This window comes from Eupeodes corollae, chromosome 1 (assembly GCF_945859685.1).
Source record: "Eupeodes corollae chromosome 1, idEupCoro1.1, whole genome shotgun sequence".
Taxonomy (NCBI): Eukaryota; Metazoa; Arthropoda; class Insecta; order Diptera; family Syrphidae; genus Eupeodes; species Eupeodes corollae.
This window is the reverse complement of record NC_079147.1, coordinates 276339632-276400579: the sequence shown is the minus strand read 5'-3', so window position 1 is coordinate 276400579 and position 60948 is coordinate 276339632. Positions and strand designations below refer to the sequence as shown.

At 34.3% G+C, this 60948-nt stretch overlaps 2 protein-coding genes across 3 annotated transcripts; both read right to left on the bottom strand.

The window, feature by feature from the left end:
- Nucleotides 1–1181: 1181 nt before the first annotated feature.
- Nucleotides 1182–32826, bottom strand: LOC129940797 (organic cation transporter protein). Its single transcript, XM_056049279.1, has 11 exons — nucleotides 32197–32826; nucleotides 20084–20300; nucleotides 19751–20009; nucleotides 8338–8444; nucleotides 7662–8255; nucleotides 7484–7604; nucleotides 7325–7418; nucleotides 5887–5987; nucleotides 1677–1757; nucleotides 1495–1605; nucleotides 1182–1428 (listed from the first exon to the last, which is right to left on the bottom strand). The coding sequence occupies exons 2-11, from the start codon at nucleotides 20224–20226 to the stop codon at nucleotides 1384–1386; spliced, it is 1656 nt and encodes a 551-aa protein (XP_055905254.1). The 5' UTR covers nucleotides 20227–20300; nucleotides 32197–32826; the 3' UTR covers nucleotides 1182–1383.
- A 17189-nt stretch (nucleotides 32827–50015) lies between these two features.
- LOC129938888 (uncharacterized) lies at nucleotides 50016–51830 on the bottom strand. Of its 2 annotated transcripts, none has more exons than XM_056046705.1 (3): nucleotides 51500–51830; nucleotides 50344–50707; nucleotides 50016–50277 (listed from the first exon to the last, which is right to left on the bottom strand). In XM_056046705.1, exons 1-3 carry the CDS (start codon nucleotides 51651–51653, stop codon nucleotides 50169–50171), a joined length of 627 nt encoding a protein of 208 aa, XP_055902680.1. In that variant the 5' UTR covers nucleotides 51654–51830; the 3' UTR covers nucleotides 50016–50168. The 2 variants fall into 2 exon arrangements, with proteins under 2 accessions (XP_055902680.1, XP_055902681.1); XM_056046706.1 differs by having other exon boundaries at nucleotides 50344–50563.
- Between the last annotated feature and the right edge of the window lie 9118 nt (nucleotides 51831–60948).

The following is a 60948-nucleotide window of genomic DNA, read 5'->3' as shown; positions in this document are numbered from 1 at the left end:
GTTTGTTTTTTACTTTTTGGGCTTCATGAGAAGATATTTTTTCCACACTTGATATTGGATTGGATAGGTTTTTATTTGAATGCTCTTCTAATGATGTTGTGGCGACTTCGGGTTCCTTTTCACGAGCATTTTTTTGTATTGACGAATCAATTGTAGATGTTGTTATTTTTTGAAAATATCTATATTTCTTCACTAATGATATTGAACAAATAGTGTCAAAATAATATATTTTACCTTTCAATACTCATTTTAATTTTCTGTTTGGGATTTATTTATTTTTTAGCTTTAAATTATACACAAGGACACAAGACACAACTCAATGTAAATTTCACAAAAATAACAGTAAATAATTGTATGCTGGGCTGAGTCGATGAAGTTGAGACAGCTAGCATCTGCTAAAATCAGTCGATGTGATGTGTTGAATTTTTCAATGAATGCGTCCAGCAAAAATAGCATATGGATGATAGTAAATATCGATTACTTGGAAATTACAAATTTCTAAAATTTTTAAGTTATGATTTATTATTCTGTTTAAAATTAGTTTTTAGTTTGTAAATTTTACGATTCTTTTCGTGATGGTCCGGGCAGGGGGCCAAAATATAAATCTTGGGTCCAAATGGCCCAATTGGGCACTTTAGCACAACGCTGTTGATGAGTCTCTTCTTTATTGAGTTAGAAATTTCCTTTCGGACCGCTCAATTCAAGTAGCATTGGATGGGTTCAAATTGATGTACACAAAATAAGAGCTGGTGTGCCTCAGGGCTCCGTTTTGTCTCCGACATTCTTCCTTATTTTTATAAATGATGTTTTGTTTGAATTTTCTAACTCACATAATTATTTCGCTGATGATAGACATTCTATCTAATAAATAATTGGACATCATCATACGATTTACCTGGCAAAATATAAATCGTTGTTTTGACCCCACTGTGCGGCGCTGGCGGAGCTTCAAAAAGTTAAGCTTATTTTCGATTCCAAACCAATTTTTAACGTCTTATAATAATTTAAGTTTAAACATTTTTTTTTACTTTATTTTTAAATATGCTTTTAAATATTTTAAACAATATTTTTCATATCAATGAGATAATATAAATCTTTAATAATATACTCATAAAATTATCATTTTGTTCTAAATATTTCTTATAAGAAATATAAACACAAAATATATATCAGTATTATTTAATTTCGTCGATGAAACCTCGAAAAGAACTGAAATTAAAATTGCTTATTATTTTTTTAATATAAGTTACATGCATTTTTTAAATGAAAAAAGGAGGAATTTAAGTAAAAATGATATTTTCTGAGTATTCTAGTGTGTCAAGTATACTTTTTTAGTTTCATCGACAGTTATTGTATAATTTAATAAAATGGAATTATTTAATTTCATTGATCATCGACATCAGAAAGTAATGATTTAGCTTCTTTTACCTATGAAAATAATTAAGATACAATAAATTCGATACTTTTTAGTTCAGGACGAAATTTTTTTATTACCGTATCTGGAAGTTTTCTTTGAAATGTCTCAGGCAAGAATAAGCCCAAAAGACCTGCTGATAGAGATATACCACCAAATATCAACAGTGGAAGCGTCTCGTAATATATACCCTTTAAAAAAAAGACAATATTGAATTTAAATAGTTAATTGTAATCAGTTGTTATAGATTTTTTGTTCTTACCAACAATGGTACAAAGGGAGCCAACATTGCCCCAAAACGGGCAAACGTTGACATGCAACCAACTCCACCACTTCTTATGATCTAAAATATTAAACAAATTAATTTAATATGTATATATGTATGTATGCATGTACGAATAATCAAAAAATTTAATCATATTTGGAATTTTTCTTCAATCCCTTAAATGTCTTGATGGTGAATTTAATAAATCTATGCTTTCTTAAAAACAGGGCCGAATTTAGAGGTATAGAGGCCTCGGGACAATTAAGGAACAGAGGCCCCCTCACTCCAAATTATTTTCAAAATAAAGTAAATAATTTTTTTTGATCGAGTTTTTCAATATATAATTTATTGGGAAACCAAGTAGATTCCTTTAGTATTTAACAAACATGTATAAATATAAACGGATAAGAGAATTATCTGAAAATAAATTTTAGGGTTAACGAACCGAACCTTTCGAGCTTTTTTCGCCGAAAAATCGTTGGTGATTTCGTTGAAAATCTCGGAGTTAATCGCTTTCAATGCTCAGGAAAGCATTAAATAGACGGTTTTGTCCAATTGTGGTTCAAAACCTATATTAATTAACTTTTTTAATGTAGCACTGAAACTTTGACTTTCGAGAATTTGGTAGTAAAATAGTTTCGGCGATTGATCTGTTCCATAGTCCTTTTCCTTTTTGTATGGACACAAATTGAACCAACTCATTACCAAGACTAGGCTCTAAATCATCCGGATACACTTTCACCATTGCTTCCTCTGCAGGGTGTACATTTTCAGCATAAATCTTCTCGATGTGATTCAGGAATCCAAATATCAAACGTACAGCTTCATAGGCTTTCTTTCAGTAGTTGAAACAGATAGCTGGTCAAACACTGGGATGAAGGCGGATACTTTGTATTTTTCCTTGAGTGACAGATCTACGTCGTGTGCTTTCCCGTAATCGAGCGGATTCTGCCCCACATTTCTCGTTCTGGTGCGGGTGCGTGATTGTACTTAACATGTTCATCAGTATGGGATATTTTTTTGGCTGCTTCGTCGTATTTATCAAAATCATTTCGTTTGGATTCCACGAATGATTTCAATGATTCTAGTGCACGCATTGCCGATTCAAGAATCATTTCCGGGTCTTGCAACATCTTGTTTGTAGGCTTTAATCGCTCCAAGATATCGTTCCAAAATGTTGCATACAAAGCGGTTTCGAGACCACTCATCTTCTGTAGAAGGTGCGTTTCTTCATTACTCACGATGTCTTTTTGCTCTTTATTGGAAGGTTTTCTGGTTAGAGGTTATTCGATTTCAGTTTCAGATCGACAAGACCAACGAGTGTCTCTGAGCTTTTTCAAAACTAAGAACTGGCCACTTTTTTTCTCCGATAATTTCTCAATCAGAATTCGGTCCCGCTCTGTACTGCCTGTGAAAAACGTGTACAAAATTTTGCACGAAATCAAAGAATTGAACAACCGATGCACAAAAGTTAGCAACTGCCTTTCCCAGCAAAAAAAAAATATCAAAGGAAAAGATGTTTACATCCCCCCGTTTGTAGAAAATCAATCCGGCCCTGATTAAAAGTCTTATTTAGTTTTTCCACCGATACTTATAGAGTTTTAAGCGTACTTAATAACTTTTTAGAAACGTATTGTTTTTAAATGATAGCTTTGTATATAAAACCTTAAGTATTACCAAGTGGCTACGGCGCGCGTGCTTGGCGTTTGCAGTTTTGTTTGACTTAACTTTTTACATTAAACTTCCAAACAGTTCCATAATAATACTATAGATTTTACATACCACTAAGAGCATTTCTTGTCATAAAAACTGAATTCTTAAACTAGTCGTTCGGATTCGGCTTAAAACTGTAGGTCCCCTCCATCCCTGATAACAGTACTCGCACACAGGACTGGTTGAGAGTTGCAAGCCACTAGGACCAAGTTCTCAACGGACTGTTGCGCGACCTAATTTATTTATTTTATGAGAATGCTTATTTATTTTGCCCCATGGAATTCAAAAACAGGAGATCAACAAAAAATCGATTTATTTTAACCATTTAAAACCTCATAAGCTAGTGTCTACGTAGTCTAGGCAATCTTATGGGCTAAATTCATCTACAAAAAATGAGATCAAACTTCCCTTCTGACGTAGTGTACAAATTTCGTCTACAAAGTTAGTGGACACTGATTTTGACGTTTCACAATCGGCTGATTTCAAAATGAAATTGATTGTTAAGTATTTCAATATTAATATTCATAAATCACTGAAATTATGTTTTTTATTTGATTTTATTGAATTTAAAAACAAACAAGATAATTTAAATTTATCAAAGCAAAAATATTTCTTATTTTATTTATTTGCATCTGTCAATAATATGACAGTTTCGGGTTGATTGTAGTTAAATTTTGCATTCACAAAGCTTTATGAATACGCTCAATGTATTTTTCAGTAAATTCTTTCAAATCACCTTGAAAGATTTGCCCCATTGCCATTTAAATTTTAATCTGCCAGTTTGATGTACGTATATGAAAAGTTTATTGAATGCCATTCATTTGTAAAAAGTTTGTTCAAAATAATTAAAAAATAAGTATTCAAATTTGGATATAACTCCAGATAAATTTGTTCGTATTTTACTTTACATTTTTCTTATGGAATACATCAAGTAAAAACAACCTTTTAATACAAATTTGACAGTTTAACTGAAAAAAGACTATACAATAGGCGGGTTCAGACAATATACAATACAATATAAGGGACTTGATTGCCTTGCTAGTTCTGATTGGCCAGCTGCCAAAAACTTGTCTTCCAATTAAGTCGACTTTATTGGAAAGTTAGCCAAGAAAAATATTTCTTACTATCAAGTCAAGTCAGCTCTACTTAATATGTCAAAATGTAAGCTAAGGTTCAAAACTCGGTAATTTCATTTAAAGTTTTATGTAGGTTCCTTGTCAAATTGAAGAAGGAACAGTTAGTAATAGTTTTGTAAACAATTATGTTGTTGGTATAGTTTTTGCACGATCAACTGAATATAGAGGTTAGTGAAGTAAAGTTCTACTTTTGAAATGAATGACACTCTTAAAAGTAACAAGTAGCCTTGGATAAATAACGTTCAAAGAATTCAGTAAACTGTAAATGATAGCCTTTATGATGTCTGATAACCTGTCCAATGGCATTTTTTTAATTGTCTGATGGAATCTTGACACAAAAATGACAACTCTCGAGTTTGACACTTACATATACAAATGGCTGCGTTCAACCTCAGACATATAGGTTATCCGGATACCTTTCTGTTAGTGTTTTACGTGTAAAATAACAGCTGATCAAAAACAGCTGAAATGTCAAAAAAGGAATCCAAAGATATCCAAGAATTTATGGGGTATGTAGGTATCTAACAGAAGAGCTGAATCAATCAATACATGGTTGAATTTCAAGAAAATTGATCTCAGCTTTTTGTATTTGTTGGTCAACAAAAAGGTACAAAATGTTAATTGAAGTTGTATTTGAGGATGTTCTGAACATAATAGACGATGAAGAAGCTATTTGCCTCCGAATTTTAGAAATATGATCTATTTTTTTAAACTTCAAAATTGACTTACATACATATGTATGTATATTGTTCTTGTTTTGTAGATAACCGATTTGCTAGGTCTTACCCAAAAGTCTAGTGTTCAGCATTCTGAAGTTGAAGAACCTCATAGACTACAGATTAAGGTTATCTCTTATTTATTAAATTGTTACGCACCTATCAATTCATCATCGTCCGACGAATCAGTTGAATTATCCATTAAATGTTTTATCTTAGAACAATTTTGAGTTCGAAGCTTAAATGTTTCTCTGTTTTTTGTGAACAGCTGAAAGTTGTTTTTATTTTTTGGCAGGTATCTCAATACAGCTATTTAACTCGTTCAACAAGGTACATAGCTTAAAATCCACGTAACCAAGACACCCCATCTAACTCGAGATAGAACGCAGCCAATGTATGTGGATCAAATTTCTTTTGTTTTTAGAATGAGAACTAACTGTTTTTCGCTACAGTTTTTAAAATTACTTTTCATAATGATTTCTTAAACTAAACAAATTCAACATCTAGTAAAAACGGATTTAAAACCTGAAACCTTTGGTAGCTTTTTTTTTAAAATCAAAATAAAGAGTCTGAAGAACAATTTTAAATTTTCTGTTGGTTATAAAAATAAAAATAATAATAACAAATAATATAATATCTTACAGTTGGCATCATTTCCGCTGTGTATGTGTACAAAACTGCAAACGAGGATGTTATGCCTAATTTTCCTGTGAGAAATAAAGTGATTACTGCCCATTCACTACCTGTTGATTAAAAGATCAAAACAGTTTAAAATGTATAGGTAACTATATTTTAGCATTACTTATAACTTTTATATGAATATGTTATGTTATTTCAAAAAATATATTAGTTGTTAATTAAAGGAATTTGATAGATTGCTGAGTAATTATTCTATCATTGTTTTCCAATTGGATCAAGTTCCGAATGTAGTCCAGTTAATAAAGGTTTTCACCTAAAAAATCCAACAGTTTTGAAACTTGGCACACTTACTAAGGGATGTCTGGTTGATGACCCAAAAAAAAAGTCCCCAAGAAACTGACGTGAGCTCTAGCGGCAGTTAAGAGAAACAAGGAGTTTGCTTCAATTTTTCACGTTTATCTCGAAAACTATTATTTGTATCAAAAAATGTTGATTAACAAAATTAAAGCTCATTAAATTTTATAAAAAAAAGCATCAGTGAATTTTTTTGTATCTCTTATAGTTTATAAAATAACTCTAGCGGCAGTGAAGAGAAACATACGTTTTTTTTTCATTTTTCGGGTTTATCTTGAAAACTATTTGTCGTATCAAAAAATAATCTTCTACAAAATTAAAGGTTATAAATAACTCATTGATGGAAATCATTTTGTTTTCTGGTGAACAAAACATTAACATCTTTACTTATCACTGCAACGTTTGCAGTTTTCACAGATTTTTTTTATTGAAGTTTGAATAATTAATATGTCAGCATCTTCAGGTGCTTCTTTCACCTCTATTCCTTGGTTACAAAGTGAAGTGGATAGAAAAGGTATCAATCTTGACTTATTCTTTTCGTTGGAAAGTAAATCTATTTATTTCACGTTTATCACTGTTACATGATCAAATTGAATATCGACTGACTTCTTAAGTTTGAATGAATAGATGTTTATTTCGACTTAGTATACATTTGCAGTATCATATCCTCTTTATAAAATTTTACATGACCAATTATTAAAATTCCGGGGTTATAACTTTAACAACTGAAATGAATTCCATCTAGCGATTTATACGGTTTCAGTTTTTTATATTACTATTTTGTCTCAATAGCAAATATTTGTCCGTAAGTATCACCAATTTGAATAGAATTTTAATAATTTAAATGAGTTATTGAAACGTGTATCGTTCTGTTTTTAGTAGGACATAGATTTTAATTGTCAATAGTAAAAAGATGATAGCTGCCCAAAAAGCAAGCAAAATGAAACCTCTTATTGGAAAACCCTAAACATTGAAAACAATAAATTTTGTTGTTTTCAACTTTTAAATCTGAACCAACTAAATCTACATTGTTTTAAAATCTCATATTTTATAGGTTATAAGCTTTTCAAATGTAGATTTTTCTTACTTTTTGCAACGTATCCTCCCCCGACACAAGTAACTGCTGAAAGAAATAAAGATCCAGAGAGGGACCATCTTCTACCGAATTTATTTAGTATTACCTGAGGAAGAAAAATTAGTAAAAAACAAAATTCCGATAACCTAATAATGGTTCATTAAAACAAACCCATGCCAATGAATATCCAGGAATTTCGACAAGACAAACAAGGGCAAAATTAATATACTTATTGCCACTTAAGTTCGTAGCATTCAATGAAAGGCCATAAAATACCAATGAGTTAACTGCCCTGAAGGCAAAATTATGAGACTTTTGTGTTTTCTAAAAAAAAAAATGTAATACTAACCAGATATACAGCAACAGAGCATATCGAATACATAACGTCTTCGATTTAAAGACAGCTTTTACAGCTTCAAAAATTTCAGTCTTTTCGTCATCATCCATTTTAAGTTTGTCACTTGTTGAACTATTCGAATGGCTTTGATTGATATTAAATGAATTTAATAAAGACAAAGATAATTCTCGTTTATTAACTTTGGCAGCATTGGTTATGATTTTTCTAGCCTCCTCAAAGTCTTCACGTGCAATTAACCAACGAACTGATTCAGGAACTATCCAATAATAACCGATAAAAAATAATGGTGGTGCTGACAGAACAATCTGAAGTAATTGCCAATCGTGTATTAGCCAGGCTGCTAATCCAACTAAGGCTTCACCAACAGCGTAAAAATAATTTAATACAATCGATGACATTTCTCTGCGTTTGGGCCCGACCATTTCGACACCGATTATAAATGCCAATGGATAAACACCTGAAGTGCCAACTGCGTTTAGAAATGCAAATACGAGAAAACTTTCGTAGTCCCATGCAAGACCTTGTAGAACTCCAGTTATTGCCATGAAAACAATGCAAGCTACAAAAATAACTTTTCTTCCAAATCTTTATTTTTTTTTAAAGGAAATAAGCATTTTTAATTAAGATGAGAAGTGAGATTTGATTGTGAATGTGGAGAAAAACTCACCTGTCAGCAAAGAAACCAGAAGCTGCTGTTCCTGTCACTAGTCCAGCAAAGTGCATGGTTCCAACAAGGGCTAATTTCCAAGCATTCTCTGTACAGGTTAGTCCCCACTGAAAACATATAAACAAACAAAATATTAAATTCAGCTTTTTTTAATGAAAATTATTGAAAATCTATGAAATTGTAAATGCAAATTAAACTAATACTAAACTATGTACATATGTCGTAAAATCTACTTAAATGTAAACATTCAATGGCAACACTTAAACTCTTATACTTTTTATTTTACTTTACTATATAAAGGGTGATTTTTTGAGGTTAGGATTTTCATGCATTAGTATTTGATAGATCACGCGGGATTTCAGACATGGTGTCAAAGAGAAAGATGCTCAGTATGCTTCGACATTTCATCATGAATAGACTTACTGACGAGCAACGCTTGCAAATCATTGAATTTTATTACCAAAATCAGTGTTCGGTTCGAAATGTGTTTCGCGCTTTACGTCCGATTTATGGTCTACATAATCGACCAAGTGAGCAAACAATTAATGCGATTGTGACCAAGTTTCGCACTCAGTTTACTTTATTGGACATTAAACCAACCACACGAATGCGTACAGTGCGTACAGAAGAGAATATTGCGTCTGTTTCTGAGAGTGTTGCTGAAGACCGTGAAATGTCGATTCGTCGCCGTTCGCAGCAATTGGGTTTGTGTTATTCGACCACATGGAAGATTTTACGCAAAGATCTTGGTGTAAAACCGTATAAAATACAGCTCGTGCAAGAACTGAAGCCGAACGATCTGCCACAGCGTCGAATTTTCAGTGAATGGGCCCTAGAAAAGTTGGCAGAAAATCCGCTTTTTTATCGACTAATTTTGTTCAGCGATGAGGCTCATTTCTGGTTGAATGGCTACGTAAATAAGCAAAATTGCCGCATTTGGAGTGAAGAGCAACCAGAAGCCGTTCAAGAACTGCCCATGCATCCCGAAAAATGCACTGTTTGGTGTGGTTTGTACGCTGGTGGAATCAAATCAAATGGGGTGGCGCAACAGTCCGTTGTGAACCAGGGCCTAGTGACTTACATCTCTCAACCATTCCTGTGTGCGAGTACTGTTGTCAGGAATGGAAGGGACCTACAATTTTGGGCCGAATCCGAACGGCTAGTTTTGAGAAAGCACTTTTTCATGACAAGAGTTACTCTTGAAGGATTTGTCAATTCCTCGCAAGAGGCAGTACCCGCGAAAATTATTTTTTTTTTTTTTTTTTAATTAAGGTAGCAAAGGCAGGGATTGAACCCAGACCCTTTGCATGACAGTCCAACGCACTAACCATCATGCTACGGGTACTACACGCTGGTGGAATCATTGGACCGTATTTTTTCAAAGATGCTGTTGGACGCAACGTTACGGTGAATGGCGATCGCTATCGTTCAATGCTAACAAACTTTTTGTTCCCAAAAATGGAAGAACTGAACTTGGTTGACATGTGGTTTCAACAAGATGGCGCTACATGCCACACAGCTCGCGATTCTATGGCCATTTTGAGGGAAAACTTCGGAGAACAATTCATCTCAAGGAATGGACCGGTAAGTTGGCCACCAAGATCATGCGATTTGACGCCTTTAGACTATTTTTTGTGGGGCTACGTCAAGTCTAAAGTCTACACAATTAAGCCAGCAACTATTCCAGCTTTGGAAGACAACATTTCCGAAAAAATTCGGGCTATTCCGGCCGAAATGCTCGAAAAAGTTACCCAAAATTGGACTTTCCGAATGGACCACCTAAGACGCAGCCGCGGTCAACATTTAAATGAAATCATCTTCAAAAAGTAAATGTCATGGACCAATCTAACGTTTCAAATAAAGAATCGATGAGATTTTGCAAATTTTATGCGTTTTTTTTTTTTTTTTAAAGTTCTCAAGCTCTTAAAAAATCACCGTTTATTTCAATTGCTAACAAAATGTCGAATTCCATTTATCAAATCGAGAACTTGAGCGATCAAAATTATGATTCGTGGAAAATTCTAGTAGAGGAAACCACATTATGTTCTACGAAAGACGAAAAAGCCCTTGCTACAATAATTTTTTGTAACATTCGTAAATAAATTATATTAAAAATTGTGAGACGTCGGCAGAGGCTTGGGAGAGTAATGTTCAGCTACATATTAATTCTTTCTTTGATTTGGCAGAGAAAATCAAGGAACTAAACATCGAGCTACAAGATGAACTTTTGGCGATTATCTTACTGTCGAGTTTACAGAGCGCATACGAACATTTCATCATAGCAATTGAGTCACGAGACAAGCTGCCATCGATCGAAGTATTGAAGGTTAAACTTTTTGAGGAAGGTCAACGTCGAGAAGATAATAAGCCAGCCGAGTATTCGTCAGAAAGAGCATTATATTTGCGTCTTAAGCAAAAGAAAAATAAATATGGAAACATAAAATCTGCAAACCAAAAATGTTCTCAAACGAATAGATCGTCGGACCAGCCTTCCTTTAAAGGCAGGTGTTTTCAATATAAGCGCAATGGCCACATGGCATCGAACTGTCACGAAAATAAAAAACACACATCTAGTGTTGCTTCAGCGTTTGCATTGTTAAGCTCTATATGTACCAATGAATTTGATACAAATACATGGATTATAGAAAGTGGGTCCACGAGTCACTTTTGCTGTGGCAGAACGAGCTAGCTGCTTGGGAGTTAATTAATTCAGCGGGAATCAGCAATATATGTGATCTATTACCGAACAAAAATATCACATTAAAGAACGTCTTATTTGTACCCGATTTACACATGAATTTTATTTCAGTAATCAGAGCTACTAATGCTGGAAATTAAGTCTTTTCAGATAAGCGTGCAGAATTTATTGACATGTCATCCGTTGAGTTGCTGTGCGCAACCAAGGTCAATAACATTTATGTTTTGTTTTGAAAAGAGAATATGAGATGCTGCAGGTGCTGGTGGAAGCCGCGATACTGGAGATGTTGTTAGTGCGGGTGTTAAGAGCAGTTGTTGCTGTTGGTACATGGGATAAAGTTTTTGCATTGTGGCATCAAAGGCATGAGGTCTGAGGTTGAAAATGTCATCTTTACCGTTTGCATTATCAAAAAATCCACAGCGATATTTGTGGGCCGATGAGGAATGTATCAAATGGAGGCACAAAATACTTTATAAATTTCTTCGATGATTATTCCCATATGATTTTTGTCTACTTTTTACGTCAGAAAAGGGAGAGGCTTCAATTTTTTAAGGCGTTTAAGGTAATGGCAGAGACACAGACTGGTAACGGAAGATAGAGAGAATACGTTAAGAGTTTGATAGTTTTTTTTTTAAATAATGGTATAAAACATCAATTAACTTCTCCTAACAGAACTCTTTTAGAGATGGCGCGTTGTATGCTGAGGGCTGAGGCCATAAACACATCTGTTTATCTGAGAAACAGATCACCAACGAAGTTATTGGAGCTTCAAATAACTTTCGAAGCTTGGTTTGGATTTAAAAAAAAACGTATCTCATTTGAGGATTTTCGGATGCAAGGCATATGATCTTATCGAGTCATCGAAAGAAGAAGAATTCGGTAAAAATAATTTCACACAAATCGATTCATTCAAAGTAGAATGTGATGAAGCCGTATTTGAAGATGCTCTCTGACAAGAGCATGAAGACCTGTGCGAAATTGAAATGGCCGTTGTTAATAAAGGTGGTGTTGTTGATTCTGCACAAAATGCTGTTGTTGCTGTTGTCACACAAGATGTTGTTGCTGGTCAGTTTGTCGACGTGGCTGTTACTGTTTTTGAACGTGAGCCTAATCAAGAATATGAATTTTCTGATAATGACATTCCTGTTGGGTGTGATGATGAATTCGAGGACTGTGAAGATAATGAACTACAAATGTGGCCAGTATACTAAAGAGGCATCTACTGAAAATGGAAACCAGAAACTTTGAAAATAAAACAAAGAAAAAGTCAAATTTAAGACGAAGGTCAAATTCTTTGAATTTTATGATGAATTTTGGGCAAAATTGTGAGAATGTACCAAAAACCGTACAGGAAGCCCTTCGTGGTAAAGACTCATAATTGTGGCAGAATGCTATGGCTGCTGAATTCATTGTTAGATAATAAAACCTGGGTTTTAATATCAAAAATTGAGCGGTTCAAAGCTAGACTAGTAGCTAAGAGCTGCAGTCAAAAGTATGGCCAGGATTTCACTGAAACTTTATCCCCAGTCAACAGGTATGAAACAATAAGGCTGGTAATTGTCTTGGCCGTAGAGTTTTAACCGTAGAGTTTTGCTCGTACACCAAATTGACATTACCTCTGCATTCCTCAACAGTGAGCTAGATCAAAACATATGGAACAAACTGAACATTTTGTGAGCAAAGAACATCCGAGAAAAGTATGTAAGCTGGTGAAAGCCTTATACGGACTATATCATAAAATCTACTTAAATGTAAACACTCAATGGGAACACATAAACTCTTATACTTTTTATTTTACTTTATATGTATACATAAATACTTAACCATTCCTGAATTATACACTGAAATATAAACTCGTGTCTTTTATTTATCTACACTAGAAAATATCCGTCAAAAATATATACAATGGTATTTTCCATTGGTAAAATAATAATCAATTTTTGATAAAATTAATAATTATTGATTTAAAATCGAATTTTAAGATCGAAATCTAATGATTTTACCATTCCCAGTACTAAAAACCAAACAAATTAATTTTGTATCTGTCAGTTTGACAGAAGTGCGATTTTTCTTTCCTTTTTATTAATGGACTAATTTTGTAGTTTTAAGTTAAACCAACATAAAAGTAATAGTTTACAGTTTCAGTACAGTTGACTGAAAAACACATTTTTAGAAGATTTTGTATAAGTAAAGTACAAGTTTAATAAAATCATCCAGCGCATATGTTCACTTTAGCCACTTTAAGAACGAAGATGAATATAAGGTTTTTCAATAAGAGTTTTCATTTTGATTAAAAAGAACGAGTTTTCTTAAGAGAAATATAATGGATTATCCATTTTCCGGTTTCAAAAGTATAGGGTTGATTGCGCCATCTGTCAAATTTTTCAGTTGAAAATCTGACATTTACAAAAACGGATCGCTTAACTCTAGCACAACGTAAACAAATTGTTAAAACCTACAACAAAAATGGTGATTCTGCCACAGCCACATATCGTGCTTTAAGAGGGATGGATGGATTGGTTACAGATATTGTAAGGCCTGTGCATCATCGTGAAAAGTTGCCAAAGACCCGAATGTGTCGATTCCTCGACGTTCTGGGGTATTAGGAATTTCTTACGGCGTGGAATCTACACCTAAATCTACATCAGTTCACACAACAACTGCAGCCAGCTGACCATTCACAACGTCGGAGATACGTGGAATGGGTACTTGAAAAAAATTTTCTTCAGCGACGAACCGCATTTCATGGGTATGTTAATAAATATAATATTGTCGTATTTTGGGTTCTGAGAATCCTCAAGTAATTGAAATATGCAATTACATCCACAAAAAGTCACCGTTTGATGCGCTCTTTAATCCGGAGGTGTGATTGGACCTAACTTCTTCGAAAACGACGATGGAAGTATGCCAAAGTTATTCCAAAACTCAAAAATTTCAATCAAAAATAGACCTGAAGATTTTAGGCCAATAATATCATACCGTGCCTTTCCTTGGTAGAGGATTTTAAAATCTGAATGCGAAGTCAGACAGGGCTGTATTCTGTCGCGAATATTGTTTTTGTTGCGGTGATAAGCGATGTACTGCACGCAGTTTTCTCAGGTGGCGGAGGGATCCAATCCACTTTGACATGCCATTAAAAGCGGCTGAAAATTAATTCCGGCAAAACAAAAATGTTCAGCCTTGACGGTGGAAAATGCGTAGAGCTTTCAATAACTTGGAAGTATCGTCTCCATCGAATGCAGACTTGAACAAGACGTCAACTGACACATCGGCAAAGCAAAAGCGGCGTTCGATATGCTGTCAACAATTTGGAGGAATAACTCTATCAGCTTAATAACAAAGCTACGACTGTTTCACACAAATGTCGAATCTGTGCTTCTTTATGGGCGCAGCACCTGGAAATTTATTCAGCCATTACTAGAAAGCTGCAAACTACTCTCCGAAAAGGTAACAACTGCATTGCAGTCGAAACTCACACAGGAAGGAAGAGCTGGACGACATAGAAACACATGGCGCAGGACAGTCGAGGCCGAATCAGCGCCACTAGGCAAGAGTTGAAGGGATCTGAAACACATCTCCGGAAAACGCGCACGATGGCGCGTACGCAGTCGAGGCCCTATGTCCCTTAAGAGGTTCCCAACCCACTTTACAGGTCTGAGGACCTAAGAAAGTCATTAAATGCCTTTCCAAAGTTTTCAAAATTTTGAGTGGAAAAGTCCTTATCCCCGTCCTAAACAGTGCAGAAGTATGGACTATGACAAAAGCGGATGAAAGCACCTTGGGTCGTTTTGAGAGAAAAGTTCTTCATGTAATCTATGGTCCCGTATGCATCGAAGGGGAGTGGAGGAGAAGATGGAACGGCGAGCTGTACGGGCTGTACAGCGACGTAGATTTAGCTAGAAGGGTAAAAGTCCGACGACTAAGATGGCTGGGTCACGTAAAGCGCATGGAAACCAATGCTCCGGCCCGGAAAGTCTTCGAATACACATCCCACAGGACAGCGCAGTAGAAGAAGACCGCGAATCAGTTGGTGCGCACAAGTGGACCTCACAGAACTTGGAGTACGAAATTGGAGACATCTACCTAGGGACCGAACTATATGGAAAAGTTTCTTATGTGAGGCCCTAGTTCACACAGGACTGCAGCGCCACCTTAAGTAAGTAAGTAAATGAAGTCTAGGAATGTTATCAATCGTGATCTGTCCTCTGAAAATTATATCAATGCGGTGGTTAAACGTATATATCGTAGATTACGTCAGTTTTTTTCCAATGTTATTTGCATTTAGTTCGAGCTTTAATTTTTTCTGCTTATCGATTACTTTTCTGTCCAAGACTCAATTTCAGTGCGTTTTGTATATGGCCTTCGCAAATTCTAACATTTTTCAAGATTTTCATCGAATGTTGTTCTTTAAGGCAGTACATTAATTAAAGGAAATGTATTTTTCTTTTGGCAGCTGGCTATTTAAAATGAAGACTCTTATTGGAGAACCCTACATTTAAATATACAGTACCGAGCAAAAAAAATGCAACCGAAAAAGTATGGTACAATCTTTAGCAAGAACTAAGTTATTTTAAATTATAATACTTTGAAATTTAGCATAAAATGTTCAAATTAATTTTTTTCCTTAAACAGATTTGAATTTTACCCAATCTTACTCCATGAAAATAGTTATTGTAAAAAATGTTCCTAAACTTGGATCTTAAGCCAAGCAAAAAAAATGCAAATTCGTGGAAAATTTTAAAAATAACGGATTTATTCATCTTATTTGAAGAAATTTTGTACTTAAATATTTTAATATTTTGTTGCGAAACCTTTATTGGCAATAACGGCGCGTAACCTTTTAGGCATTGAGTCAATCAACGACACCAAATAGCTCGCAGGTATTTGTTCCCATTCAGTCCTTATTTGTTCCATCAACTCGGTACAATTTGAATGATTTCGCTTTCTTATCTCCCGATCTACACGATCCCATAAATTCTCTATGGGATTGAGGTCGGGAGATTGTGCTGGCCAGTTCAAAACATGAACCCTCTTCTCTTCTAAGAAGTTTCTTACCAAACGGCTGGTGTGTTTTGGGTCGTTGTCGTGTTGAAATAAGCTGTTTTCAGGCATATTCGTCAGCAAATGTGGAAGCATATGGTCTTCCAAAATGCCCTTATACATTTGGGCATTCATCCGGCCGCTTACTTGACAAATCGGGCCCACGCCTTGACGAGAAAATGAGCCTTTGAAAAAGCCCAACTACAAATTTGATTTCATAAATATTTAAAATTGCTTACCCCACACCATTACTGACCCTCCTCCATGTTTAATTGTCGGAACTTGATATCTAGGGCTGTACCTTTGTCCCGGGGGCCTTTGCACTTACCTAATGCCATCTGACGAGAACAAGTTGAACTTGCTCTCATCACTCCATAAAACTCTTGTCCATTGCTCACTTGTCCAATGCATATGGCGCTTTGCAAAATCTAGCCTTTTCTTTCTATTGATGGAACTGATGTATGGTTTTCTAGCTGGTCGTCTTGCATACAGTTTTGACTCCACTAATCGTCGCCTAACTGTTATCCCCTACGTTAACATCAAAATGTTCATTCATGTCCTGAGTAACTTCCACTGCAGTTTTAAAGGGATTAACTTTAACCTGCCTTATGATCTCACGATCTAATCTGGAAGTTGTTTTGCGTGGACGGCCACTTCCCACTTTGCGATTGATGTCCCCTTGTTCCCGATATCGGGATATAATACGCGATATTGTTGATGTTGCTACACAAAACTCCAAAGCGATATCCTGCATCAATCTTCCGTTGTTAGCAGCGTTAATTATTGCTTTTTTGCATCCAATCGATAGTTGCTTCTATTAATTGCATATTCTAATTAATTGAAACCAAAGAATAAATTTTATGTACCTAACTTCCTAGTCATATTTGCCATTTGCATTTTTTTTGCTCTCAGTAAAATTATGTTTTTCTAACTAAATGTAAATTTGACAACACTAGAGAGAGACCAATTACATATTGCTATTATAAACAGAATGCCTACACAATGAGTACACATATCCGAAACGGAAAAACAAAATTTTACCGTTACGAAAGATAAAGCAATAATAATTGATTTTGGTGTGACTGTTTGCATTTTTTTTGCTCGCTACTGTACATATCAACAATAAGGCTGTTGGATAGTTTTCCTTTTAACAAAACATTTCAAAATAATAAGCATTTGTACAGTACATGTTCCGTAGAGCTTTAAGTTTGAATAAGTTAAGGGTGAACTGGATAAAATTTACAACGTTTTTTTTTTAAATGTTTACATAAATAAATACTTTCGCAAATCTTGTGTTTTTGCATTAAAGTCACTTAAACCAAATTTTACTTTTTATCAGCTATGACATATTTGTACTTCTTTTATTATCAGTTTTCGTACCAAGTAACCCAACAACTTTCCCTCATTTGTTTCCTGAGACTTATTATTAACTTCCCATAGGAAGTTATTGTAATGGGTCCGATTTGTCAAATTGAAAATTTTGACATTTCTCGACGTTTCAAGGTCCCTAGAGTCGAAATAAAAGATTTTTAGAAAGATGTCTGTGCGTGCGTGTGTACGTACGTTTGTACGTCCGTACGTCCGTACGTCCGTATGTCCGTACGTCCGTACGTCCGTACGTTCGCGACGTTTTTTTCGTTGTCCATAGCTCAAGAACCAGAAGAGATATCGACTTCAAATAAATTTTGTTATACAGATAATAAGGCAGAAAGATGCAGAAAGGGCTCTCAAGAAAATTGCGTGGGTGGTTTTTTTACTATAGCAGTTTGAAAAAATGGTGAAAATTTTGGTTAACCCTAAATATCTTACGAACCAAAAACGCTAAAGACTTGAATTAAATTTTATATAATAGATTGTAACGTGATACTAAACAGGTATATTTTTTGAAAAAAATCAATATAACGGTTTTTTTTTTAAATCAATAAAACTGAAAAAAAAAATTTGTCACCTAAAAAATTTTACGACTGAAATATGATTTTATCTCTAAAACAATTTTGTGCAACGAAGAATAATGTTTTTGACATCCGATAAGATTTTGAGAAAAATCTAATTGACAGTTTTTTTATAAAAAATAAAAATCTAAAAAAAAACATTATTCAAAGTTCGTAAAAATTGAATATCGATTCAAATATCTTTTCAAAAACTTGAAATTAAGGCTTCAATTTTATTTTATCTTATAAGAAATATTGTTTTCAACATTCTGAAAAATTTTGAGAAAAATCGAATTGACAGTTTTTTTTACAAAAAATAAAAACCTAAAAAAAAAATTTATATAAGTTGGTAAAAATTGATTTTCGACTCGAATATCTTTTCAAAACTTTGAGATATTGGCTTTAATTTACTTTTATCTTTCAAAAAATTTTGTTGTCAACATACAATTAAAGTTTGAAAAAAATCGAATTGACAGTTTTTTTTACAAAAAATAAAAACCTAAACAAAAAATTTATAAAAGTTGGTAAAAATTGATTTTCGACTCAAATATCTTTTCAAAACTTTGAGATATTGGCTTAAATTTACTTTTATCTTTCAAAAAATCTTGTTGTCAACATTCAGTTAAAGTTTGAAAAAAATCGAATTGACAGTTTTTTTACATAAAATTAAAACCTAAAAAAAAAAAATTATAAAAGTTGGTAAAAATTGATTTTCGACTCAAATATCTTTTCAAAACTTTGAGATATTAACTTTTATTTACTTTTATCTTTTAAAAAATCTTGTTGTCAACATTCAGTTAAAGTTTGAAAAAAATCAAATTGACAGTTTTTTTACAAAAAATAAAAACCTAAAAAAAAAATTATAAAAGTTGGTAAAAATTGATTTTCGACTCAAATATCTTTTCAAAACTTTGAGATATTGGCTTTAATTATCTTTTATCTTTCAAAAAATCTTGTTGTAAACATACAATTAAAGTTTGAAAAAAATGGGATTGACAGTTTTCTTTCCAAAAACTAAAAACCTAAAAAAAATAATTTATAAAAGTTGGTAAAAATTGATTTTTGACTCAAATATCTTTTCAAAACTTTGAGATATTGGCTTTAATTTACTTTTATCTTTCAAAAAATCTTGCTGTCAACATTCAATTAAAGTTTGAAAAAAATCGAATTGACAGTTTTTTTACAAAAAATAAAAACCTAAAAAAAATGTATAAAAGTTGGTAAAAATTGATTTTCGACTCAAATATCTCTTTAAAAATTTTAAGTATTGGCTTTAAAGTAATTTTATCTCATAAGAAATATTGTTGGTAAAATTTTTAAAAAATCGAATTGACAGTTTTTTTTTACAAAAAATAAAACTCTAAAATAAAACAATACCAACTTTTACTTGGTAAAAATTTACTTTCGGCTCAAACAGCTTTTCAAAACTTAAAAATATTGGCTTGAAACTTATTTTATTTCACAAAAAATATTGTTTTCGATATTCAGTAATTTTAATATAAAAATCCAACAGTCCGTTTTTTCATATAAAAAATAAAATCTACAAAAAGAGTACGCAAATTTGGTAAAAATTGATACGAGTACATAAAGACAAACTTTTAAGCAAGACAAATCGACAGACGGGATGGGAAGTTATCAGTGTGGGTCGCATCCCAGCCTCTTTTTTGATATGTAGTGAGAAACTCTTCATATTTCTGAACTATTCTTAAAACACCATTCTATGTAAATTCTGAATAAAACTTACCTCTTGAACAATTGTCCGTTCGTTTTTATCAAAGACCCATTCACGACATTTCACTTGTTTCATTTGATTGAACTTTTCCCTTGGACATGAGCCAGAAACATCTTGTATCGATATCGAATCGTTAAGCATCACTTCATAGCGAAGACATTTTTCTGGTGTGAATTTTCCTTTACTATTTGTACCGGGAGTTGCATTCACCAGCCAAGGTGGATATAGCTCGAAGTCTGTAGAGCTTTCACCGCATTCGGGCACCAAGCATCTAAAAATTATGTAGAAAATTAACTAAAAAAGTTCACAGTACTAGAAGATATGTCGTAAAGGCACTTTGCTTACCTATAGTTTGGTGTACCGGCAGTAAAGACGTACGATAAACTATTTGCTGCAGCAAACATTACTGGCAGACAAATTAGAAAGTAATTTATTTTCTGATATCGTCCACATTCACCGATTTCCTCAAGAACTCGATCGAGGTCCATATTGTGTGTTTCCAACCAAACCGAAGAGAACTATGTGTACAACAAGTCCGAAGTGAGAATAAATTCTTGTTGAGCTAAATTGAGTCACAGAGAAAATAAATATCAAAAAACAAAAAATCATCATCATGGATTTGTGGTGAAAAGAGAAAAGTCAATAATTCTTTAAATACCATCTAGTTTCTGATTATTCTAAAGGATATGATATTGGATTCAAGTAAAAATTGATTAAATACGAACAATCATATTCTGGTATATCCAATTCGATCGAATGATTTGATTCACGTGAATTTTGTATGCAGTTTGTCTAAGATTAGTCTTTTAAATCTTTTCTTTTTCGATTGAAAAACTTTAGGGATATTTTAATATTGTAGAGGCAAGCAAATCGTTAAAATTTTCTTTATAGAACAATTTTTATTTAACAAAAGTTATACAAATGAATTTCATTTCTTTGGGTTCGGAAGTCAAGTTTTCATGTGGACTTTTAAGAGAACGGGTATAGGCTTCTTATATTTTGTATCATTTATCAAAACTAAAGATAGAAATTGACCATGAGACCAGCTGTTAGGCCTAGGTGTCAGGAGTTAAGAATTCGTTTTTAATCTTTTTACAGTATTTTGGAAAATGCTGCGCTTTCTTGAAAAATGATCTTCGGTTATGCACGTGGAATGTTAGGTCCCTTAATTAGTAGAAATCCTCGACTACTATAAAGCAGATAACAACGCCATTCAAGAAATGCGATGGGATGGGCCGGGCAAAAAGAGGATGAAAAACTACGACTGTCACTACTATGGTGATTGCTACCGAGAAAAACCAACAACGTTTATTTCGATGCAGCTTTGTCATTGCAGCCAGACTAAGGCCACAAGTCTTGAGCTATAGGTGTATCAACGAGCGTTTCATGATCATCCTCATCAAGGCTAAATTCAGCAACAATAGCGGGAAAAATAGCTCCACGACAACACTTCCAAAAAAGGATTCAGGCTTATTGATTTTGCTGCGGGGCGAAACGTCATAGTAGCCAATGCGCGTTTGGAGTTCTCCAGATAAATCTACCGTCAGCCAGATTGACCATATTGCGATCGATGCTACACAAGCTTCCAGCATCATAAATGTCCGAACTTTACGAGTAGCAAACATCGACTCAGACTACTACCTCGTTGGAGTTTCAAGACGCAAGGCAAAACAGGAGAGAGCTGAGAGAAGATACAACGTCGTACGGCTACAATTGCAAGAGATCTGGGGTTTCAATTGATAACAAATAACAGGCACGCAAAGTGTCGCTGCATAGAATTAATAGAGCTGCTCACGCAGCTCTGAGTAGAAGAGCAAAGAGAAACACCGACTTCTCAAAAGGAAAAAGAGAGAGCTTGGGACGCGTGCGGTTGAACATGTTGAATGAGAGGTTCAAATGCAGGAATACAGTTCAAAAGTTGTACGAGCATATGCTCAAAGGATGCAAAGATGAAAATGGAAACAATATAGTGGAATCGCCACTATATTGTTTTGTTTATAGTCAATGCTGAGGATATGGAAGGGCCACCTCTGCAGATAAAGATTACCATGTCCAAGCTGAAGTCTCACAAAGCCGCTTCAGCAGATGGCTTTAGTGCCAAGTCTTTTAAAGCAGATGGAGATAATTTGGTTAGGAGCATGCACCAACTTATTTGTAAAATATGGTCGTATGAAAGCATGCCCGATGCATTAAACCTCAGTATTGTTTGCCCGATCCCGAAAAAGGAGACCTTCTAAAGTGCACCAACTATAGAGGAATTAGTTTACTTAACATCGCCTATAAAATCTTCTCTTATGTAATATGTGAACGTCTGAAGCCCATCGTGAACAACCTGATAGGTCCTTATCAGTGTGGTTTTAGACAAGGAAACTCCACAGTCTATCAAATATTCACATTACTGCAGATCAAGGAAAAAACCCAAGAACACCAAATCGACACCCACCATCTTTTCATCGATTTCAAGGCCGCATATGCCAGCATTTACAGGGATGAGCTGTATAGAGCCATGCCTAGTTTTGGCATCCCTGCCAAACTCGTCCGTTTGTGCAGGTTGACTATTGAGAATTCACGCTGCTCCATAAAGGTTGGAAACAACTTAACATAACCTTTCGATATCAAATATCAAAGACAAGGTGATGCGCTCTGATGTGATTTTTTAACATTGTGCTTGAAAGAATAGTGCAGAGCTCACACGTCAACACTAGAGGCACTATCTTTCAAAAGTCTGTCCAATTACTAGCATATGCTGATGACATTGACATAATCGGAAGAACTGAGCGTGATGTCCATGGGGTTTTTGTGAGTATTGAGACAGAGGCGACAAAAATGGGTTTAACGGTTAACGAGGACAAAAAAAAGTACATGCTGCGTGTGATCTACGGTTCCGTATGCATCGAAGGGGAGTGGAGGACGGAACGACGAGCTGTACGGGCTGTACAGTGACGTAGACTTGGCCAGAAGTGTAAAAGTCCAACGACTAAGATGGCTGGGTCACGTAGAGCGCATGGAAACCAATGCTCCGGCCCGGAAAGTCATCGAATCCACACCCACAGGACAGCGCAGTAGAGGAAGAACACCCAACTTGGACCGCAAAACTGGAGACATCTTGCTAGGGACCGAGCTAGATCTAGAAGTTTGTTGGGTGAGGCCCTTTTTCATACAGGACTGTAGCGCCACCTTAAGTAAGTAAGTAAGTTTGTGGGCTTATTGAGAATCAAGATCAGCAAACAGCTCACATCCGTATGTTATTATAGGTAGGACAAGGGCTTCTACCAGCTTTAATTTAATATGGGTAGGTAGTACGGATTTAGTAACAGAAAGTCCTCTTAGTGAAGCATTAATTCTTGACACAACTGTATCGACATGGTTAATCCAAGTTAACCTGTTGTCAAAGATCAAACCTAAATTTTTAACTTGGGAAACATAGTCAATAATACAATTATTTAACATAACGGGAATGAAATTATCTGGGTTTGGTTTGTTTATTGAAATTGGAAGATCTTTCGTTTTTTCAGGATTGAGTTCAAGTCAGTTCTGTGTCAACCAATCATATATAGCCTGTAAATCAATATTAATTTTAGATATTGCATCCTTAAGCATCATCCCAGAAAAACTAATATATAATTGGACATCATCTGCATAGGTATAAACTGACAGCAAAACAAAACAGAGGGCAGATCATTAATGAACAATAAAAAGAGTAAAGGTCCAAGAATTGATCCTTGAGGAACACAATTATTAACAGGGAAGAACGAGGACATTCTACCATTACAAGACACGGCTTGCATACGATTGGTCAAATAAGAGTTAATAAGTTTGTTCGTTGTTAGGGTCGTCAATTTATTATGGTTTACATAGTCTAATGACTGACATCTCTAGCCTTAATAGTAAAAAAGTATGTAAAAGAGAGGCAAGGACAACTTCGAGATTTCATATGACACGTTTGTAATTTCTTTAAAATCGTCCTTGAAATAAGCACTATCTTTCATAAGCCTGTCTAATTGGGGCTCTTGCGAGTACATGCTGTACACACGAAAGGATCTACAACACCGACGACGTCTCGGTCAAAACGTCACCATCTACAGGTTTAAATTTGATGTAGTTTAGGCTATTCTAGCTAGTTTTCGCTAAACACCAGCGCTGAGATCAAACGACGAATTTCTCTTGCTTACCGCTGTTTCTTTACGCTAATAAAGCAATTTAGTATTAAAGCACTCTTTCGAGGGACCAAAGTGTCGCTATATATGACCGCCATCATCTCCGTCCTGCTATACGGTGCAGGAGCAAAAGAAAAGTTCTTCGCGTGATCTATGTTACCGTATGCATTGAAGGTAAAGGTGAAGGCTTTGTCATAAAACCCATGCTCGGGGACGGAAAGTCTTCGAATCCACGCGAATCAGGTGTTCAAAGTTACCTCATTAGAGCAAATGATATCCGACTTTTTACTCAAATTTGTTGGAACCAAATATAGTCCAAGTCATGATCTTCAATCGCCAACCAAAAAGGTGATATACAAAAGGTTAACCTGTTGTGTGTCAAAGCTCTCACTTACGACTGGCAGAACATCCAAGTCAATTTCTATCGTATGATACCTGCATAAGGTCAATGCATTCAATTCTTATGAGGAAGTGATGCATTGACACTTTATCGGTTGCAAAGCAGCACAATATGCCGTCGTCAAATATGCTGACTTCAATTTTTGTAACTCGAATGCGTTGTTCGAGTGCCACAGCAAAGTTGACAGCTGTCAAAAGCCAACGTTACTAACTAAAAAATCAGAAATGCATGACCCTTTATAGTTTTGTTTCACAGAATTACTCTGGGATAATACGTGGTCCCCAACAGGTTCCGTTTTGTTATCCAGCTGGATATAACGCTCCTCAATAACGCCATTGCTGTTTTGCGATTTAGCCATTTGCTCAGCAAAAATAATTTTAATAATTTCCAGTGTTCTTTTCTTATTTCTTAGCCCAGATGGATGGAGAAAAAGTTGTACTTAAGTCATCATATTTAAAAAAAAACAAAGACATGTTTTATTTTTTTCTTAAACAAGAAAAATAATAAGTAAACGGTACAGAGTATAAATCTTTGGTTTGTCTTAAAGACACTTTTTTTTTACTTTAGCTACTTAATTGGAGAGTTGTATGTTCTTAACCACTTTACAAGACTTTTATGAGGGGAACAATAAACTTTCCCCTATTTAGCCTATTATTTGTATCAGATATTTCGTGATATTTTTATATCAAAATTGTTGGCAGTTTTCAATTGAATTTAATTGTATCATCTTTTTGAATCACTTAAATATAACTTATTGTTAATTGATGTATTTTGATACCAATTTCTAAGTAATTATATATCTGGTGTAACTCATATCAAGCCATAGTGCGATGTGTCATTTATTTTACACTATACTTTCATATTAATTTACTTGCTGACACTTTATTGTAAAGCGTATATTTTATTTAGATATCGTGTTGCTGTCAATTTTAGAAAAATAATAAAGTCGATACTTAAAAGTGTAATTAAAATAAATGTTATTCTAAATCTATATTTTGTAAATAAATAAGTGAAAAAGTGTTGAAACGTGCTTTTTTTTACTCGATTTTAATAACAATTACTCACATGCAACTACTCGTAGTTTCATGTTTGCTACCCTATATTTACAAAAAATATTCATTTTTGAGTGGATTATATGAAGCAGTTTATTAAATCCGTTTTTTGACACCCGGAAATGTATTTATTAATTCATCTTAAAAGTTACACACTCTATTAAGACTAAGTATATACATAATTTACTTATAACAAATTTACTAATTTATGTTTCAAAACATTTCTATTAAGTTGTTAAAATCAATTGCAAAAAAATCCATACAAGCTCTTGTGACAGGATTATACACTACATTAAAAAATTGCACGCACAGCAATTGAAAATAAATGGGTTTCCCTTACACAAATCTGAGCTTATTGACTTTATTTGATAAAGTTATAATGTATAATAGGAAATGCAACAAAATGTTCGAGCTTTGCCTCATGCTTTTTTTTTATTACCGTTAGTAGAATTTTGCCAGGAATGTCAAAAAATTGCTCGTACATCAAATAAATGTTCGTACACTGCTCTCTTCTCTACCAAAATGGAAATAATGGTTCTTTTTGAAATATAAATTGAGTACTGTATGGATATTGAGAGATCTAGGCTCAGTATGCCGTCAGCCGTGGTGTATCGATCTTTTCAATTGTTTTTTTTTTTTTTTAATTTTGCGAAGTTTATTTTGAAAATGGAGGCGTCTCATAAAAAAGTACCTCTTAAAGTAAGAAAACTGATTTTTAAACTAAGAAATGACGGAAAAAGTTATGCTGAAATATCGTCACGGTCTACAGTTTAATATGTATTAAAAAATTATTTGAAAAATAAAAGCTTTGAAGTGGCCCAGGAAGAGGTCAAACTGGACGCTCATATGCAACCAAAAATTGAAAGAATGGTAAAGGCTGATCACAAGTTAAGTGCTCCTAAAATAGCTGCTGACATTTAAGCAAATGAGGGAATATCGCGTAACCCTCAAACTGTTCGGAACGTTTTAAAGCGCTTGAACTATGCGAATGCATACGTTTCGAAACCAGATAATCTTTAGAAGAATTTCTTATTCCTTGACGAGAGCAAGTTTAATGTCTTTGGGTCGGACGGTCGCAGATTTGTGTGGAGGAAATCAAACACAGCATTAGATGTGAAGAATTTGCAATCAACGGTGAAACATGGAGGCGGAAATGTTATGGTCTGGGGAACTATGGGGTCCAATGGTGTGGGAAATTTAGTTTTTATAGAAACAACAATGGATAAAAACAAATATTTACAAATTTTAAAAGAAAATTTGAAAGCCAGCGCTTTAAAAATTGGCCTTAAAGACGACTTTTTACTTGTGCAAGACAACGATCCTAAAGATTCATTCATCAAGGATAGTAAAGGAGTGGCTTCTTTATAATGTTAAATCGTAGTTGTGATCTTAACCCCATTGAGCATCTTTGGGATTATGTAGGAAGAAAGGCCCGATCATCAAAAATAAGTAATAAAAAACAGCTTTTAAAGCCGTTATATTGGAAGAATGAAAAAAAAAAATCGGGGGAAGTGACTTCAAAACTAGTTCTCTCTATGAAGAATCGCCTTTAGGATGTTATAAAAGCGAAAGATTATCACACTCGCTACTAAAACGTACATACATATATATAATTAAGTTTTTTATGACTGTACGTTGCATTTTTTTCTTCATGAAGTTTGTACTAATTTATGTTGTTTTGTTTTTAATCCTCATATAATAAACAATACCAAAAATCTTTAAATTGGGTGGCGCAACAGTCCGTTGGGAACTAGGACCTAGTGGCTTACAACTCAACTCTATGTGCGAGCAATGTTGTCACGAATGGAGGGGACCTACAGTTTATATGCCGAATCCGAACGGCTAATTTGAGAAAGCACTTTTTTCATGACAAGAGTTACCCTTGGAGAATTTGTCAATTGCTCGCAAGAGGGAGTACCCGTGAAAAGACTTTAGATGGCGTAGGCAGGGATCGAACCCAAGACCTCTAGCATGACAGTTCAACGCACTATCCATCATGCCACGGGTACTACACAAAAAAAATCTTTAAATTACCTAAGATATTATTTTGAAGAATCACCTGTTCGAACAATTTTTTGATATAATGTACTCAGCGTAGCTAGTACTGTGGTAAGGAACATTTTTAAAAAATCACAGTCACTAGGGCGCGAGTTTCTAGAAGGCGCATACATAAAAAATATAGATAATAAAACTGGACAGTCAAGGAAGAGGTTTTAGATCAATTCAAATACACCTCGTCTCATAAGTTGGAACATTTGAATAACCAGATATTTTTCGCAAGGCAATCTTTTTGAACTTTTTCTATAAGACAAATGCTAGACGCGGTAACGTGGCTCCGTATAACCGTACAATATTCTAAATGTGGTCGGACGAGAATAGAATAAAGAGCTTTTAATGTATAAGGGTTTTCGAAATCTTTTGTTTGCATAGTCATTCTACCTGAGAGTCGAACTTGACGAGTTGTAGAAGCTGAGTAAGGTCAATGATTCGCAGGAATTATTTCTCCAGAAGAGCCCTGAAACTAAAGGTCGCTCGCCCCTCCCCTTCCCAATCCTTTACCACCTCCTACGTCGGCTTTGTGCTACTATGCTCCCTGATGGCTCCTTATTCCCTGACTGTATAGTGCATCACTGTCTGTCAATACCCTATTTCCTTCCTGGGACGCTTATGGCTTAATTGCTGTTCGTCTCTCCTTTTCCAATACATATCCCTCCCTTCAACTTCCCAATTGGGCTGGATCTAAGGTGTTATACGACCCGTGCCGATGATCAGCCAGGCTTAGGGCCCAATTTCTAAAAATAGCTCAGTCGTTAACGGAGTATCCGGATACCAGGCGACCTCCGGATTTGCTAGCCTTATCTGTGTAAGCGAATCTCTGCACAGATGTACCCCCAGTTTTACCTACTCGTGGGATTCCAAATGTACAAACAAAAACAAAAACTAAACCCGAAGCAAAAACGTCAAACCGGTACCGTTACTCCAGCTACACCGGGCGGCAACGTTGGCTGTCCACCTGTGCCAAACATCGGAGAAGGGATTGTGCCAAGTCACTGCCCTTCTTCGTGTGCGGTACAGGTGCTATCTACACCGGGCGGCAGTTCGGCCGCAACGTCGGCTGTCGTTACTCCTGTGCCAAACACTGGAGAAGGGCTTGTGTCAAGTCAGTGCCCATTTTCCGGTATGGCACTAGATGTATTACTGACGAAAACGCTTTCTCAGGTCGGTAGTGGAAAGTTCGTGAATAATGATCTTTCCACAACCAAAGAGAGTAAACCTCTCCAGAATGCTCCTAGGAGCTCCTATAAACAACGGCGCTATGCGATGAGGATACTAAAATCCTCTGGTTCAACATTGGGGGATGGAAGTAATCCCATCCTTAACAAGAGGCAGGAGTGGGCTAAATCCATAGATAAAACTAGTCGCTATGACTCCACGTCAAAACGACAAAGGTTTTTGGAGGAGGCCACTCCCGTACCTAAAAAGCCCAGCACTCCCAAAATGGCCAGAGCACCTTTCACTAAACCATTTAGTGATGTACTTAAAGAGCCTAAAAAGATCATAGTCGCGGTCATTGATAGGAGCAATATTGATGGCACGATTACCTCTGACCGTTGGGAGATGGTGAAACTGGGGCTCTCGGCTGGCTTTCTCAAAGTCAGGAGAGAGCATCCGGATCCACCATCAGTAACAAGCGATTGGGGTTGACATCAAGGTCGCGAGATCTCTATACGCTTGCTGTCGGCATGCTGGGCGAAGTCTGGCTAGGCGCAAAACTCGAGGTCGTTGCAAAGGAAAATATTCCTTGCAGGCCGAGAACTCGCGCATGGATCCCGATAGAAACCTCTTGTCCAGATGACATTAGTGCAATGATCAGGATCAGCAACCCGAACCTCCTTTGTCACGACTGGAAGATCGCGAAACTGGAGGAGCCAAAGGGTCATTATCGAAGTGCGATTATCGTAATCAATAAAGACTCTGGCTTCTCTGGCGCGAGATAAGGGCGTGATAAGATACGGCTTCGAGTCAGTCACGCTCCGCGTATATAAAAAAGATGAGGCTGACGCTTGCACAACCTTCCTTCGAAGGCTGTGTCGCAAGACGTAGGGAGTCCCATTGCTGCTATCACCTTCCCATCCTTGGATGTTGTTAATGATCTACCTGTACCCTCTTCTGTCGTAGCACAGTCTTCTTCATTCCATCCAGAGATGAATGGGAAGACAAAAAACTCCTGGATAAAAAAAGTATTCATTTTTATACAGATGGATCCAAGGCAAATGAGGGAGTTGGTAGTGGTGTGTACTCATAAAAGCTTAATATACGCATCTCATTCCGCCTCCCTAATCATTGTAGCGTCTTTCAAGCGGAAATTTTAGCGATCAAAGAGGCTAAGAGAAAACGTGATATCAACTTCTGATATCCGCATCTTCTCTGACAGTCAGGCTGCTATCAAATCCCTTGACGGTGTTTCAACCAAATCTTATCGGCCCTCGATTGTCGATCGTCTCTTATCGTCTCTTAAGCAATTTAACATTCTGTTGGGTGCCGGGCCACAGAGACATCACAGGTAATTGTAGAGCCGATGAACTCGCACCTCCTTTCACCTTAAAGGGAGAAGTTAGGTATACCGATAGCTACATGTAAACCTATGCTAAAAGAAACAGCTTTTGCGATATCAAATTCTATGTGGCACAACTTACCAACATGCGCAGCCACAAAACTCATATGCCTTCACTGGACCTAAAGCGCTCTAAAGACTTGTTATCTCAAAGCAGACTTCATATTAGCTCCCTAATAGGTGTCCTTACGGGACACGGGTTATTCTTAATATAGGTTTCGAGATGTAAGCTTCTATTAAATTTTTTTCAAAAACTCATACCAAAAGTAAAAACTGCAAATTTTTACTGGTGGTATCTTGGCCATAAATTGAGTTATGATAATTTTTAATGCGTCTAAAATTCGGAAACTATTAGAGCAAACTCGGTCAAATTGCATGATCTTGATTCGGTTGTGTTGTTTAAGCCGCATACCACCTCCTGTCAAAAAGGAGGTGTTCGATATTTGCAAATGCTGCGATCGCCTTAAAATCGATAAATTCGAATCATCAGCACCATTATATAGCAATATTTATTTCACACCCTTCAAATGTCTTCACAATTTTAGCGACTGCTTGCATAGTCTCTCGAATATGACGACTGTTCATAATCGCGTAATGACGTTTGAATTGCAACATTTGTTGCATGTTTTAAAAATATTGTTAACACGTTGTTGCATTACTAAGTTATCCATTACCGTAAATGGCAAACATTGGGAAGGTTTAAACAACATAAGAGACTTCAATTTTTGAACGTACATTTTGAACAAGGCAAATAGTTAGTTGGCCAAGTGCAATAATCTTTCAATACACAACTTTACTTCACTTTTATCTTTACTTTTTTCAGTTTATCGCAAAAACTACCAAATAACCATATAAAACGTCTACAAAAAACTTATCAGTCAAGCTACAAGTCCATCACGATTTCAATTTAGTATTGTAAAGAAATATTAATTGTTTTCTTTCGAAATATACAAGGAACCCTTTAGAAAATAAATCACATAGTAATAAAGTTCAGCTTTCAGTTAAATGAAAAGAAATATGATCAGCTGTCATTTTGACATAAGCAGACTTCACTTCATAGTTAGGGAGATTTTATTCGACTAACTTTCCATTCAACTTTCCAATAAAGTTGCCTTTTTTTGGAAGGCAATTCTTTGTCCAGTGGCCAATCAGATACTAGAAACTTGCCATACTTTTAAGTCCTTTATGTCGTCTGCACCAACCCTTATTATTTATATTGGCTGCGTTCAATCTGAGACAGATAGGTTATCCGGATACCTATTTGTTAGATAGTGTTTTACGTGTTAAAAAATAGCTGATAAAAACAGCAGAGATGTCATAAAAGGAATCCACAGGTATACAGGAATTTCTGGGATATATAGGTATCTGACAGAACAGCTGATTCAATCAACACATGGTTGAGTTTCAAGAAACTTGAAAATTGATTTCAACTTTTTGTATTTGTTGGTAAACAAAAAGATACAAAATGTTAATTGAAGTTGTATTTGAGGATGTTCTGTACATAATAGACGATGAAGAAACTATATCTAGGTATTGTCACTTCATAATAGTCCTCGTTTATGTTAGGATAGTTTTTTGTTAAACGTAAATCGTTTAAAACCGGAGATTTCACAAGTAAATTATTAATCGTTTAGAATTCCAAATTAGTTTAGAGGAAATTTAAACTAGATTACAGATTAAGGTTATCTCTTTTTATTAAATTGTTACGCATCTATCAATTCTTCATCGTCCGATGAATCAGTTGAATTATCCATTAAATGTTTTATCTTACAACAATTTTGACTTTGAAGCCTAAATGTTTCTCTGATTTTTGTGAACAGCTGAAAATTGTTTTTTGTTTTTGACAGCTATCTCAATACAGCTATCCAACTCGTTCAACAAGGTATCTAAAAATCCACCTATCCAAAGATACCCTATCCAACACCATATTGACAAAGCCATTATGACACTTCAAATGATAGCTGAGTTTGACATTTGACAAATGCCAGTACTTCTAATCACATCAAACTTCAAAAACTTTAGGATGAAGAAAAGTGTTCAGTAAGGGGCCGAAATCGAAAATTTCCTTCGGATTATCAAATAAAAAGATATAAGTGAATACATCCTAAATAATTTAACATCAGTCATAACTCGAACCTGATAATTTGATTCAAATTTATTTTATCTTCTAAAATACTTTACTATAAAAATAAATCAGGCACGTAACCATAAACTACTAAAAAGCTTACACTTACCTACCACAATATTAAATTTCCGAATAAAATATTATAAACTTTACACAAAAATCAATAACTGCCAACTTTATATTTGTTTGAAAATTCCCACGTTTATTGTTGGTCATAAAAAATGTAGCATTGATGTATTAGCGTCACGTACTTCTTTAGTAATTTTCTTTAATCACACACTAATTCACTGATTTAAATCTAAATAAATTGATCTGTATATACAAAAGATTGATGACATCTTTCAAAAATTTAAAATACCCGAAAACGTTCTGCAGGAAAAAATATATCTTTTTAAATAATCTTTTGATCTTAATCTTAAAGTTACAATTATCTAAATTAACGTGTTTCTTATCAACTTGTACATATGTGGCCGAGATATTATGATAATCTGTTAATTTTCAAATATGTTCATACAAATAATTATTATCTGTTTGTTTTATTTAACATTTGTTTTATCAAAGACAACAAAACCAAACAATAACAGAAAACGAAGTACTTTAGTTTTGAAAATAGTAAATACAGCTGGAATTTGGTATTGACGATAAAGTTCAAGACACTAACTCGAAATTATATTTCTAATACAATTTAACCACCACCGCCGCCGGGCGTCAAATTATACTTCTTACTGATACGGCTTACTTCGGCTTACTGGTATTATTTTTCAATTATACAAAAAACGCTGTTGCTTTCTTACAAGTCATATATTTGACGCACGTGCCGATTGTCTGCGTTTGGTGCATGTACAGTATACGTACACTCCGATTTGTTTAAATAAAGACATCACCAATTTTGTCAATTTTGTATTATTTTTACTTGCGACATATATGTAGGAACTATATGGCAAATTTTGCATTCGTGCAAAATTTCGAACTCGAGATTTTAATCAAACATGATATTACGATGGTAGAGAAGTCGAAAAAAGTGGGTCCCGCGATTCCGTCCGGTCGGTTTTGTCTGTCTGTCCACGCTCCTACAGCCTAAACTATTGGGTTGATTAAGTTCAAACTTGGAAGTTAAGGTTTTGAGCAGATTCGCGTTAGGCGTTTTTTTCATTTTTTTTTTAAGATCAAAACTAACAGTGGCCACCATACAATACAACCGATAGATTTTCTTTAAATTTTCTTTAAAATTTTATTTTTTAACTTGGCTTTTTTTTAATAAAAACAAATGTTTGTATTGCTCAGGAAATGTACCGCTCATAGAACCGTTATTTTGTTTTTTAATTTTCTCAGCAAATTATAAACCGATTTCAATAATTTTTTTTCTAAATAAGCTCTTATATTGCCCTAACAATATTTGATTAACAAAAATGCAATTTTTAATTGTTTGGATTTTTTAAAAAATATTGAACTTTTATTTTTCAAAACTCTATATCTCAAAAACGGGTCAACAATTTTTTACAAAATTCAAACGTAAGACGTATATTTACAATCACTAAACAACTCCATTCCAAAAATATTTTTAGAACAAAATTGGAAAATTTTATATGTATATAAAAAATTAATTTAAAAAAAACCGCTTAACGATTTTCAAAATAAAAATTTGAAAAATCAACGGTTTTTTTATTTATAAAATGGCATTTAAATTTTTGAAGACAAACTTATTTTTCAGGTAAAATTTTGAATCTTAAAATATTATTTTTTAAATTATTTTTAGTGTGCATGAGCCCGAAAGAGCGCATTATTTTGATAAAATTGTAATCACATTCCTATCTTTCATCCAAATTAATGCATTTGGTACACATTTATATGATATATTTAATCAACAATCTATTTTAAAGAGTCTATCAAGAAGTATTATCTTGGTTACTTTGTATACGTGATTTTAAAATATTATTCTTTACGAATAAGGTTGTTTCACACATGATTTACTGGCCTTCGCCTATATAAAAAAATAAATACTTAGTACCTACAAGTTAAAGAAACTGGCCAGAAAGAGTATATGTATTTTCTATTAGAATCACTTTTTCAACGCATACACATTGTACCTATTTATAAAGGTATTACGTACAACTTCTACAACTACTGCTTACGTGTCACTTCTTAACTAAAATCCAAAACGCACAAGAGCCTGACTGTAAACAACACATGAACATCAATTTCTTGTACTTGTTCGTATGCTTGTTTTTCTAGCCACCAATAACATTCCTTCATTATAATCATAAACATGTCCTTATCTATCTATCTGCATAAAGCTAAGCACGCCTAGTGAACTATTCTATGGTCGTTTTAGACATCTACCTGCTACCTAACTACACAACCAATAGGCGATCGCCTTAGAATTTAAACATTCATGGTCTGCATCTTTCTTATCTTATTTATTTTCCATCCTGGTTCTTCTAATATGAAATTACAATAAAGCTATCTAAAGGAAAAAAGCTTTTAAGGAACAAGTTGAATCTATATGAATCGCATTGTAGCTTTATAGGTAATAGAAACCATTTTTCATATACAAAGATCGTACACAAGTAGGTACGTAGTTTTTTTTTTTTTAAGATTTTCTTTTCCGTCCGTCCGTTCTTAAATAAAAATACTTCATTTAATTTGTATAAAAATGAATTCAATTTTAATTAGGTAGATAAATTTAATCAATAAAAATAAACAATAAAAATTATAACTAGGAAAAATTAACTGGTTAACTTGACTTTGACTTTAATTAACTTTACACTTTACGCTTTTTAAACTTAACTTCTTGGCGATTACTTTACGATTGCTTATTCATTTAACTATACTTCTTTACATAGGTTTTAAAAAAAGTTTTTATGAACTGCTCATTATTATATAATTGATTGCATGATTTTAAAATTATACACTTTTTGGCTTTACTTCATAATGTTTAGCAAAATGTACTATTCCACACGGTCATCCTGGATTTCGTCTGTCTCAGACGATTCGTCACCGCTGTCATCATAGATTCGCCATAGCTTCATGTAGTCGACTGCTGTTGACGTAAGATTTGGACCTTCGTGTTTTCCAACCTTTTTAACCTCGTATCGATCGTTTCGTTTCACTTTGGTTACTTCATATGGACCAAGATACTTTGGATATAACTTCAAGCCCGTACCAAACTGAGTGCGTAAGATAGCCACCATGTCTCCGAGTTTATATTTTACTGCTTCTTTTCTCTTCTTGTCATAACCTTTCTTAGACTCTTCTTGAACCTTGCTGATTTGACTTTTAGCAAGCTCTCGGATTTCTTTTTTTCCTTCTTCAAACTGCGTGAGAATTTCTGCTTCGAAAAGACTTTTAAGTTCTAAGTCTTCTGGCAAAAACATTGGAACACCAAACAGTAACTCAAACGGCGTTCTCTGAGTGCTTCTGGATATGGTAGAGTTAATGGCACCTTAAACACGACTTACAAACTTGTACCATTTCATCGGGTCCTCTAAACTTAGCTTCGCAAGTACTTCAATAATGATTTTGTTTAGACGTTCGACCTGGCCATTTTCTCTATGTACTCCAGTTGTTACCATATGATGGGTAATGTTCTTCTTTTCACAGTAGTTCTTGAAGTCATTCGAAGAGAATGCTGCCCCCTTATCCGTGATAACTCGCCGTGGAAAACCAAACGTTTCACTCTGTAGCTCCATCTTTTTGATAACATCTTCCGTATTACAAGCTTTTACCGGATAGATCCAGGTAAATTTGGAAAAAGCATCAACAATGACTAACAGGTACTTATATGACTTGGCTGTAGATGGTAGTGGTCCAAGGTGATCCAAATGATATGTGTGTAATGGTACATCCGGTTTCGCAATTGGGTTTAGCAGACCTTCCAATTTTCCTTGCTTTTTTGAAACCAGAATGCACGCAATGCAATTCTTGACGACACCTTCAACGTGCTTTCTTAGATTAGGGACAAAGTAGTCTTGACGAATAATGGCTTTAACTCTTTGCACACCAACATGTCCCTTTTCATGAACGCTTGTTATAATTTGCTTTCGTAGGCTTTTTGGAACCTCGTTACGTACTTCAAAATCTTGGTATGGCTGACTCTCCAACAACTTTTTAGTGACCGCACAAAATCATCAGTTGCTTGTGCGTTTTGTACCGCTTGAAACATTCCATCCTCAACTTTCAATACAGCCGGAAACCTACTTAACGCGTCAACATGACGCATAGCACTTCCTGATCGATGATGAACCTGGAACTGGAACTCCTCAATCTGCATTGCCCAGTTAGCTACCTTACTATTGAGAGTCTTTTTCTCCATTGTGATTTTGAACGCCTTACAATCCGTGTAGATTTCAAAATCCAGCCCTAGCAAGTAAACTCTTAACCTCTTTAAAGCTTTAATAATAGCCAATACTTCTAAATCGTAACTATGATAACCCCTTTGCGTTTTATTAGTTTTATAACTGAGAAAGAAAACTGGGTGATAATGACCATTATCATGCTTCTGTAACAGAACGGCACCAAATCCTTCCTTGCTCGCATCCGTATGTAACTGAGTAGGTAGCGACGGATTGAAAAGCTTTAAAATCGGTTCTTTACATATAGTTGTTCCTTTAGCTGCTTGAAAGCCATTTCTTGGTTTTCACCCCACACGAATTTCTCCCCTTTTTTGGTTAAGTCTGACAGTGGCTTTGCAATGATGGAGTATCCCTCTACAAACTTCCGAAAAAATCCTGTCAAACCTAAAAAACTCATAACGTGTTGCACCGTTTTAGGTTTTGGGAAGTTTTTAACAGCAATAACTGTTTCTTCTGAAGGTTTTATCGCTCCATTTTCCACAATGTGCCCTAAAAACACTACATTCTTTTGCAAACATTTGCACTTCTTCCAATTGATCATAAGACCATTTTCTTTACAAATATTTAAGACCTTCACAAACTTCTCTGTGCACTCCTTGACGTCCTTTCCCGAAATAATTATGTCATCAACATAGATTCGTAATAACCCTTCACGTATGGCTTCTCTGAAAATCGAGTCGATTAGCCTTTGAAAAGCAGCAGGGGAGTTGCAGAACCCAAACGGTGCATTCAAAAATTCCCACTGGCCATCTTGCGTAACAAACGCTGTGAATTTGGTCGAAGACTCTTCTATATCAACATGGAAAAACCCATTGCTGAGATCCAGGGTAATGAAAACATTGGCATCGAAGAGACTCTCCAAAATGTCCTTGACGTTTGATAAAGGAAATCGATCTCGTATAGCCTTTGAGTTAATTTTCCTGAAGTCAATGCATAATCGATAGCTTCCATCTTTTTTGTGAGCTAAAACTACCGGACTTGCATAACAAGAGCTACTCTTTCTAATTATCCCTTCTTTTAACCATGTTTCAATTTGCTGGTTTACAAAATCTCTCTCTTTTGGAGCTAAACGCCTGGGTTTTTTCATAAACAAGTATGTCATCTGCTAAAATAATCCGCAACTTTACCCTCGATTCGATTGGTTTCATTGGACTATACGCATCTATAATTTCGGTAAGCATTTTTCTATCTTCATAATTTTTCACACCCTTTAAATTTTCGTTAATCTCATCTTTCCCTGAACGATGTACCAAATTTACACGTGCAAGAAATAGCTTCTCGTTATCAGGCTCTAACTTATAGGTTATAATTCTTCCCTTGTCTATAAAATGGCAGCGATATCTAAGATATCCTTTCCAACTAGTATACTTTCTCTCATAAAACAATCAGGTACTATATGAAAGTTCAACTCGTACACTTCTGATTCGATAACCGCTTCAAGTTTCGTATACCCCATCGTTCTCTTCTCGTCGTTGCCAAAATTAGATACTCTTATACCAGGGCCATCATAACTGTCTACTCCAATTTCATCACTCACAGATTTATTCATTATCGTTATGTCGCTTCCAGTATCTAGATGTGCAGTAAACTTCTTCCCTTTTAATTCAACCTGCATAGTTAAATCGCAAACTTTCACTAAGTTAACCTGTAGCTTATTGTCCTTCGGGCCACCTGCACCACCTTGATTCTTCGAAGTGGATGGACAATTAGGAGATATGTGTCGAAACTCACTACATTTAAAGCAACGCGCTCCTTTGGATTTACTTGGGCACTGTCCAGCTAAATGTGTCAAGGAGCCACAATTACCACAACGTTTCGAACCATGCCTATCCTTGGACTGCTATTTACTTTTCACTACTGTATTATGTTCTACTGTTGATCTTTTCTTCTCTTTAGCCTGGTCTGACTTGAGCCTTTCATATGCTTTAAAATTCTCTTTAAGCTCTTTGAAATTCTTCGATTGGTACAACACTGCTTTATTAATCGTATCGTCAGGTATATCAGCAACGACATAACCTATAAGGTGTTGTACTTCAACGTTTCCCCGCAACGATAGTTTTTTCATCCTATACAAATACTCCAACAGAGACTCACTTGACATTTTTTTAGTATTTTCTAATATACGATGAACGTTAACAACCTCTTCTGTTGTAAACTCGGTTTGAAGAACTTCTTTAAATTTTGCCCAACTAACAACACCAGACTCCGCACCAGACAGCAACCTCCTTGCGTACAAACATTTTTGAACCTCATTCCACCTACACACTTCCGATATTTGTTCAAAATCTGCCAACCATTCCTCAATTTGTTTACCCGTTTCGCCTGTGAACTTCTCGAGAGATTCCTCAACGTCTTTTAATTGAATGTTATTTTGAACAGGTTTCTAATCTGCTCCTTCAGTCATTTTCGATGACGAGAGCTTTTTCTTATCTTTCGAAATTAAACCTACCTGACTACTTTCTTCTTCTTCTTTCTGTTTACTATTTTCTTCTTCTGCTTCACTCTCGACTAACTCCATTCCGTCAATCTTACTAGTCTCTATTGTCTTAAACAATTGGGGAAACTTCAAAATTCTTTCAATTAAATCTGTCTTAACGTTGTATCTGTAAGACAAGCCCTGATCTTTCAATAACTTCTGCAACTGTTTGAGAGTAAGCTGAGATAAATTTTCGGAGAGGTTCATTAACACACAAATACCGACCAACCGACGAAACCCAATTTCCTTTTTAACTTCCCATAGGAAGTTATTGTAATGGGTCCGATTTGTCAAATTGAAAATTTTGACATTTCTCGACGTTTCAAGGTTCCTAGAGTCGAAATAAAAGATTTTTAGAAAGATGTCTGTGCGTGCGTGTGTACGTACGTTCGTACGTCCGTACGTCTGAACGTCCGTACGTCCGTACGTTCGCGACGTTTCTTTCGTCGTCCATAGCTCAAGAACCGGAAGAGATATCGACTTCAAATAAATTTTGTTATACAGATAATAAGGCAGAAAGATGCAGAAAGGGCTCTCAATAAAATTGCGTGGGTGGTTTTTTTACCATAGCAGTTTAAAAAAAAGGTGAAAATTTTGGTTAACCCTAAATATCTTACGAACCAAAAACGCTAGAGACTTGAATTTAATTTTATATAATAAACTGTAACGTGATCTCAAAGAAATATATTTTTTGAAAAAAATCTATCTAACGGTTTTTTTTTTAAATCAAAAAAACTGAAAAAAAAAATTTGTCACCTCCTAAATTTAACGATTAACATATGATTTCATCTCCAAAACAATTTTGAGCAACGGAGAATAATGTTTTTAAAATCTGATAAAATTATGAGAAAAATCGAATTGACAGTTTTTTTTATAAAAAATAAAAATCTAAAAAAAAAACATTACTCAAAGTTCGTAAAAATTGAATATCGATTCAAATATCTTTTCAAAAACTTAAAATTTAGGCTTCAAACTTATTTCATCTTATAAGAAATATTGTTTTTAACATTCAGTAAAATGTTGAAAAAAATCTAGTTGACAGTTTTTTTACAAAAAATTAAAAACCTAAAAAAAAAGATGTATAAAAGTTGGTAAAAATTGATTTTCGATTCAAATATCTTTTCAAAAATTGTAGATATTGGCTTTAAACTACTTTTATCTTTCAAAAAACATTGTTTTCAACATTCTGGAAAATGTTGAGAAAAATCGAATTAACAGTTTTTTTACAAAAAATAAAAAAAACTAAAAAAAAATTAATAAAAGTTGGTAAAAATTGATTTTCGACTCAAATGTCTTTTCAAAAAATTGAGATAATAGCTTCTTACTAATTTTTACTTATAGGAAATATTGTTTTTAACATTACGACATATTTTGAGAAAAATCGAATTGACAGTTTTCTTACAAAAAATAAAACTCTAAAAAACAGTGTATAAAAGTTGGTAAAAATTGATTTTCGACTCAAATATCTTTTCAAAAATTGTAGAAACTGGGTCTTAAACTACTTTTATCTATCAAAAAATATTGTTTTCAACATTCAGTAAAATTTTGAAGAAAATCGAATTGACAGTTTTTTTTTACAAAAAATAAAAACTTAAAAAAAAAATTAATAAAAGTTGGTTAAAATTGATTTTCGACTCAAATTTCTTTTCAAAACTTTGAGATATTGGCTTAAATTTACTTTTTTCTTTCAAAAAATATTGTTTTCAACATTCAGTAAAATTTTTAACAAAATTGAATTGACAGTTTTTTTATAAAAAATTAAAAACCGAACAAAAATTAACAAAAGTTGGTAAAAATTGAAGATGAATTCAAATATCTTTTCAAAAACTTGAAAGTTAGACTTCAAACTTATTTTATCTTATAAGAAATATTGTTTTAAGCATTCTGAAAGATGTTGAGAAAAATCGAAATGATAGTTTTTTTACAAAAAATAAAAACCTTAAAAAAAAAATGTATAAAAGTTCGTAAAAATTGATTTTCGACTCAAATATCTTTTCAAAAATTGTAGATATTGGCTTTTAACTACTTTTATCTTTCAAAAAATATTGTTGTTAACATTAGGTAAAATTTTGAAAAAAATCGAATTGATAGTTTTTGTACAAAAAATTAAATACCTAAAAAAAAATTTAACAAAAGTTGGTAAAAATTGATTTTCGACTCAAATATCTTTTCAAAACTATAAAATATTGGCTTCAAACTAATTTTATCTTATAGAAAATATTGTTTTCAACATTCGATAGAATTTTGAAGAAAATCGAATTGACGGTTTTTTTACAAAAAAATAAAACTCTAAAAAAAACAATACTAAAACTTGGTAAAAATTTACTTTCGACTCAAATAGCTTTTCAAAAATTAAAAATATTGGCTTTAAACTTATTTTATTTTACAGAGAATATTGTTTTCGATATTCAGTGATTTTTATATAAAAATCCAACAGTCCGTTTTTCGTACAAAAAATAAAATCTATAAAAAATAGTACGCAAATATGGTAAAATTGATACTAGTACATATAGAACTTTTAAGCAAGACAATTCGACAGACGGGATGGGAAGTTATCAGTGTGGGTCGCATACCAGCCTCTTTTTTTATTTGTTTTTCTAATTTATTTTCGAAAAAGCTTTTTCTTTAAAGTTTACGTAACGTGCGTATGCAAATTTTATTGATTAAAATTAAAATCTTATAATGAATAATATCAAATATGTTTTTTGTGAAATATGCCTAAATGTTGTATCATGCAAGTGCGGCCGAAAGCTGCTGTATGATTGGTAGTATATAGAAAACATGCGATCTCACCCGATTATCTTATGTACTTAATCAGATTATATAAAGCAAATGCTTTTATTCTTGAATATTCGGTTTCTTTTCTTTATTTGCAAAAACTTTTCACAGGTTTACTATTTTTTTAATAAATTTAAGCGCCACTTTGTATGAGAATATTATTTTTTTATATTTTTATCCACTTGTCTACGAAACTGTTATACCACTTTTGTTTTAAGGTTTTACCGATGTAAAATTTATTGGTTCGCACTGACACTCAACACTAGGTTAAATTCTTGAAAATGCGCTTTTTTTTAAATTTTAATTTCACTTGTGTTCACAAACCATAGGACATTTTGTTTTTAAAAAGTTATAATTAACTTCGCGTTCGCGCATGGGTTTTGGTTTATTATAGTTTTAACCGTTATCCCACTTCTGACACCAAGTAGTTTTTTTTTTTTTTTAAAGATTTTCTTTTCCGTCCGTCCGTTCTTAAATAAAAATACTTCATTTAATTTGTATAAAAATGAATTCAATTTTAATTAGGTAGATAAATTTAATCAATAAAAATAAACAATAAAAATTATAACTAGGAAAAATTAACTGGTTAACTTGACTTTGACTTTAATTAACTTTACACTTTACGCTTTTTAAACTTAACTTCTTGGCGATTACTTTACGATTGCTTATTCATTTAACTATACTTCTTTACATAGGTTTTAAAAAAAGTTTTTATGAACTGCTCATTATTATATAATTGATTGCATGATTTTAAAATTATACACTTTTTGGCTTTACTTCATAATGTTTAGCAAAATGTACTATTCCACATGTATGAAAGTTAAAATGAAACGCCTGCCGTTTAACTGAATTGGTACTAGAGCAGAATCAATATTAGAACTAGTACACAGATTAAAAGCAAGAATGAGGTAGAGGAAAAGTACCTTGAGTTCAAAAATTTTGTAGAAACTCAGACTGGTAACAAAATAAAGGCAGTTAGAAGCGACAATGGAAAGGAATATTGCAATTTTAAGATGAAGAAGATTCTAGCAGATGCAGGCATTCAACATTAAACAACGGTTCCATATTCTTCACAACAAAACGGGTTGGCAGAAAGAATGAATAGAACCATAAACGAAAAAGCGCGTTGTCTTCTGATCGAGTCTGGTTTACACAAACGTTTTTGGGCTGAAGCTGTAAATACGGCAGTTTATTTAACGAACAGAGAACCTTGCAAAAGTACAAGAGAAAGAACAGTGAATCTGCAGCATCTTAAAGTTTTCGGTTGTCAAGCACTTATTTACATTCAGTGGGGAGTGAAGACGAAATTCCATCAGTGAATTCAAGCAATGAAATACCAATCTAAATAAGCGACGAAACGTCAAGTGAAAACAGTTTTTTGGATACCCAAGATGATTTCATTGTTGAAGAATCTTCAGAAGGAATCATATCTGATAGAGGAATAAGACAATCTACCAGAATAAGAAATCCACCTGAAAGATACGGTTATCAATCGTAAGTGGCCAGCAACAATGATGAAGATCCAAAGACAGTCGCTGAGGCAATGAAGAGCGAACATATGGCTGATTGGAAAAAAGCAATGAACGATGAATATACAGCTCTTTTGAAAAATGGCACTTGGGAAATAGTTTCTTTACCAAAAGGAAAGAAAGCCATAAATTCCAAATGGCCATTTAAGTCGAAAAAAGATGCAAGTGGTAATTCGAAAAATATAGCGCTAAATTGGTCGTAAAGGGGGACTCGCAACGTCAAGGGATCGATTATCAAGAAATATTTTCTCCCGTCGTAAGGTACACGTCCATAAAGTACTATTCACATGAGCACGACCAACGACCAACGAATGAACGAATATTCGTCGATTTTGACGTTTCTTTCACATGAGAGTTTTTAATTCGTCGCGAATGAAGCCACAGCCAAACACCATTCACCACCGAAACCAAAATAAGAACGATTTTTTAGGTTAAGTACGAGCGATTATTTTATTCGTTGCGAGTGTGGATTATGTGGAACGCGAATAAAGTTTGACAGTTCGTATCAACTATAATTTTTTTCGCGACGAATAAATTTGTTTTCTTAAATTTCTCAATATATTATATTGAAAAGTAAAAGTATGTATCATAAATCAAATAGAAACTATATTGCTACCGTTTTGTTAAGAATTTGTGTGGAAATATGTCTTCAAACGTATATAAACTCACATTTTGTAATTCATTCGTCGTTCGTTGGTCGCGCTCATGTGAATACTACTTAAGGGTACTTTTAAGTTTGGCTGTACGATATAATTTGGATATCGATTAAATGAATGTTGTGACTGCTTTCCTGCAAAAGTAAACTCAATGAAGAAATTTCCATGAATGACTCATAAAAATTACAATATCGTAAGAAGAGACCGGCCCGACTCCACTATCTTTATACGAAAAGGCAATAATTATAATGTCATATACAATAATGAATTGCGAAAGCTCAAGACGCTTGTTATGCATCTCTCTCTCTCAAAAGAATCGGATGTATATGATTGCGGCTTATGCGGCTGGAGCTCCACAGTTTACTTCGCTTCAGAACTCGAGATTCTTTTTAGGGAACTTAAACTGAGCTGGGAGAAAACTATTTCTTCTTGGCCGGTGATTTGAACGCAAAACATGAAGATTGGGGAAATCAACATAGTAATCCCAGAGGTAACTATCTTTTTAATTTGATAAATCTTTACAGCGTTGAATATGGTGTCGACCTGCTGGCTACCGAAAAGCCATCGTATCCAAGAAGCGGCACCTTTCTGGATCTTTTGCTTGCTGTACGACACCAGACTGACAGTTACAGACAAAGTGGTTAATCACCCTCGAAACTGCTTACAGACGGTCGAGTACGATAGTTATCACTGCGGACTGGCTGCCGTAATGCAGATGCCGAACGAACACGTGGAGTTGGAGGAATACGTTGCAACGCACTCTTACAATTACCGTAAGATGCGTTGGCCTCGTTTCACCAACGCCTTAGCGAGAGAACTTCATTCGAGTGACATAGCCCCACCAAACAACAGACACCTGACAAATACAGAAATGACCAACATTTACAACAGATAGACGAAACAATAAAACGAACGATGGAACGGACAATACCAAACGGGAACGGGACCAAATGGACGCTTATACAGAAACGCGACTATTGACGCACTGCGAAGGCACAAAAGTGGCTTACTGACAAGACTTAAAAACTAGTAAGCAGTTAATTCCAGTGACCCTAGTATGTTCCCTAAAATCAACAAAATATTCAGGAAAAAGAACGACAATGACCTTCCGAGTCTGAAACTCCAAAGAACCGAAGAGAACAGAGACGTACTCAGGACAGCGCAAATAGATCCAGAAGAAGCCATCTTTGTCGATAACTTTTTTATAATTGAAGATCCGAAGGAAATTGTGGAGGCGATGGGAGCTGCTTTCCAGCAAGTGTACAAGTTGAATGTTAGCATTCGCCCCAACAACGACCTGGAAAACAGAGCCCTACTTAATCACTTTTACCTCCGTAATGATATCACACATTGGCGATCTGAGAACCGCGGTTTCATGCGGTTCAATGACGATTCCTTGGCAAATGCCATAAACGCCGAACAAACGAGACCAAGTCCCTTGTTAGTGACGAAGGTTGAGCTTCAACTCATCTTCAATTCAAAAAAAAAAAAAAAAAGTCAGCAGGTGTCGATGGTATATCCAACTGACATTTACACCACACTCTTCAACAATGCACTGAATAATGCATATTATCCAGTGCTTTGGAAGACCGCTGTGGTTCATCCTCTCCCGAAAAAGGGAAAGGACAACTCCAACCCGTCAAATCTTCGGTCGATAAGTCTTCTTCCGAGCATCAGCAAAGTTTTCGAAAAAATCATTAATAGGGCTCTGACTAAGTGGGCTGCGGACAACAAAATAATTCCGGATAAACAGTTCGGGTTCAAGGCGGGTCATGACACAATTCATGCTGCGTCTAAACTCGTTTCTGATATTCAATGGAATAAGTCAAAACAACAATGCACAGGTGCTGTTCTGGTTGATTTGGAGAAGGCCTTTGACACCGGATGGTTAGAGGGCCTTTACCTTAAACTGAGGACGTTTGGCATAAGCAAGCCATTGTTGTATATACTTTATGATATGCTTAACGGTAGGAAGTTTGTTGTCAAAAGTGCCAATGTAACTTCTACCACAACATTCCCAATTGAAAATGGTCTATAACAGTGAGCGGTGAATTCGCCGATTCTCTTCAGCATTTACACCAGCGATCTGATAGGTAGTCTTACAAAGGCAATTGCGTACGCCGACGATCTTATTGCGTACAGAACGGCCCGAAAGGTTGAGGTTATTATAATTCTCTTGCAGCGTGATTTCGACAAGATTCAGCGATATTGCGACGACTGGAAACTGAAAATAAATGTCCAGAAGTCAGAGACAATTCTGTTCCGGACTCCGTTGGCTGGGGCCACGAGGGATACGTGTAAGAATTGGCGCAAGATGGTCATCGTTGATCTTCACGGGCAGCCATTGGCGAGCAAAAGTGTAGTGAAGTGCCTCGGTATCTGGTTAGATCAGTATTTATATTTCGACAGACATATAAATGCTGCTCTGACCAGGGCCAGAGGAGCTTTCGCTCTGACAAAACGGCTGTTTTTTAGCAGTCGGCTTGACCCCAGAGTGAAGGTAATTTGCTACATGGCCCTCATACGGCCAATGATTGTTTATGGTTGTCCTGTGTGGTTCAACGTTGCCTCTTCCCAGATGGAGAAGTTTCGGGTGTTCGAGCGGCAATGCTTACGACGCTGTACCGGCTTATATCAAACAGCGGAATCTTCTTACGTTCATTACTTTTCCAGCGAGGTCCTATACAACGGGGCTCGAATCAACAGAATTGACAATTTCGTGATAAAACTCGTTTGGGGTCACATTGCAGGAGCTATGTCTTCGACCAACAATTTAATTTTCGGGGCGTTCTATCCGAACGACGAGTATTTTGAAAGTGCACGCTTGGGCGGCTTTATTCCACCAGAGGCATTCCTCTTTTTAGACAAATGCGGTCTGATACAGGATAGATTGGCAGTTCCGTTAATCTACCACGTCAGACGAAGAACTGTGGATAGGCGACTCCCATACAATCGGGATGTCATGGCATAAGGCAGAGCAGAGCTCCTTCGGTTCAGTAGGGCTGTGTCCGAACGGGACCGAACTGATAGGGTGAAGCAGGAGAACCAGTTTTGGTGTCTTCAATCGGCACTTGATATTGGGTAGTCGGGATGGGGTTTTAAGTCTTGGTCGGCTCACAAACTTGTTTTATAGTTTTAGGGTTTAGTTTTAAGTAGAATAGGCATTGGTGGCATAAAAAAAATACAAAAAAAAAAAATTAAAAAAAAAAAACATACAAAAAAAGACAATAAAATATAAAAACAAAAAACGTTAGATTTGCTGCTGTGGTTGTTCTAGTTTTAAGTAATTTATAGGTACAAAAGGAAGTTTATGTTAGCTTTACGTTTTATATTAAGGACCTAATTATTTTTCAAATTTTCTAATAAATACAAAAATAAATAAAATATAAATTGAAGTAAAATAGATCTTAGGGCCGAAAGGCATTAGTATTAAGTGTTATAGTTTAACTTAGAGTGTTGGGATGGGACCATTAAGTAAGTTGTAAGTTATGGATAATTAGGCTAGTTTTATGAATTTTTGTCTAGCTTTAAGATATGTTTAAGAATGAATGAATAAAAATGAATAAAAGAAAAGTGCGTTGGATTGTCATGCGAGAGGTCTTAGGTTCGATCCCTGCCTATGCCATCTAAAGTTTTTTTTCACGGGTACTGCCTCCTGCGAGGAATTGACAAATTCTCCAAGAGTAATTCTTGTCATAAAAAGTGTTTCCTCAAATTTTTCATTCGGATTTGAAATGTTAGATTGGTCCATGACATTTACTTTTTGAAGATAATTTTATTTAAATGTTGACCGCGGCTGCGTCTTAGGTGGTCCATTCGGAAAGTTCAATTTTGGGTAACTTTTTCGAGCATTTCGGCCGGAATAGTCCGAATTTCTTCGGAAATGTTGTCTTCCAAAGCTGGAATAGTTGCTGGCTTATTTGTGTAGACTTTAGACTTGACGTAGCCCCACAAAAAATAGTCTAAAGGCGTCAAATCGCATGATCTTGGTGGCCAACTTACCGGTCCATTCCTTGAGATGAATTGTTCTCCGAAGTTTTCCCTCAAAATGGCCATAGAATCGCGAGCTGTGTGGCATGTAGCGCCATCTTGTTGAAACCACATGTCAACCAAGTTCAGTTCTTCCATTTTTGGCAACAAAAAGTTTGTTAGCATTGAACGATAGCGATCGCCATTCACCGGAACGTTGCGTCCAACAGCATCTTTGAAAAAATACGGTCCAATGATTCCACCAGCGTACAAACCACACCAAACAGTGCATTTTTCGGGATGCATGGGCAGTTCTTGAACGGCTTCTGGTTGCTCCTCACTCCAAATGCGGCAATTTTGCTTATTTACGTAGCCATTCAAATAGAAATGAGCCTCATCGCTGAACAAAATTTGTCGATAAAAAAGCGGATTTTCTGCCAACTTTTCTAGGGCCCATTCACTGAAAATTCGACGTTGTGGCAGATCGTTCGACTTCAGTTCTTGCACGAGCTGTATTTTATACGGTTTTACACCAAGATCTTTGCGTAAAATCTTCCATGTGGTCGAATAACACAAACCCAATTGCTGCGAACGGCGACGAATCGACATTTCACGGTCTTCAGCAACACTCTCAGAAACAGACGCAATATTCTCTTCTGTACGCACTGTTCGCATTCGTGTGGTTAGTTTAATGTCCAATAAAGTAAACTGAGTGCGAAACTTGGTCACAATCGCATTAATTGTTTGCTCACTTGGTCGATTATGTAGACCATAAATCGGACGTAAAGCGCGAAACACATTTCGAACCGAACACTGATTTTGGTAATAAAATTCAATGATTTGCAAGCGTTGCTCGTTAGTAAGTCTATTTATGATGAAATGTCAAAGCATACTGAGCATCTTTCTCTTTGACACCATGTCTGAAATTCCGCGTGATCTGTCAAATACTAATGCATGAAAATCCTAACCTCAAAAAAATCACCCTTTATTTTGTATATAAGAAACAAGATGTAGGAGTCGAAAATCATTTTTTACCATTTATTTATTGGGATTTTTGTGTCATTTGTCATTAGAGAAAAATTTTAAACAACCTATTGTAAACATTTTAAACCTTTCTTTTCTAATTAGTAAATTGTTAATTGCCTTTTATAAAAAAGCGAGCATCCGAATATGTCTAAAATGTGAGAATTCGTGAAAATAAACAAAGCAAATACGATTAAACAGACCTATTAATTGGAATTCCAATAAATTGAACAGATGTCATATGGATTAAGATAATTGCTAAAAGTTAAACTAGTTATTCCGTGATTTTAACTTTAGTTAAACTTTAGTTAAAAGAAGGTATGTTGTTTAAAAGACATTAAAATGTCTTTATCATTTGACTAAATTGCTTTAAATGTTTGCGAAATTGTGTTTAAATTTTGTCTTGTCAGTCAAATTGTCATTAAAATTAATTTTTTGTTATGCATTTCAGCTAAGGAAAATGACATTAATATACCAACTATAATGCATTTTAAACTGAGTAAAAAAAGCCCTGCCATGCCAGAGTTCTTGGGTTCAATCCCTGCCTATGCCATCTTCAGTTTTTTTTTTTACGAGTAATGCCTTTTGCAAGTAGTTGACAAATCCTACAATTGTAATTCTTGTGAAAAGTGCTTTCTAAGATTAGCTGTTTGGATTCGGCTTAAAACCTAATTTATTTATGTATTACAAAAATGTATTTCTTTTGACATTGACGTCTTAAGTTCATTGAGCCTACGCGACCAATTTCTGACTTAAGATCTTTTTGCTTAATGCAAAAGAATTTTGTTCCGTACATTAGACGCTCTTGTAAAAGAATAGAATCTTTTGTGAGTGCAATCTCTTTCGACTTCGATATAAAGATTGCATTTATTGAATTCACTTAGAGATTCGTACTTCAAGAATTTGATCAATCACCAATCAACCAATCGTTTGATTGCAATCTTTTAAGAATGCATTCATTTGAAGTGTCTGCGTTACCTTAAGTCTTTGCAATTATTATAGTCAAGTTATTGCTTATATGATTGCAATGATTTTAAGTGAATGCGAAAAGAACAACAAAAATGAGAAGAATGAAGATAATGCTTTAAATGAATGCATGAAGTTTCAAATGATTGCAATCAAATGATTGGAATGAAAAATTCCTGTGTTATTGCAAAAGTTTCGTTTTTATTAAAACATTATTTCAATTGAAAATTTGTCACTTTATAAGATAAGATACGAGTTTTGTTATTTTAATACATAGGACTATAGAATATTTTAAACGAAATTTTAGAAAAATTATTATAAATGCGATTCTTTCATCCAATGACAAACTCATGAAACTCAGATGTTAGTTCAGTGCTAGAAGGCGGTACACTCAGTCTTACATCTCCCGAAAATGATCTCGTTTCCTCTGCATGTATTTTCCTGAAAAAAAGACAAGAAGAAAATAATAAACTTAAATTAAATAAAAGACACTCGCTCTTAACTTACTTATGTTTTCGAAGGGCTCTTGATAAATTTCTATGATCAACCAATTCTGGAAAAATTAAGTCGATGAAGTTTTCACTGTCTGACATTAAAATGTACGTATAAACTCCGTAAAATGCACACTTAAATTGCTTCTCAGGATCATAAGCTTTCAAATCAGATTTATTATCGTGTCCATTAATATTGAAGATTATAATTTTTTGCTTATCTTCAAAGTCTTCAACTTCTAAAAGATAATTTATAATGTTATCATATAGATCCATAGTTTTACGATCAACAGTTGAGAATTTTGTATTCGAGTTGTTTGCTTGTTTTGCATAAATGAAGAATATTATGTCCAAAATATCTTCCTCATCTATTGTTGTTACTGTTGATATAAATCAATTCATAAGATTTTCGGACATTTTTGACAGAACAACAATGCATTAGAGTTGTAATAGATTGCAATCTCTTACGAATGTAATCTTTACGAATTATTTATTGAATTCAGTTAAACATTTTGCAACTGCTATTTGTTTGACAATTTGTCTTCAATATATTACAGTCATTTTGTAAATTTTAAATATAACGTGATTGCCGAAATTAAACACATGCAAAAATGAAATCGCTTAAATGAATTCACTCAATAATTTCAAACGATTCCGTTCACAAACAATTTCAATCTTTTACAAAACACAAACGCACATTATGTGTAACGTTATCTAGATTTAAATTAGTTGTTGCTTCAAAATAAAGTCTCAAAAAATAAAGTGTCCTTTTAATAAAAAGGGAGGGATAATCTAAATCAATTAAATTTTTGTTTCATTAAGATATTCATTTCGGAAATTCTTGACACAGTACCACTGCATTCGAGTTGTAATAGATTGAAATCTTTTATGAATGTAATCTTTACAAAATTTTACTCAATTTAATCATGGATATTGCAATCATCATTAATTCAACAATTTTCTTTAATAATTTTACAAAAACATTTAAATTTGAAATATGTAAATCGTGACAGCTAAAATTGGACACATCCCAAAATGAAATCATTCAGGTGAGTTCAGTTAAAAATTTCAAACGATTTCATGCACGAGAGAATTCAGTAATCTGAACAGACCTCTGCTGAAGTTCTAAGATAGTTTGTGTTTTTAACAATTTTGTATGAATTTATTCTTACACTTTTCGACAGCATCTTTAATTTCTTTTGCGGTTTTATTAACAAGAACTTTCAAAGTCATGTTCAAGCTATAAAATGTATTTGTAATTACTTCCAATTTGTCTCTGTTATCGGATTCTTCGTTGAAAATTATCACAGCTATAGTGCGTTGCATGTTAAGATATTGTTTTATTTTTCTTATTTAGGATGAGTAATTTACAACACTTGAATTATTTGTGTTTTTTTTTTCAGATAATACTTTTAGGTGAGTTCTACTTTTGCATGCGTTCTAAGTCACGTAAGCCACTACATGATGTTTTTAAACAATTGGGGAAAATATATAAAACATAAACAACAATTCAAAAATTATAAACAAGTTTAAATGAAAACTTCGTCTAAGAAAAATTGTATTGACATTCGCAAATAAAAATCAATATAGAACTAAACTGTTGAATGTTGTGGTTTATCAAAAAAAGCTTTTAACGAATTAAATAAACAAATAAAAAAATACGAAAGCTTCTTAATTTCTAGATCATAAGTGTGACCAAGGGTAATTCAAAAATAAAAATGTTTTTATTGTAAACGATTTAATTAAATTTATTTGTGAGCGAAAGTTATATTCGAACAGGAAATTCATTGGAGTTATATAATTTGCATATGTTTAACTGTCAATCAGTCCTTAATAACTCAAGTCAAAATGATCATTTTACGGTTTTAGGAGAGGTTTATTTCGAACGTCGAACAGTGCGGTCGCATTCATTCGTTTCTCGTGGCATATTTCTATTTCAAGTAAATTAAAAGTTAAATAACATTTGCAAAAGTGTATTCCAAAATCAAGAATAGTTTTTCAAACTCTAACTCCGCTGTTTACCATAGTATTCCCTATATAAAGGTGGTTCGTGGTAAAAAAAGATGGGCATTTTTCACTCCAAAAATTAATGACTCTGGAGGGTGGCCGCAGAAGCCACCCGCGAAATTTAACAAGGGCATAGCTGGCTCTAGATTTGCTTAATAAATCGGATATTAACAAAATCTACTGAAATGTAGAGGGTGGCTATAATAATTTTGTTTCCTCACAAAATATAATGATGGATGAAACTCCAAAATCTAAAGTGGATATTAATTCAGCCGTTACAGACAAAGTAACGGATCACAGTTTGGTTGCATCGAAAAAGTTGCAACAATTGCTTGTAAACGACTACGACTGCTTTATAAAAGTAGTTGAAAGGAGAAAAAGAGCTGCACAAAACAACTTGCCATCCTCTTCCAAAAAATCAAACACAGAAAACATCAATAACAACAACCGATTTGTTTTACTTCAAAACCAAGACAAGGATGAAGATAAAGAAACACCTAGTGACGTTATTAACCATCAGCCTGATTGAGACAAATGGTGTCCATACATCAACGTTTCGGGATTAAATACCATCGCAATTCATAAATATCTTATGGAAAACTTCACTGATGTAATGAATCTCAATAGAGTGCAACTCGTCAACCGTGGTCATGGAAACTCGGCAATTCGACTTAAAAATGTAAATCTGCATAACATTCTGTTTAATAATTTCAAAGAGAATAACAAAATAGAAGTTTATTCATTTACACCTAAATCTTTGCGAAATCCTTCAATTTTGATGAAAGGCTTAACGGGCTACTACTCCCCCAATGAGGTAAGAGAGCAACTTTTAAAATTAGATAATTCCTTAAATATTATTCTTATTAAACCTTTTACTACTAAATGGCCAAGAAAAAATAACTCTCTTACGCAGATATGGTTAAAAATAACATTTCAAACCAACCTGCCAATAACAAAACATCTGTTCCCAAAGTAGGTTCTTCATCTGTATTCGGTAATTTTATGAATGAATCTATAAAACTTTTCGGTTTGCCGATCAACATTTTGATAGCAAAAGTTAAAGTTTTTTGGTCGGAGTATCAACTCCTAGACGAAAAAGATAAAGGGGGGAAATATCTCGACTTTATCATGAATCTTTCACCGTGAATATAAAAGCGCTGTCCATTAACCATAGTTCGCTCGTCGTAAATGAGAAATGTTCGGATTTGAGCCTTCTTATGAAAGATATTAATCCAACTGTAGCTTTTCTTCAAGACACACATTTAGAATCAAAACACAAAAAATACTTCAAAAATTACAAATTTATTAGAAACGACTCGGGTGTAGGAACGGGTATCCTTATTAAAGACTCCATTAATATCTCTAATATATCATTTAATAATTATATTATTTCAGCTACAATTATAAGTATTCAACCTAATGACAGAAACGGACATGTAGACAAAATTGCTTTAGTCCCGATTTATATTCTAGGTAATATCGGACATTCATTGCAACAGGCTTTGGACGATTTGTTTAGTGTGATTTCAGATTTAAACCATTTTATTATTGGCGGTGAATTTAACTCCCGTCACTCACTTTGGGGTGATACAGTCACAAACCTTAATGGCAAAAATTTAGTCGTCTGGTATCAGAATAACCTATTTAATGTTGATATTACATCTCCTGGTGAACCAACTTTCCTTAGGTCATCATCATGTATTGATTTCTTTTTAACTTCTCCAAGCCTGACTACCATCCCAATCCAAATTCAAAATTCTTCTTGTGTAATTTTAGATGCTATCTCCGATCACTTTTCAGTGTTAATTCATATTATCAACTTCAATCCTATCCCTAGCATGCATGAACACCCCAGATCATTCAAATTCACAAATTGGACTCACTGTAACAGAGATCTTGTAAGGTTAGTAAATACTAACTTACCTCTTAATGATGTAAATCTTTCAAATGCAGATATTGACAGCCATATCGATTATCATGCAAATTCGTTAAATGCTTGTATGTTGAAGCACTGCAAAGAACAAACAATTAAGAGTTCTTATAAGAATATCAGTTCAAGCTCGCTTGACTTTATGAAAATAAGAAAGATCTGGAAAAGACAACTTAAACGAATATTCCATGCAAATGGAAATAGAATAAACCCAAATTATACCGAACTCTCCTCCCGAATTTCATGCCTTAGCAAGATAATTAAAGATAGAATCAGAATTGATCTGAACAATAACCTTCAAAGTAGGCTTCGTAATCTAAGACCATCTTCCAGGTGTTTGAGAAGTCAATAAAATAACAGGAAGACAAAATAATTCTATTAAGGAACAACCAGCTTTCCACAGACTCCGAAAAAGCAGCTGCTTTTCAAAACTTCTTTGGTGAAATATACTGCAACCGAAACTCATTAATTCCGCTTCTGAAATTGCTTCATTAAAAAATTCCCTTAAAAGGTTCTTGCAATCAAGTTGTTAATTTCAGACCAATTTCACTTTTTTCAAATCTCGGCAAAATACTTGAAAGATCAATTTTTAAACAATAATAGAAATTCATTGTGAAGACAATAATATCATACATGCCATCATGTATCTTGAAAACATTATACTTGAAAATTTGAGAAACAAGGAATGTACAGTAATGTGCTCCTTAGACCTTAAAAGGGCATTTGATTCGGTTTGGCACGACGACGGCCTTATTTTTAAAATGATCTCACTCAACTTTCCGTTTAATACAATTAAAATAATTGACAGTTTTCTAGCCAATAGATATTTCAAAGTCAAGATAGGTTCATCTTTTTCCGATTTGACACAAATTTGTACGGGCATCCCACAAGGATCCTTCTTGGGCCCCTTTCTATATAATATCTTCACGCACGATATACCTTCTTCATCTGACTGATACTCCCTTTTGTTTCCTAGTTTTAAGTTTTTATATAGTTTTAAGTCAAATGTACAAAATGATTAAGTACCTGAGCAACACTACTACCTTAAGTTACTCGCTTTTTAACACCAGTACAAAAAGAAACGTGTTTTAGTTCCTCTTTTTCATTATAATAGTATCTTTAGTTAAGCAAGACCAAGTCTAAGTCAGCTAAATTTTTAGTTTTATTTTCTTTTTAGTTTTAAGTTTACAAATGTATTAAATGTAAAAAAAATCTCAATAAATATAATTGAATTGAATTGGTTTTAGATTTCAATCTTGGTGATATAAGCTGGGAACCAGATTTGGACGATAAATATTTTGTGCCATTCAATGTTCTTACTGAAATAGAATCGTCAGTTATAGATTTTTATAGCCAATTTAACTTGATTCAAGTTAATCAGCCTTATTGTGTATTTCACACGGGAAACCATTTACAGGGAAAATTTTCGTTCCCACGGACTTTTAAAAGCTATTGGGAGCTTCACTCGAATAAAATTTCACATCGAATCGGAAATGACAGTTCGAAAAATAGACATGTTCAAAAAACTGAGACCTAAATAAATTTCCCTTCTCTATGATCTAAACAGAGACTGAAATCTAAATCATTTTCTTCTTATTAATGGCGGTCCGATTACTTTCTAAAACTGTGCCCACTGAGTGCAAAAACACTCTTTAAATTCAACCATCATCGACTTATTTGCAAAAAATAAGTAACTTAACGACCACGTATTCAAAATTTCCCTATTCGTTTTAAAACATAATGTGCACTGATGTTTTCAAAATTAACAGATCTTATCGCATGTTTATTTTTTTTTTTTGAAGACAAGTGTGAAACAAAATAAATTTAAACGATTTAAATGTGCCTTGTGAAAAAGTTAAAAATACACAAGGTAGGTTCTACTTATCTAACTTCAAGACAGCGCATTCGAACTCGTATAACCAGTAGTCTTTAATTTTGCAATAATTGTTAACCAAATAAAAACAGACACATTTTTTTTTGACAGGAGGAAATCTTCAAAAGACACTTGGCAGTATTCGACACCAAGTAGTGTGGGACTCTTAACCACTAAAACCACCTCTTCATCAGGACCAATCTTGAAGGATCGACTTCCGATTTTTCTTTCTTAATTTTTTACAATCACTTTGGGGGAAGTTTAAACTTTTAATACTTTCCCATGTTTTTTTAGACCACAAGCTCATGAGGCTTGGTTCTTCTTAATCTCCGAAAATGGTTTCTTATATTCAAGATGGACTCCATTTCAGAATTAGTATGACTTTGCAGTCTCTGGTTGTGCGATACAGCGTTTTTTTTAACAACTTCTGTAACCATTTCTATTTGTAAGTCACGATGTAGATGCTTTGCATCCAAAGTCATTCCAAGGTATTTGGCCGTATTGGCGTAAGGTACAGCTTAGTTATTAATGATTATTGGAATATTGTTTATCTTTTTATTTGTAAAGTTTATAAAAATGTGAAGATTTTGTTTCATTGAGTTTGATACGCCATTTTTCGGTCCAAGCTCTCACTGTGTCGACGGCATTTTGTAGTTTTACTGCTGCCTTAGAGACACATTTGCCGGGTACCAAAATTGCGGTATCATCTGTAAAAGTAGCCATTATGGTGTGATTACCAACTGGAATATCCCATGTGTATAGTAAATACAGGGTAGGACCTAGGACATTTCCTTGTGGTACACCGGCTTCTATTTTCTCCAATTCCTAGTATTCTTGATCGTCCTTACTCTAAACAATCGGTCTGAGATGTAAATAAATGAATAAATTGGGTGGCGCAACAGTCCGTTGTGAACCAGGGCCTAGTGACTTACAACTCCCAACCATTCCTGTGTGCGAGTACTGTTGTCAGGAATGGAAGGGACCTACAATTTTATGCCTAATCCGAACGGCTTATTTGAGAAAGCACTTTTTCATGACAAGAATTACTCTTGAAGGATTTCAATTCCTCGCAAGAGGCAGTACCCGCGAAAATTATTTTTTTTAAATCACACTAATCATCATGCCACGGGTACTACCGGTCTGAGATGTACGATTTTTTATTTCAAAGTACTGCCTGGGAATATTCCTTTGCAGTTTGTACTCAAGTCCCTCATGCCAAACCTTGTCAAAAGCATGAGCAACATCTAAGAAAATAGCTGAACATACTTGTTTTTCTTCTAATGCTTTTTCTATTACATCCGATATTCTATGAACTTGGCCTATCGTGGAATGTTTATTTCTAAAGCCAAACTGATGGTTTGGGATTAACCTTCTTTCTTCTATGATTTTGCTAAGTCTCTTCAGAAGCAGTTTTTCAAAAACTTCTGCCATAATTGGTATAAAGATATTGGTCTGTAAGCCGTCACTTCTGTAGGTGGTTTACCTTGCTTTGGTATGACAATTACTTCAGCAATTTTCCAATGGTGCGGGACATACCGTTGCTTAAGGCATACAATTATTATATATTTGAGTCTTATGAAGAGTTTCAATGGCATTTCTTTCATAACCTGAGCAGTAATTAGATCGTAACCTGTTGATTTTTTTTTTGGTAGTTGATGTAAACACATACTTTTTATTTCTTTAAGTCTTACAATTGGCATTTCACTTTCATAAATCTTATCAACAAACTGTAAGTTATTTTTAGCCGCGTTTGATGAGTATGGCTTAAAAACATTCGCAAGATGTTCAGCGAAAAGGTTAGCTTTTTCTTTCGGGTTACCTATCCATTTCCCATCTTGAGATTTCAAGGGCGAGTTTTGTAACTGCGGTCTTTTCAGGCGCTTGGCTGCTTTCCATAGCGAAAAATCGGTTGAAGCATCAGTCGTTAAATTCCTTAGGAATGTACTAAGTGAATCATTTTTGAATTTGTAAATTTGTTTTTTAAACGTTGTTTTATCATCTGGAAATCTACTATTTTGCCATTTTCTTCGAGCTCTTCTTTTCTCTATTATCAACTCTCTTATCTCTAAAGGATATTTTATTTCATTTTGTCTTCTATTAGAAAATGTTGGAGTACTTTCTTTAGCGGCCTGTTGCACATCAGCAATAAATTGTTCCACTTCATGGTCAATTTGCTCGATAGTATCCATAGGAGATCTTAATTTTTTAAAACTTAAAAGCTTTTCTCTAAAATCATTCTAGTTTGTTTTCTTATTTACAAGCTTTGGATTACTTTTTTCTAGTACTTCCGATTTACTTAGTGATAGAATCACTGGAGTACGATCCGATGACAGGTCATAATTACCTTCGACACTAATGTGATTTCGTTTGATTCCTTTAGCTATGAAAAAGTCAATAAGGTCTGCTATTTTGTTAGAATCGGAAGGCCAGTAATTTGGCGACCTGGAGGAATAGAATTCGCAATTGCATTTACAGCCTGCTTGGAAAAGTCTTTTGCCTTTTGTTGAAATAAGTCTTGAACCCCAATGGGTGTGTTTCGCATTGAAGTCTCCGCCAACAAGAAAGTTATGCCCAAGAAGTTTAAATAGATCTGTATAGTCATCTTCTGTCGGGGAGCGCCTTGGTGGACAGTATATAGCTGCAATCTTAAACTCTTTCTTTTTCGTACCAATACTAATAGTTGTTACTTGCATATTTTCACTAGTAAACTTGGCTACTTCATAATTTTTTAAGCTTTCTTTTATAAGAATCGCCGATCCACCTCTTGCCTTGTCAGCTGGATGTGGAGCGTGGTAACATGAATAGTTTTCTATTATATTATCTAGACTTTACTCATTGGAGAAATGAGTTTCGGACACCCAGGCAAATATCGATATGTTCTAGATCTAAAAAGATTTTTAATTCGGATGAATGTTGTGTAAGACCGTTTGCATTCCATGTAGCGATTTTAAGTGTTCTGTCCATCACTGTTTTTTAAGAGCGACTTTTTCGCTTAGCAGTTTGATATTGAAATCCTGTTTATCAATTCTTTTAAGAATACGTTGTAGCATTTCTTTTATGAAAGTCTCTTCATTCTTCCGCACATTTTTAACAATCAAACAGACAAATGAACAAAAATTGTTTAAATATTTTTTTTTATTAAAAATCGGTAAAAATCAAAAATTCATTTCATTATATAACTAATAAAATAAAAATGCACAGGTTTTTAAAACTAATATTCACAACTGAGGTCTTCACATCACAGATGGGTTTTCTTATCAGCTACACACCAGTCTTCAGTTTTTTCTCTCCATAACTCGCAGCTTGCACTCTTCGAGCTCTAACATTTTGGAATTTTTGTCTATTTTAGCAACGAGCTTAGACTTGTGAAATTTTTCCATCTCCAAATTATGACGCTTTTGTTCTTTAAGGCTTTCCTTTTTGAGTTCAGTAATGCGGTCCAGTGAGGGGTATAACTTTTTAAAGCTACTTTGAACTTCTATGTTATGCTCTTGCATTACGGAAATACCTGAACTGAGCTCGGAACAATTTTTTTTTGAATTTCCAGCTCCTCTGGACAGCCTTTCTTTTTTATTGATTTGAGGAGTCGGAGGAGTCGGAGGAGTTGGTTGGTCATTTTCGTTTTGAGGAGTGACTTCAAGGTCATAATTGAATGGATCTGAAGATGAACCAGCCGCAGTTGGACAATATTCTTCATTAACTACTTCACTTATTCCGACCTATTTGAAAACTAGTTTAAAGCCAATATCTCAAATTTTTGAAAGGACATTTGAGTCGAAATTCAATTTCTACCAACTTTTAGTAATTTTTTTATTTAAAAAAAAAACTGTCAATTCGATTTTTCTTAAAATTTTTCGGAATGTTAAAAACAATATTTCTTATAGAACAAAACAAGTTTGCAACCATAATCTCAAGTTTTTGAAATTCAATTTTTACCAACTTTGAGTAATGTTTCCTAAAAAAAAAAATTTCGACACAAATAACTCTTCAAATCTTTAGCTTTAAACTACTTTTATCTTTGAAAAAATATGGTTGTTAATATTCAGTAAAATGTTGAAAAAAATGGAATTGACAGTTTTTTTACAAAAAAAAAACTTAAAAGAAAATTTAACAAAAGTTGGTAAAAATTTGTTTTCGACTAAAAACCTATTTAACAAAACTAGGTTTTTAAACTAACTTATTTTTTAATATGAAAAATATTTTTAGTAATTTAGAAATTTTTAAGAATAATTCAACTAAAAACTTTTTTAACCCAACACGGAAACCTACAATCTTTTAAGCAAGACAAATCGACAGACGGGATGGGAAGTTATCAGTGTTGGTCGCATCCCAGCCTCTTTTTTTCAGCTTTTTTGGATTTATAGAAAAAACAGTAAATCGGAGTTTTTCCAAAAATACCCGTGTTTTGTTGGAAAATCTATCCATAGTATAGTAGTATTTTACACGAATAACAAAAACAATATCCATAGTACGAATAACATCGATAAAAGTTAGAGTAGAATCTTACTATGGACGGGTTTTTGACATTTATACGAGCTTCGAATGGATCTTATGTGATTTCGTTCTCAAATGTTGGTACGATTGATATTGCATTTGTATCTCGATGGCTGTGTTCGTTGATTAGTTGTGCATTTGGCATCATGTGTGTTTTCCATTGGGAATTGCTGTTGATACTTTTTAGTTTTGTTAGTGAAAATGGACTAACTGGACTTATTTTGCAAGAGAAAACAATAGCAAAGATAATTAAGTTTTTCATCAAAGGTATAAACCTCAGTTTAGAATAAATAAATCTTTTTCCACCGCACAAGAAG

What these genes read in the sequence shown, in the direction of transcription:
- LOC129938888 (XM_056046705.1), bottom strand. Translation starts at nt 51,653, where the DNA reads ATGCAACGCACTATAGCTGTGATAATTTTCAACGAAGAATCCGATAAC. An exon ending in TAAAGATGCTGTCGAAAAGT is followed by an intron (nt 50,708 to 51,499) that starts GTAAGAATAAAT and finishes TTATATCAACAG; the next exon opens with TAACAACAATAGATGAGGAA. An exon ending in AGAGCCCTTCGAAAACATAA is followed by an intron (nt 50,278 to 50,343) that starts GTAAGTTAAGAG and finishes TCTTTTTTTCAG; the next exon opens with GAAAATACATGCAGAGGAAA.
- LOC129940797 (XM_056049279.1), bottom strand. Translation starts at nt 20,226, where the DNA reads ATGGACCTCGATCGAGTTCTTGAGGAAATCGGTGAATGTGGACGATAT. An exon ending in GCTCTGTTGCTGTATATCTG is followed by an intron (nt 7,605 to 7,661) that starts GTTAGTATTACA and finishes TTTTGCCTTCAG; the next exon opens with GGCAGTTAACTCATTGGTAT. An exon ending in CTCCCTTTGTACCATTGTTG is followed by an intron (nt 1,606 to 1,676) that starts GTAAGAACAAAA and finishes TTTTTTTTAAAG; the next exon opens with GGTATATATTACGAGACGCT.